At 42.5% G+C, this 72,089-nt stretch overlaps 2 protein-coding genes across 2 annotated transcripts in view; both read left to right on the forward strand.

Annotated features, from left to right (window-relative positions):
* The first annotated feature begins 8,823 nt into the window (after window positions 1–8,823).
* On the forward strand, window positions 8,824–34,853 carry LOC126284948 (fatty acid-binding protein 2-like). The gene is made up of 3 exons (XM_049984223.1): window positions 8,824–8,995; window positions 15,975–16,255; window positions 34,648–34,853. The coding sequence occupies exons 1-3, from the start codon at window positions 8,914–8,916 to the stop codon at window positions 34,696–34,698; spliced, it is 414 nt and encodes a 137-aa protein (XP_049840180.1). The 5' UTR covers window positions 8,824–8,913; the 3' UTR covers window positions 34,699–34,853.
* A 27,997-nt stretch (window positions 34,854–62,850) lies between these two features.
* Window positions 62,851–72,089, forward strand: part of LOC126284327 (fatty acid-binding protein, adipocyte-like) — a 13,745-nt gene continuing 4,506 nt past the window's right edge. Inside the window, exons 1-2 of the mRNA XM_049983171.1 lie at window positions 62,851–63,033; window positions 66,514–66,794. Of these exons, the coding sequence (XP_049839128.1) occupies window positions 62,952–63,033; window positions 66,514–66,794 (363 nt within the window). The 5' untranslated portion in view covers window positions 62,851–62,951. The remainder of the gene's footprint in view (window positions 63,034–66,513; window positions 66,795–72,089) is intronic.

Genomic DNA, 72,089 nt, shown 5'->3' on the forward strand with positions numbered 1-72,089 from the left:
ATCTAACCTCAGTCAACCGTAACGAATCAGATAGAGGAACACGAATGGTGAGAGAAAACACATAAAACTTAATAGAATATCAGAGTCATTCAAAGGTATTCTCTCTAATCAGCATGAGAGATCCACCGAGATGTCAGTGTGAGCATCACATTAAGAACTTGGCGGTTATATCTATGACAAGTAATTTATTTTGAACTTACTCTTCAGGAACATTTGTGATATGACTGATCACTATTTGTTATGTACAGTCTGAAAAGCTGTAGTTGTAGGATATGTGCCGGCCGAAGTGGCCGAGCAGTTCCAGGCACTACAGTCTGGAACCGCTCGACCGCTGCGGTCGCTGGTTCGAATCCTGCCTCGGGAATGGATGTGTGTGATGTCATTAGGTTAGTTAGGTTTAAGTAGCTCTAAGTTCTAGAGGAGTGATGACGTCAGAAGTTAAGTCCCATGGTGCTCAGAGCCATTTGAACCATTTGAAGGATATGTATCGTTTAAGGAACAGTGTACGCTACACCATAATTTGGCAGATCAGAATCATAAAATAAAAACAGGAAGCTACCGAATGAAGACAGTTGTCGTATTTGTTTGTTTGTTGTACTTTAGGACGCAAAAAACAACTAGGGTCATACGCACCTTGTCGTATTTGTGATTACTGGGTTGCAATTCCGCCTTTCTTTGACGACTGTTTTCTACCGAAAATAGGAATAGGACTAACATTTGATACAGACGTTTTTGTATTGCAATTATACAAAGAATCGCACTGTTCCCTCCGAATGCATACATTTTACAACCTGTATATACGCGCAGAATGAGTCGGAACTCCACCGGCAAAGTTTCAGAAGTTGTGGAGATAGCTTCTGAGTGTTTTAGTAGGGAGGACGTAAAGTCTCTCGCAGCTTGTTACAGATTAACATGTCATCTGGTTTATTTTGTTTGTCACTGCAGTTAATCTTGTTTCTGCGTAAATACTTTCAAAACCGTGAAAAATTCTGTAACATGCTGCCCCCAGACCGTATAACGTTAAACACAGAGCAATGCAACCTCCCTTAGACAGATGTAGAAGTACGACGATGCGTTTATTGTCACTGCGGGACCGACACCGTACATCGCCGTCGTGTCCTCCCATGGCATTCAGTGAACCCATACACGATGTGCACATCGGGTAACTCTTCATCATTAACCTGTCGATACGGCTACATATCACTGTTAACGTACAACTAACACTGCCGATAAAACAATGCCTAGTTGTGGTGAATACAAGCCTCAGAGGGAGAAACAACGTGGCCGCAACTGTCAACTGTCAGGAATTTTCAGTCCTATACAGATGCAAAAGTAAATGAGGGCTAGAAAGCGTGCGGAATGCAATCACTTTGTTACGAGCCGCCAGAGACCCTGGCTCCCACGTACCAAACTACCCAGAAGGCGTCGCTGAAAAACCACTGAAAGTTTGTCGGAGGGGCTCTGGTTCACATCATTCACGATGTATGTACAAAATATATGGAAAGCTGTGGGGTGTGGCACACGTCTCTCAATAACTGTGCCGAGTGGTGGCGTCAAGACAAGTGACATCATCTTCTGTTGAAATGGGCAAAACACTCTTTTTTGCATTAAGGATTCTCATGATTAGTTGGGGGGTGGGGGCAGCGGATCGTTTGAGGGTTTATTATTAGGTACAGTGATCGGAGCACTCACGTCTAATTTCTGCTAAAAGTGAACTCCACGCCGAAGTAAATTGGTAACCTTCATCTCTAAATCCGTATAGTTACAGATCCCTTAATAATGCTGACGCAACAGCCTGTTGGTCGGCAAAGCAAATTACTGTGTAATACGGAATTATGAAAAGCTCGTCAGTAGGGACGAAAGTCTAACAGCTTCTGTCTGTCATCCCACCACACTACCCATCACCACATAAGTAACGTAAGCTAACCCCTCGCCTTGCCCCAGATACTGGTTTCCAGTGAGAGTCACCAATTAGCGAACAACGTTTTTCAAATCAGTATCTAATCATAAATTTGCAGCATTTGAGGATCGTTGACTGTAACTATCAACGTGCGGGAAGTTATTGCTTACCGCTCATTACTTTGGGACGAGGGCACTCAAACGATCACTTGTCACCTTCAGATCCCATCTGTTGTGTTGGCAGAAGAGCCAACACCGTGTTACGAATGGAAGCCGAAATACACGCGTTTTAGCTCACGCAGGCTGGCGTGAAGAGAGAAGGACTACACTGACGTGAGGTCTGGAACATGACAAGGAATTTGAATTCAGAAAGCGGACGCAATTAGTTTCATACTTAACTTTAATCCATTAATGATGAAAGTCGCTCTTGACCGTACATGATTCACAATATTATCTGTTCAGAATACATTCATAGTAACTGAATATGGCGCCTTGCTAGGTCGTAGCAAATGATGTAGCTGAAAGCGTATGTAGACAGCGAACCACCGCTAGCAAAGTCGGCTGTCCAACTGGGGCGAGTGCTAGGGAGTCTCTCTAGACTAGACCTGCCGTGTGGCGGCGCTCGGTCTGCTATTCACAAATAGTGGCGACACGCGGGTCCGACGTATACTAATGGACCGCGGCTGATTAAAAGGCTACTACCTAGCAAGTGTGGTGTCTGGCGGTGACACCACACTCTGAGTCTTGCGTTACGTGAAGGAGACACTCGAAACTGCACTAACCTCCTAATTATCAGCGGCGTCGTAGCAGTGCCTGTGGGTGAATTTATTTACGAGAAAGTCGCCAAGTCACCAGTAGTTCCTGTGTTTCGTACGAGGATATGTCATAGACTCTATTTGAGAAGTTAATAACACAGCAACCGAAAAGTCCCCTATTATAGGAGATGGTATATCTATATGAAATCAGTGTTACGGAAGACTTCTGTCAAACACGGGTTTGTTTTTCTGAACGATCTGTTGTCGTACGCACCCCAAACTAAGTTTTGGTCTTATCTGAGTTGTTATTTTAGAAAATGTGTCTGCTACTGTATAGCTGAAATACAGCCACACACATTAACTGTTATGTCGCCGAGAATTGGGCCTGTAATCTGACTCACATGGCAGAAGCGACTGTATTGAAAGCGCTCGGGGTTAAGTGTTGAGCACCGAGGGCAGTTTAACATCGCGTAGCGGACGTAACATTGATAAACTGTGGAGCGCATGCTATGCAATATTACTCAAATTTTCTATTCAAATTAGGCGTAATATTTTACTTCCCTATAATGTGTGGGTACGACTAACAAAACCTTGTGTCATGAATTTGAGTACCGAGAGACGTTGCGTACTTTGTTTCTAGTAACATTATAAGTGTTGATCAAGCCATTAAAGCTGCTTCTTACAGTGCATTGTTTTCAACTGCTTTCAGAAACCAAGGAAAAACTGCTGCATATACAAGTAAACAGTTAAATTTCACCTCGAGTTTTCTGTCCCTTCCCAATGAGGAAACTGTGTAAGTGGCTTCGCAATAACTTGTACATACTGTCAGCCGGTGCAGACGAGCGCTGTCTCATCTGCCTCAGTCAGGATTCAGTCTGTAACTCACACTCATCCAATTATTACACAGAAAGGAAAATTAGGAGAAAGTACATCAACATAAGAACAGTGACGCGCAGATAAATTTTAGCGCTCATACATAGTCTATAGATTTAGCTGTCCTGTTTAGAAAATCTTTCACAGAATGACATTCATTCAGAAAACAGTCACATGATAATCAAAACGAAAATACTCAAAACTGTAATCTAAAACCTACAGCTTGTTCTAGAAATGCTGGAGGTAACCATAGTCCTTACATCTGTCGCAAACGCGAGATGTTTCTTCATCATGCCTTTTATGAGTGATTCGTCTCCACATCATTAAATTGAAATAAAAGTCTCGACCACATGTATACATTGCAGCTAGATGACCAGGGCGTTCTTAATTCCACTCGCTTTGAGTACAATAAACATTATGTATGCCTTATGTCTATTTAACCATTTACACATGAAACACTTACATATGAATGTAAGATGACCGCACATGCCATAGGAATAACATAGATGGAACCTTGCGACACGTGGTGGAGGTCAACACACTGACATAACTCAGTGGGTTAAATATTAAAGCATGCATAACAACTTTACACAACATAATAGCGAAACAGACACCATATGTCTGGACTTATGAACATAAAACAGAGTCGCTAAAACCGTAGAGATTGAGCTAGGTAGTCACCAACCTTAATTATAACGAACAGGCATCCGACTCTGAGAGTCTCCTCTTTTCCAGGTATTAAAATAGCGTACTGAAGCCAGCAACGGACTCGTTTGCGGAGAAAGACCACGCTGAAGCCAAGTTCTCACAATGTGTAGCCCTCCATTCCGCTTAACTCATCGAGAGATACGTAGAGTATGCGACTACAACTGGCAACTTCCTGATTACCATGGAAATGCGTCATGATTACAACAATCACCAACGGAGTTACGCCAGCTAATGCGCCGTCTTGTGATCTCTGTAAATCACAAGATTTCCGTGACTCACATCATGAAATCCAAACAGTGGAACATCCAATTCCTCCAGTGCATACAAGAAATGGAGCTTCAACATACATAAAATATTCTCGGTTTTCACGCCGCGTTAAACCTGTGTAAGACTTCGAATTTTCGACGAAAGCCTCCATCAATTTCGTCAGGAGCAACTTACTGTTGTGGCTCATGTTGCTGTTATAGTGACCATTTTGTAGCCTATAGACGGCTTGTCCATGTTCGACATCATTAAGTCAGAGATTGTTTCCATGTCTGCGCTGGTGGAGCCATCTCTCTCATAAGAACAGAGGCAATTCATAGCAGTTCTCTGCGTCTTCAAAGCACCGACAGCTGACTTCCACCAGTACAGACATGGGTACGATCTCCGGCAGCATGACGCTAAGGATGAAAACACCGACAAATCGGAAGCCGCCAATGTGCTACCCAACGTCACCACAACAGCAACTACGACAGTGAGTTGTTCCTGAAGAAAACGATGGAGGCTTTCAACGAAAGATGGAAGTTTTACTCATATTCGGCGCCGCAAGAAAACCGAGAATGTGACAACTGCGACGTTACAAGAAAAGTTCCATCTTAAATCTACAACATGTTTTCGCAGTTCAGTAGATGTGTTAAATAATTTTACATCCTCTCTAGTCACCACAAGTTTCTTACGTGTTTGTACATTCAGTGTGTATGTTATCTTGGTGAATGCTGCTGTTGTTGTTGTTGTTGTCTTCAGTCCTGAGACTGGTTTGATGCAGCTCTCCATGCTACCCTATCCTGTGCAAGCTTCTTCATCTCCCAGTACCTACTGCAACCTACATCCTTCTGAATCTGCTTAGTATATTCATCTCTTGGTCTCCCCCTACGATTTTTACCCTCCAAGCTGCCGTCCAATACTAAATTGGTGATCCCTTGATGCCTCAGGACATGTCCTACGAACCGATCCCTTCTTCTACTCAAGTTGTGCCACAAACTTCTCTTCTCCCCAATCATATTCAATACTTCCCCATTAGTTATGTGATCTACCCATCTAATCTTCAGCATTCTTCTGTAGCACCACATTTCGAAAGCTTCTATTGTCTTCTTGTCCAAACTATTTATCGTCCATGTTTCACTTCCATACATGGCTACACTCCATACAAATACTTTCAGAAATGACTCCCTGACACTTAAATCTATACTCGATATTAACAAATTTCTCTTCTTCAGAAGCGCTTTCCTTGCCATTGCCAGTCTTCATTTAATGTCCTCTCTAATTCGACCATCATTAGTTATTTTGCTCCCCAAATAGCAAAACTCCTTTACTACTTTAAGTGTCACATTTCCTAATCTAATTCCATCAGCATCACCCGACTTAATTCGACTACATTCCGTTATCCTCGTTTTGCTTTTGTTGATGTTCATCTTATATCCTCCTTTCAAGACACTGTCCATTCCATTCAACTGCTCTTCCAAGTCCTTTGCTGTCTCTGACAGAATTACAATGTCATCGGCGAACCTCAAAGTTTTTATTTCTTCTCCATGAATTTAATACCTACTCTAAATATTTCTTTTGTTTCCTTTACTGCTTGCTCAATATACAGATTGAATAATATCGGGGAGAAGCTAAAACCCTGTCTTACTCCCTTCCCAACCACTGCTCCCTTTCAGGTCCCTCGACTCTTATGACTGCCATCTGGTTTCTGTACAAATTGTAAATAGCCTTTGCTCCCTATATTTTACCCCTGCCAACTTTAGAATTTGCAAGAGAGTATTCCAGTCAACGTTGTCAAAAGCTTTCTCTAAGTCTACAAATGCTAGAAACGTATGTTTGCCTTTCCTTAATCTTTGTTCTAAGGTAAGTCGTTAGGTCAGCATTGCCTCACCTGTTCCAACATTTCTGCGGAATCCAAACTGATCTTCCCCGAGGTCTGTAAATAATTCGTGTTAGTATTTTGCAGCTGTGGCTTATTAAACTGATAGTTCGGTAATTTTCACATCCGTCAACACCTGCTTTCTTTGGGATTGGAATTATTATATTCTTCTTGAATGCTACGGGAGGGAAATGTAGGGGCTGTAGAGTATACCTGGATCGGTACATCAAACTGTTTCTTGAAATTCCGTAAGTAGTCTTTCACGAGATATTTAGCGTAAATCTTGAACCATCTGCCACTTACAGTCTTCATTATTTCCACGACGTTCTCCCTTGGGCCAAACCAGCCTGTGGTCAGAACGATTTTTGACTGTCTAATAGAGTGATCACTGATGTGAAACTTCATGGAAGATTAATATTCTTAGCTGGACGGTTACACGAACATGGAAATTTTCACATTCAAAGGAAAGTGCTCTTCTCACTGAGCAGGACTCACTGCCTGTCCTCATAGCTTTCCGATCGCCACAACCTCTGCCCTACACTCCTATTTCTCAGAAGTTCTCCAGCATGCCTTAGAAGACTAGCAGTCCTGGAAGTCGAGGAATTCTCTAGGAGCTCTGGTCTGGCGCACAGTATTAATCTGCGGTGAAGTTCATATCGCGGCAGACTCTTACAGGGAGTTAAAATTCATTCTGACACAGTGACGTAACACAATAAAGTAACAATACAGTGCAGATAAAAATTGGATATAAAACCCCAGAACAGATAAATATCGTCAGACCATAAACTTAGAAGATACTATATGCACTGGACGACAAGGGTGACTTTCTGGCGCATCTCGCTGACGCCCCTTTTCCTGCTGCGAAGTGTTTACGCTAGCTGGGCAGATGCTAGAAACTATGGACGAAGCTCGGAGAGCACAGAGAAGTATTCGGAAGCAGGGACTTCCACCATCAGGAGCAAATATGGACACGGTGATCTATGCGCATTTACAGACAGCCCGAAATGGAGCTCCACCAGCCGTAGGAAATTTGTACCGTAACGATTGCTCCTTTGTCTCTTTTGTTGTAATGACCTTACGAATTCAGCGACTTGTACACTATATTTTACGAATAACTAATTAAAATATAATATCGGATGTTTCAAAATGAATATCGGGGTTTTAAGGCTTTGTAGCATTTGTTACTGTCAGCTTACAGTATAAGTGATGCATCGAATGAAAGATCAACTCATACAGTTTTGTTTGTACACCTGTGCGTATTCGCGTTCCTTCCGCCAGAAAACGTAGTAGCAAAGATGGCGACTAGTGAAAACAAAGAGTTTTGTGTTTCACAGTTTGCAAAGGCTGAATCTGTTGCCGCAGTGCAACGTGCGATTCGCATAAAGTTCCATTGTAAACTTCCGAGTGATAATAACATCCGCAGATTGCTTCAACTGCTTGAAGATATCAGCTGTCGTTGTAAAGGAAACAGTACGGGACGAGGAAGAATGATTGAAGAATGTTTCGTACGAGTGAGAAGGACTTGCACGCAAAGCCTCAAGAAATCAGTTTGGAAGGCAGTTCGTAAATTAGAAAGTCCAGTTACGTCAGTGTGGAGAATCTTCAGGAGACGTTAGCAGTTGTTACAAGCTCTACGGCCTATGGACTATAGCTTACGTGCCAACATTGCAAATTAAATGTTGCTGCATAACGGTGAAGCTTTTCTAGATCGTGCAGTCTTCAGTAATGAATCGACATGACGATGTGAACACATAATGTGCGTATCTAAGGGTCAGCAAATCCTCACGAGATGGTACAGTTACAGCGAGACTGGCCTAAATGGAATGTTTTTTGTGCCATATTCCGCCAGTAACTTTATGGGCCTTTCTTTTTCTGTGAAGCCACATAGAAGTTCATAAAATAAAATAAATTTCTACAATACATACGGCTGTGGATAAATTATTGCATCAAGAACTTCAGGTATTAGTCGAGTCTATGCCACGTCGTGTTGCGGCACTTCTGCCTGTTCGCGGGGGGCCCTACACGATATCAGGCAGGTGTACCAGATTTTTGCCTCTTCAGTCTAAAATGGAGCTATTTCTTATCAAGAGTGATGTAGCTTCACTGTCTGTTTCACACATTCTGTCAGTTTGTTTCTTTCGGTGTAAGCAGCGTGCCGTGTTTGTATCTAAAGGCGATAGCTTGACAGGTTATTATACAGCATATTTTCTGTCAAGAATATTCTGTCAAGACGTGCCACATGCACAGTGCATCAAACGGACTAAAGGTGAGCTCACCGTTCGTAAACGGCAAGGAAACGCCCACGGTACTTACGCAACCAGCGAACTTTCCTTCTCGCTAATACGTAAATGCCTCATTTAGGCCCCAGATACGCCTAGTGGTTATCTCATTGTTTGCTGAAGAGACAAGCTTGTTACCGCCGCCTCCCATTATCTCTGGGACTTTCAGTCTGTTCTGGATACGGTTTTTGTATATATAATGTCTCTGTAGTGCATCATGACATAGTCGTCAAACTGCCTGCGTTGTGAGTGCTTCAGCGACAGATCTACCGGCAAGATGGTGAAGCAGTTCTCAGGCAAGAAATACGAACTGGATGTCGCCAGCCAGGAGAACATGGACGCCTTCCTGCAAGCCGCCGGTGAGTTCTCTTCATACTTGCAAGGCGACGGCGCCTACTCATCACCATCAATTTCCTGCAGATTTAAGACCAGAAATGAAAGAGACAAAAATCGAATCTCTAGATGGCCAAGTTTTTACATTTAGGCGAGACGTGAGCCATTTATGTCCAAGTAGTTTCCAGATACCGCTTCGCGCAACGGGTAATCTAAAGGTCATACGTTCGAGTCACCAATTTTTGCGCTACGTAACACTGCAAATAAACCAAGTAATGCTCAGTACAAGGTGATTCAGCTGCCCCTATGTTCGTCTTTTTATGCAGCATGCAATGATATAGCTAGCCTTTATAAACCATATGCGAGATTTTCATATTCACTCACTCGCTACGCGCAGCTATTAGTCTTGCAGAAAAAGGATAACATAGTTAAATTTCGCACCCGTTTTCGCTGGAGGTCACGGTTTTATAGTTATTCAAGAAAAACATAAGAACGTGATCTACAAACGCATCTCCACTCCCACACTTATCCCTCATCAGTTAGGAGTATGTTCTTCGTGGCATTCCCTCCTACTACTGTGAAAAAATTTTCATATTACACGGGCTATTCCCGACATTCGACGTTTTTTGGTCTCCATTGATTGGGCTATTACGCCACCAGCATAGTCGGCTACTTCGTTAAAATTATTAATTTAAACATGTCAGTGACCATAAAGAACTCGCTTCACACGCCCGGGTTCCCGGGTTCGATTCCCGGCGGGGTCAGGGATTTTCTCTGCCTCGTGATGGCTGGGTGTTGTGTGATGTCCTTAGGCTAATTAGGTTTAAGTAGTTCTAAGTTCTAGGGGACTGATGACCATAGATGTTAAGTCCCATAGTGTTCAGAGCCATTTGAACCATAAAGAACGAAAAAACGATTTTTGTGAACATTACCCAAAAAGTAATTAAACTAACAATTCGATCCAAACTTAGTCCTAACAAGCTCAGTAGTTTCGTAGTCAGAAGACCTGACGAACACAATGATATAGCTATTTAATGCTGTTAAAGCTCACAAAATTCTTACGTAAAATTTACCCATACGTCAAGCCTAAAATTTGTAACTGTTCGACTATGCCGGAATGCAAAAAGGCCAGTCATTGAAGATGGAAAAAGGTTGAATGTGGGAAATAATTCGTTCAGTCGCAAATTTTCGTACAATGATAGGAGGGAGTGCTTTGAAACACACCAGAAATCCTGATCTGTAGGGACTTAGTGTGTGAGAGGGTGTGCGTTTGGCGTTGACTTCCGTCGGTTTCTCTCTTGAATAGCTCGAAAACTACGGCGTCTACCGAAAAAAGTATGTATTAGGTCTAATAGTTAGCTCGTAGCGAGCGAGACAGTGTGGAAATCTAGCGCGTGTTTTATGAAGGCCAGATATAGCATTGTGGGTTGCGTTACATAACAGCGGTAGTGGCAGCAGAATCGCCCTGTATATTGTATTTATTAATGTTTTCATAAAGCCATGGAGAAGGAAAAGGAAGGAATATTTGGTACTGCAAAAAAAATCGGGAAAGGGTTGTACTTACAGCGTCCACAAAGGCTCTGCAAGCAACTGTCCAAGAAGGGACTGTAATTAAAGCGTGCAGGACTTCGACCTTCGAGCAGACTTCATCACATATCACCAGCCATCCTCGCCAATATTTGGCGAAACTATGCGTTACGGGTGGTTGGCTGCCAAACTGTGCGCTGAGAGAGAAGCGTTTATGAATCCAAACCAAGTCTGTTTTACTGCACTAACTTTAGACAGCCACATAATTGTAAAAATGTGACGCGTGCTCGATGCCGAGGAAGTTTCTCCTTCTCCTGTTTTTTTTCAGTGAATATCAATGCAGAACGTGTGTTTCATCAAGTGTAAAATAATTAAAGAGGCTAATTTTATGTAGGAAGTGCACGTGTACATTTTGCAATCCGTTCCTTGAAATGTATTTGCAATTCAAAATGTTTATTTGCCATTCCTTTTGATCTTTTGATGCATTTTGTAAAATTATTAATAAATACAATGTGCTGAGCATTATATTTGTGGCGTAAGTAAGTAAAAACGGAAAACAAAAACTTTCAGCACTCATGATCTTCAGATTGTAAAGGAAAACAGAAGTGATTTCTGGGGTTCCCCAAGGTAGTGTTATAGGCCCTTTGCTGTGCCTTATCCATATAAACGATTTTGTAGACAATCTGAGCGGCCGTCTTCAGCTGTTTACAGATTAAGCTGTCGTTTATCGACTAATAAAGTCATCAGAAGACCAAAACGAACTGCAAAACGATTTAGGAACGATACCTGAATGGTGCGAAAAGTGGAAGTTGACCCTAAAGAAGGAGAAGCGTGAGGTCAGCCACATGAGGGCTAAAAGTATCTCGTTAAACTTCGGTTACACGATAAATCAGTCTAATCTAAAAGCCGTAAATTCAACTAATTACGTAGGTATTACAATTGGAAAGAACACATAGAAAATGTTGTGGAGAAGGCTAACCAAAGTCTGCGTTTTATTGGAAGGACACAAAGAAAATGTAACAGATCTACTAAGGAGACTGCCTACACTACACTTGTCCGTCCTCTTTTAGAATACTGCTGCGTGGCGTGGAATCCTTACCAGATAGGACTGACGGAGTACATCGAAAAAGTTCAAAGAAGGGCAGCACGTTTTGTATGATCGCGAAATAAGGGAGAGAGTGTCACAGAAATGATACAGGTTTTGGGCTGGAAATCATTAACAGAAAGGCGTTTTTCGTTAGGACGGAATCTTCTCACGAAATTCCAATCACCAACTTTCTCCTCCGAATGCGAAAATATTTTGTTGACAACGACCTACATAGGGAGGAGCGATCACCACGATAGAATAAAGGAAATCAGAGCTCGTACGGAAAGATATAGATATTCATTCTTTCCGCGTGCTATACGAGATTGGAATAATAGAGAATTGTGAAGGTGGTTCGATGACCACCTGTCAGGCACTTAAATGTGATTTGCAGAGTATCGACGTAGATGTAGACTGCCATTCTGTATACTTCCCGCTGCCCCAATAACTGCCTGGAACGACTAATGTCTCGCGCGACCAGCGCCAAAAATGCTGTTTTTTTTCCCTAAATTCTTAGACAGCCACAGCTATCACTTCTGTCACTCTGATTTCTGACCACGCCCGTCACATACCATAAATCTGGGCGAAATCAGTGGTGACTAATGGGCGCAGTACCTTTATAAAGTATGCTCGTGCACGACATACACAGACATACTTGCAAGTACCTCCAGGGTTTCTGAAGCCGACTGCTTGAAAACTGCAAGGCATGCATAAAATAGACACATATCTTGACCAAAATGAATACTATCAGATGTCGAAACACTCTGTCGTATCGCCTTTCCACTTTTGAGGTGGCTGTATATGCACATAGCAAAAGCCGCTAACTTAAGAAAATAGATCTCAAAGACACAAAAAGCAAGTATCGCTATATTTTTACGGCGTGTTCTGACACGCCTCCGTCTAGTGGCGCGTTCAGCAAATACGCCAAGGCGGCTATTACAAGTCGAAACTTGAAGAGCTGCTATATCCACTGATATGTGTCACTTTTCTGTTTGTCTTGCAGTTTTCGCGCAGTTGTGCTCTGAAACCTTAGAGGTACCTATGAATAACCCCAGTGAATCCTAGAACATCTGTAAAAACGTGATATCGCAATTGCCAAGACAAGCATCAGATGTGGGGTGAGGCAGTACGTATTTTATTGAAAAATTTATCGATACATTAGCGATCGACCCAGTTACAAAGGGGTAGCATTAATATCTGCAGAAAGCGTGACTGAAACCACTACGTAGATTCATGAATGAATTTCAAAATTTCAGAGAACAGCATGAACTGTCTGAATGCCATCACTTTCACGAAGTTATGCGTTGCATGCAGTGTATGGCAGTGTTGTCTGGAAGCGTGAGTGTTATGTGGTCAATGTTACTCAATCCATCTTGATTTAAAATGTTTGTTCTTATGACCGGTTTCGGTTCATCTAGAACCATCTTCAGATCTGTAACGATAATGATATTAATTTACTATTTCACGAATGCAAATCTTTTTCATCCTATCTAATCAACATCAAAAGTACCAGAACGTACATCATATTTCGGTTACAGGAGTAACCCGTCCAAATACAGCAACTTTAACATGCTGCGCCACATAAAATTGATTGGCAGAATGCATGTCATTTATATTAATTATAACACTATTACGACCTGTGGCGTCTGGTACATTTGTTACATTACATATGCACATGCTGTATTCAGTAGATTTTTGTGATTAACTTTTATCTCCAGAAATACTTAAATAAAATCTGTAGATGTCAACGTTCAAATTTGTACTTACCAAAATTAAAAAACACAGTAAAACTATCATTTTTATACTATATAAAGACATAGGGCAATTTCTATATCTATGGCGCCGGTGTAGACTTGTTTTCCTCCATGGTCTGCTTCCGTGGTTCCCGCCATTTTGGTGTTGTGCTGCGATGCGCTCAGTTGTCTGACGTCCATTGCCGTGAGTGTTATGTGGCCCATATTGAATTGGCGTTAGGAGTGACTTCTCGTGGCAGTGGTGCGAGCGCATAATGATGTAGGTAAATATGTGTACTACAAACGTAAATATTGTATTTGAATCATGGGCATATGTATCTGCGATTTATTCAGTATCTATCAGAAGCTGGCTGAGGTGGCACAAACAAAAAAGAACAGATAATAAAAACCGCATCATATACGTGTTTAGCTCGTGTTAGAGCTCTCCTCTTGTGACACTATTTACGCAATGTGAGGTACTGTTGAGACTCATTGTCGCAATTCTTTGTCGTAGATTCTTCAAGAAATCGTGTCCACATATAGATTCGATTAAGGAAGGGAGCAAGCTGAATGTCGGTCATGTACTGTGGAGCTGAAAAAACGTACTGTATGTAAACGAATCAAAATTGCTGAAATTACCGAAGTAGTTATTCGGAAAACGTTTTACTAGTAGCATAAAAAATAAAACAGTACATATTTACGATTTGCATGATTTTCACAGTGCAATTCTTCTCATACGAAATTATTGGCTAATTGTTGTTGTTGTTGTTGTGGCCTTCAATCCTGAAACTGGTTTGATGCAGCTCTCCATGCTACCCTATGCTGTGCAAGCTTCTTCATCTCCCAGTACTTACCGCAACCTACATCCTGCTGAATGTGCTCAGTGTATTCACCTCTTAGTCCCCCTCTACAATTTTTACCCTCCACGCTCCCCTCCAATGCTAAATTTGTGATCCCTTGCTGCCTCAGAACATGTCCTATCAACCGGTCCGTCCTTCTTGTCAAGTTGTGCCACAAACTCCCCTTCTCCGCAACTCTATTCAATTACTCTTCATTAGTTGCGTGATCTACACATCTAATCTTCAGCATTCTTCTGTAGCACCACATTTCGAAAGCTTCTGTTCTTGTCCAAACTATTTATCGTCCATGTTTCACTTCCATACAAGGCTACACTCGATACTAATACTTTCTGAAACGATTTCCTGACAAATCTATACTCGATGTTAACAAATTTCTCTTCTTCAGAAACGCTTTCCTTGCCATTACCAGTCTACATTTTATATTTTCTCTACTTCGACCATAAACAGTTATTTTGCTCCCCAAATAGCAAAACTCCTTTACTGCTTCAAGTGTCTCATTTCCTAATCTAATTCCCTCAGCATCACCAGACTTATTTCGACTACATTCCATTGTCCTCATTTTGCTTTTGTTGATGTTCATCTTGTATCCTCCTTTCCAAGACACTGTCCATTCCGTTCAACTGCTCTTCCAAGTCGTTTGCTGTCCCTGACAGAATTACAACATCATCGGCGAACCTCAATATTTTTATTTCTTCTCCATGGATTTTAATACCTACTCCAAATTTTTCTTTTGCTTCCTTTACCGCTTGCTCAATATACAGATTGAACAACACCGGGGAGAGGCTACAATCCTGTCTCACTCCCTTCCCAACCACTGCTTCCCTTTCATGCCCCTCGACTCTTATAACTGCCATCTGGTTTCTGTACAAATTGTAAATAGCCTTTAAATTATAAGTCTCACATCACAGCTGCTGATACGGTGGTCATCTTTCTGTTATTAGTTATATTTATTGTGGTGTCCTCCCCACTCGTTCCTTCTAGGGTGCATAAAGGATGCTCTTTTTTAGGATAGCTAAACAGCAATTCAATAAAATCACGTTAATAGTTTTTATTACAATAAAGTAAATCGACAATGCTTTGGGTCGCAAGCAAGTGCCGACATGATATAATCATTGCCCATCGCTATATACAGTGTCCATTCAAGCAATTATTATAAGGCACAAGCCTCAGTACAACAGGATGACTGCTCTTCTAGTCCTGCTCTTCTAGTGCCGGACCTACTAGTCCAGGTCTGATAGAGTCGGTATCTATCCTTGATGATCAGCGAAGTTGTGTCTGGAGGCGCCCTGAATAGTGGTGGGATGGATACCAACAATGACGGTCAGCCGTCATACAGTTCGACAACCCTTAGCGATGCTCTGTGGTGCCATTTCTTTTCATAGCAGGACGCCTTTGGTTCTCACTGTTTTCGCATGGTCCAACGTTAATGCTGCAGATGATACTGAAAGACCAATATGTCCAGAGCGGACTTAAACTATCATGGCGTGCGTCACAACTTAACATAAGCTCTCCTGCATACATTGCGGGATTAGCACTCCTGGAGGAAATGACTGATCCAGAGCTTACAGGACACATTCTGGAATAAATCTTTCGCACTATCTATGCAGTGTTCTGGATTCTAATCCTTGCCTTCGGCAGAGTTTTAAGCCTCCAGGAAGTTTTATAAGATTACATACTCCGTTGAAGAGTGATTGGTCAGTTTTGAAGCCTTGGCCCTGGAAAGGAATTAAAGATAAGAGCAACTCCGACTTGGAACGTGGATCTCAATATGTGGGCGCTTTCTGTACTTTCTTTTTCACAGGTATTGCCGAGGCGGATAGGCGAAAGGAAATATTGGGCCACAATATGACCATCGGTGTGACGGTGAATGGCGACGAGTACACGTTCAGCTTGGAAGCAGCTGGCCGCAAGTTCGACACCAAGTGCAAGCTGGACGAGGAATTCGACGAGACGTTGTGGGACACAACGACGCGCAGCAAGTACTCCATCAAGGGAGGCGACACCGTGGTGCACTGGTCGCGGTACCCGGACGGCAAGGTCATCACCTCCGAGACCAAGTACTCGGCCGACAAGGCTCTGCAGGTGAGACAGAGACACACAGGTTGTGTGTGTGTGTGTATGTGGGGAGGGGGTGGGGTGGGGGGGTGGGTGGGTGGGTGGGTGGGTGAGTGGGTGGGTGGGTGGGTGTATGTGTGTGTGTGTAGACATAAATTAACCTCCAATTCGGTATTAAAAGAAATGATTTTTTTTCATGTGAAGTCTGTGCTTTGATATTGTCGCTACTTTTACCCATAGTTGCCGGCCGGAGTGGCCTAGGCACTACAGTCTGGAGCCGAGCGACCGCTACGGTCGTAGGCTCGAATCCTGCCTCGGGCATGGATGAGTGTGATGTCCTTAGGTTAGTTAGGTTTAAGTAGTTCTAAGTTCTAGGCGACTGATGACCTCAGAAGTTAAGTCGCATAGTGCTCAGAGCCATTTGAACCATTTGAACCCATAGTTGCCAAATATCTGTCACACCAGGATACAAGCTTCCTTCATCTCTGCGTCAAAGAATCGTTTCGCTCGGTGGTTCAGTCAGTTGTTAACACCATCCTTGAACTCCTTGTCTGTTATGAAGTGCTCAGTAACCAGCCAGACCTTCATCTCAGGTAAGAGATGAACGTCGCTTGGTGTGAAAGTACTAACACGAATTCTTAACAGACGAATGGAAAAACTGGTATAAGCTGACCTCAGGAAAGATAAGTTTGGAACACGTGAGGCAATATTTACCCTATGACTTATTTTAGAAAATAGATTAAGGAAAGGCAAACCTACGTTTCTAGCATTTGTAGACTTGGAGAAAGCTTTTGACTATGTTGACTGGAATATTCTCTTACAAATTCTAAAGCTGGCAGGGGTAAAATACAGGGGGCGAAACGCTATTTACAATTTGTACAGAGACCAGATGGCAGTTATAAGAGTCGAGGGGCATGAAAGAGAAACAGTGGTTGGGAAGGGAGTGAGACAGGGTTGTAGCCTATCGCCGGTGTTATTCAATCTGTATATTGAGCAGGCAGTAAAGAAAACAAAAGAAAAATTCGGAGTAGGAATTAAAATCCATGGAGAAGAAATAAAAACTTTGAGGTTCGCCGATGACATTGTAATTCTGTTAGAGACAGCAAAGGATCTGGAAGAGCAGCTGAACGCAATGGACATTGTATTGAAGGAGGATATGAACACCAACAAAAGCAAAACGAGGATAATATAATGTAGTAGAATTAAATCGGGTGATTCTGAGGGTATTAGATTAGGAAATGAGGCGCATAAAGTAGTAACTGAGTTTTGCTATTTGCCGAGCAAAATAACTGATGATGGTCGAAGTAGAGAGGATATAAAATGTAGACTGGCAATGGCAAGGGGAGCGTTTCTGAAGAAAGAAAATTTGTTAACATATAGACTTAAGTGTCAGGAAGCCTTTTCTGAAAGTATTTGTATGGAGTGTGACCATGTATGGAAGTGAAACGTGAATAGTTTGAACAATAAGGGAATAGAAGCCTTCGAACTGTGGTGCTACGGAAGAATGCTGAAGATTAGATGGGTAGATCACATAACTAATGTGGAGGTATTGAACATAATGAAGGAGAAGAGAAATTTTGTGGTACACCTTGATTAGAAGAGGGGATCGGTTCGTAGGACATGTTCTGAGGCATCAAGAGATCACCAATTTAGTATTGCAGGGCAACGTGGAGGGTAAAAATCGTAGAAGGAGATGAATACACTAAGCCGATTCAGAAGAATGTACGGTGCAGTAGGTACTGGGAGATGAAGAAGATTGCACAGGATAGAGTAGCATGGAGAGCTGCATCAAACAAGTTTCTGGACTGAACACCATAACAATAACACGGGGAATGTTGAATATTCTCTCAGTTTTTCTTTGTTTAGGTTCGAAGTCGCATTGTCCTAAAGGAGATCGACTCCTTCGGTACTCATCCTGCGCCGTTTAGACTTTCACAATAAATCTATTTCGCCCAAGTATTCTCATACGCCACTCTCAGGACCTGTTGAGAAAACTCCTTTGCGATCCGAAAAAATTGTAACCCTTATTCTGTTGTTGGACAGCTCCTGCTAGAATTTTTGACATCATTGGGCGAGTGTGTGGGCATCCACTGTTCAGATCATTCCTTAGTTTCAGAGTTCACGCACTGCTGTCATCTTCGTAACCAGCTGCGATTTTGTTCAGCTGTTGCTCCCTCTTTTCATGTTGTAGCTGAAACAATTGCGAAGCCGAAGCCATTCTTTCGATTTTATCAGAGATTAAGTGGAGAAGTAAATCAACGTGGTTGTTCTTGAATTCTAAAACACATCTTCAGAAAGTCTGGTAATTGGCAATCATGTTGCACAAATACATCAGTCACATCTTCTTACTTCCCTTGACCACTTTCATGATGCTGATCAATGCTACAAGCCTCTAATTTTCTGGGCCATTCTCTAACTAGACGATCATCCGATCCCCACAATCGACGGTGCATCATCGTGTCATTGATTCCTTCTGCTTGCAGGTAAGGAATGGTAGAACGAACTTCAAAACTAGCGACAGACGAAGTAACACCGTACGTTCTAGTCGCTTGGTGCTTGCACACCGGCGAGTGAAAGAGAGAGCTCTCTGATGCAATGCGACCTATTAATTTCTTTTCCTATCATACAGGCGCCATGAAGCTACGAGTATTCGTTTATGTTTAATAGATAATCGGATGATACGAGGGGCGCTCAACCGGTAAAGCAATTTCTTTTCTGGAAGCTGGTTGTTTTTTTTCAGGATTCCAATGCACCATATTATTGCCACTCTTTTGCTACAAAACCCTATTTTTCAACATAATCTCCCTTCAATACGACGGCCTTACGCTACTTTACCAATGTCTTCCTGTAACAGTAACCTCCCTCTCACCCACATACTGCTGACTGTTGAGCACATCCTTCAGTGGGGCACACAGATGGTCCCTCGTTGTTCTTTATGGTCATCTTTTATGTTGAGAGCAACCCAGTGGGCACACAGCTTTGAGTACTGCAAGTGGTGTAGCCCACCCGGCTAGCCACGCGGTCTAACGCGCTGCTTCCCGAACGGGAAGGCGTGCCGGTCCCCGACACGAATCCGCTTGGAGGATTAGTGTCGAGGTTCGGTGTGCCGGCCAGCCTGTGGATAGATTCTAAGGCGGTTTTCCATCTACCTCGCCGAATGCGGGCTGGTTCCCTTTATTCCGCTTCAGTTACACTTTGTCGGCGATTGCTGCGCAAACTCTGTCTACACTTACGCGTACACGATAATTACTCTACCACGCAAGCATTGTGATTACACTCGTCTGGTATGAGACGTTCCCAAGGAAGAAGGGGGAGGGGAGGGGGCGGGCACTTGGACCGAACCGCACAATAGCCCTGGGTTCAGTGTGGGGCGACGGTGAGGTGGGTGGACCTCTGTGGCCTGTTGTGGGGTTGTGATCCACTGAGGGCTACGGCGGGACGAAGCCTCTCCGTCTTTTCTAGGTCCTCAGTACAATGTACACAATACACAAACGCCAACTGGTGGACGAGTGCGTCAGCACTACCAACAGAAATGTCCAGTTGAGCAGCAAGGTGTTTGTTGTGATCCGTCGATCAATTGGAATGAGAGTATCCGCACATCTCAATATTGCAGGAGTCACAGCTATGTGTGGTCAGCCGGCACGCGGGAGATGGAAGAGGTTTACGCGACCCCGTTGCGACAATGACAGACGCCTCGGCCAACGATTCACCACGCTCTTGTTCACTGCCAAGACTCCGTACACATTCTAAAAGCGTCTATGAATCTCTATGGTGCTATGGTTTTCCCCAAAAGAACCTCAGCGACAGCCCTGTGGTGGGAACGTACCTCCGTCGCAGTCGGCATTTTGAAGGCTATGTATAGCCTCACCACCTATAGGAACATCATGAAGCTATAGGGGTTGAAGCGAGAATACTCCACGACGTCACACAACAAAGCCCACTTTTTTTTTTCAACCGAAAATGGCCGAGAAAATAAAAATATATTGGATTCGCTCCCCATAAATTATGAATAGCCCTCGTCTTTACATCGAGCTGCGCCCACATTATGGAGAGACGCAGTCATCAACACAGTGTTGGTTTAAGCACAACGGATCTTCTAAAGTGTTTACCGAGCCAGGTGGCCCAGAGGTAAGACACTGCACTTGCATTGGAAAAGGCCGGGGGTTCGAATTCCCGTCCGGACATCCAGATTTAGATTTTCCATGATTTTCCTAAATCACCTAATGCTGAAACAGTTCCTTTGATTGCGCACGGCCAATTTACATCCGCATCTTTTCCTAATCAGGTACTGTGTTCTGTCACTGGTGACCTTTTGATCGGCGAGAAATTAACACCTAAGCTTTCTTCCTTTCTAAGGTATATGTCTGCTCTCGAGGTGGTATGATTCTGACGTCACTGTTGTCCGACCGACGACGACTAGCCTAGACAACACGTCATGAAGGAAAGGGACTATGAAAGGAGTCCTGGGAGGGGAGAGGAGAGGGGGAGAAGGGAGAAGACACACTACGGGGTGTGAAATCTATACATTGAAGGAAAGGGGCTATGAAAGGAGTTCTGGGAGGGGAGAGGAGAGGGGGAGAAGGGAGCAGACACAGTACAGAGTATGAAATCTATACATTGAAGGAAAGGGGCTATGAAAGGAGTTCTGGCAGGGGAGAGGAGAGAGGGAGAAGGGAGGAGACACAGTACAGAGTGTGAAATCTATACATTGAAGCAGTTTGACATTTTTCTGATCTACAGGTCACTGTCGATTGTGAAATATGTCATTTAAAATTTAAGTTGAGGGCTCTGTCTGCAGAACCATACATCTCCCCGGTAAGTAACGGCCTACGAAGTAACTCTATCCTACAGGACGGTGTTGTTGTCGGTAAAACATCAGGATATTTCATTTTTAGAATTCTATACCTCAGTCAGTAAAAACGGAATCCTTATAGTGGAACATCCCCTTAGAAAATTTTTATAAATGACAGTGTTGGAAAACCTCTACCTTATTTGATTTTCAAACAGCTGAGCAAAACTGAACGTACTCAGACATTTCTCTCTTTACTTACTCTGATCATTACTAAACTGACATACAATATTTTTTTAGCGCAACGCAGACTTTCAATATTCCCTGCAAAAGAATTTCCCTGACTATCAATAACCTATACCTCTCATGAATCACTTACCTCACAAAAATCTCCGTTTTCCTATCTACTGCAATACAGCGTGCGCCAGCACTGCCAGCTGAATAAAAAATTTTAACTACTGAAGGCACTAACTACTCTCTGTTCCTATCCAACTGCCCAACACTACAATAGCAAATATTCCAACAATGCAAACCAGCCACAGTCAGTGATTTTCATACAGAGCGCTACGTGGCGTTACCAACATAAAAACCTAAACAGCCTACTTACAATAGGATCACACTGTCGTCCGTCTGTCAATCTATCCGTCTATTAAGATCTCTTTTTCTGAGAAACAAGCAGAGGTATCAAGTTGAAATGTTTTTCAAATACTAGGGTCTACGGTCTCTTGAAAGTATAAAAATGTTAAGCTCCTACATCAATGCAATAAAGAGAAACGGCCATCTGTGAAGACCGCTTCTTCCCACGAATGGGCAGAGGCATAAAATTGAAATTAATGCCAAATTCTAAGGACTGCGGTCCATTGCTGGTCTATATACACTGAAGAGTTAAAGAAACAGCTACATCAGCTAATATCGTGTAAGGCTCCCCGAGCACGCAAAAGTGTCGCAACACGACGAGGCATCGACTTATGTTTGAAATAGTACTGAAGGTAGCTGACACCATGAATCCTACAGGGCTGTCTATAAATCCGTAAGAGTGCGACGGGGTGGAGATGTCCTCTGAATACCACGTTGAAAGACATCCCAGACATGCTCATTAATGTTCATATCTGGGGAGTTTGGTGGCCAGCGGAAGTGTTTATACTCACAAATGTGTTCCTGGAACCACTCTGTAGGAATTCTGGAGGTGTGGAGTGTCGCATTGTCCAGTTGGAATGATCCAAGTCCGTCGGAATGCACAATGGACGTGAACTGATGAAGGTGATCAGACAGGATGCTTACATACCTGTCACCTATCAAAGTCCTATCTAAACGTATCAGGGGACCCATATCACTCCAACTGTACACGCACCACACCATTACAGAGCCTCCACTGCTTTAACAGTCCTCTGCTGACATTCCGGGTCCATGGATTCATAAGGTTGTCTCCATACCTGGTCTCGTCTATCTGCATGCAATTTGAAACGAGACTCGTCCGACCGGGCAAAATGTTTCCAGCCATCAAGTGTCCAGTGTTGGTGTTAATGAGCCCATGCAAGGCAAGTGTTCAAATGTGTGTGATTTCCTAAGGGACCAAACTGCTGTGGTCATCGGTCCCTAGGCTTACACACTACTTAAACTAACTTATACTACGAACAACACACACACTCATGCCCGAGGGAGGACTAGAACCTCCAGCGGAAGGGGCCGCGCAATCCCTGATATGGCTCTCCATGCAAGGTTTAAAGCTTTGTGTCGTGCAGTCATCAACGGTACACAAATGGGCCTTCGGCTCCGAAAACGAAAACCCATATCGATAGTGTTTCGTTGAATGATTTGCACGCTGATACTTCTTGATGGCCGCATTGAAATCTACAGCAATTTCCTTCTGTCACGTTGAACGATTCTTTTAAGTCGTCATTTGTCCCGTTCTTGCAGGATATTTTTCCAGCCTCACCGATGTCTCAGATTTGATGGTCTGCAGGATCCCTGATATTCGAGGTACACTCGTGAAATGGTCGTACGGGAAAATCTCCACTTCATCACTATGTAGGAGATGCTGTGTCTCATCGCTCGATCGTCGACTATAACACCACGTTCAAACTCACTTAAGGATACAGGGTACTTATAAACGGAGGAAAAATCGAAATTTTTTATGCCTTTACTAAATTCTATAGCGTTTCCTGATTGCATCTATATATACATTATAGGGTTTCAAATGAAGAAAGACCTACATAAACCTAATTTTATAGCTGCGGTCATGTACTCCTCCACGCTCTCTTCATTTCTGTTACAGAAACCAGTATTATTTCGAAAAGAAAGGTGAACGTTTCTGTTTCCAGCGATTTACGTATGATACATTTTATATGTTGGTAACAGTGGGGGTTTTTAGTGTGTGTAAATGATTATCTTTGCTGGTATTTACTGTTGTTTCGTTGAAGCAGTTTGTTCACGTGTTAATGAATGTTTGTTGCCCAAGTGCTACATATATTTGTAGAAGTACATATCCTTTAGTGTGCAATAAATACAAATTATGCCACGCATCAAGAAATTCAGTAAAGGAAATTCCGTGGTAACCAGTTCACAAACAAAGCAAGCCACACTATTGAAAGTAAACTATGTATCAGTCTTCAGGGAAGAACCTCCACATGGCACGCCTCCCATCATTCAAATTTTTTGTTAACAATGATGCTGTTTGTAGTGGATTTGCTGTTGGTGATGATGTGGAAATCTTATCTTCTTTGATAAAGGAAGTGGCGAAATGTAAAAACTGTGATTGTGTAGGCTGTCTGGAAATAACTGAACAACAAAGTAGCAGGAAGGGTTTAGCGTCAAAATCAGTTGCTTTGTGGAGATCCTGCAATAAATCTACGTCTAAAATGACTTGGAATATTGTGCATAATTCATGTGATGTGAATTTGAAGTTAGTGTATGCAACGCGTGCAATAGGAAAAGGAAAAATAGCTGCTCAAACGTTTTGTAGTTTGGTGGGCCTTCCTCCTCCTCCCAGTAGGTTCAGCAAGTACATACAAATACTTTTAGGTGCCTTGACTTTTGCGTCTAAGGAATCTATGAAACGTCCAGTAGAAGAAACTGTAAATACTAGTGGAACCAGGGACATTGCTGTTGCACTTCATGGGACATGGCAACGTCGGGGACATCGTTTCCTTAATGGTGTTGTAAGTGATACTTTTCTGGATAATGGAAAAGTTGTTGGTGTTGAGTACTTATCTAAGTACTGCCACACCAGCCATAGCACCCGGCAGGTAACCATGAAAAACGTATTGAAAATCATGTTCTAAGAATTATGATGGTTATAGTGGAGGTATGGAGTGTGATGGAACTCTAAAAATATTTCAGAGGTCGGTGCCCGTTTATAACGTTACATACACTAAGTACCTAGGCGATAGGGAATCTGCACCTTTTAATAAAATTAATGACTTCAATGTTCATGGTAATACCTTGGCAACAGAACTGGAGTGTTGTGGACATATGAAAAACAGGATGGGTGCTAGGGCGAGGAAGCTACGAAGAGGAATGAAAGGGAAGTTGCTATCTGATGGAAAATCTGTTTGGCCGAGGCAGATTGACAGAAACTAAATAGACCTTCTTCAGAGTTATATGGATGGACTGGTCATTAGACTAACTGCACCTCTGAATGATATTACAGCAATTTGAAAAGCAGTATGGGCCACCTACTTCCATAAGTTGTCCACAGATGACCACCCTGTTCACAGACTTTGTCGTAAAAGAGCAGATTCTTGGTGTGGTTAGCAAAAAGCAAAAGGGTCAAATATAACATCATAAGCATTGCCTTCCTGAGCCTGTTATGAATGAAATAAAACCAATTTGTAGAGACCTGAGTGAACCTATTTTGCTTATTAAATGTCTTCATGGGGGCACTCAGAATACAAATGAAAGTTTCAGCTATTGCATATGGGAAAGATTACCCAAGAATGCTTTGTAGGACTAAATACATTAAATGTTGGTGTACTAGATGCAGTGATATGTTTCAATGATGGAGTGACAGAAAGGTTGGAAGTCCTGAGAAATTCAGGCATAAAATGTTGCTCTAATATGGAAGATCAATTGCTTGCGTGTGACAGACAATGGGTGCATGAAGCTGAAATATTCGCTCTTCAAGTTACCAAAGAAGCAAAAAGTGCTAAAATGAATGCCAAGAGGAAGCCTTGAAGATGAATAAATGCTACAGGATGAAGACGATGCTTCAGAAATGTTCTGAGGCACAGTTCAGTTGGACTCACATATTTCATTCACAATTTGCCGCAAGTTGTATTTTTCAGAATTCAGGTAAAAATATTTCATAAGGTTTATGAAGTATTGCTCTTCTTTTTTCTCTGACTTACAATAGTCCACATCTATGTAGTAGACCTAAGCTTTACTGCAGAATCAACTAAATCATATGAAAAATAACATTTTTAATAGGAAAAAATTATAAAAATTAAAATGTAAGATGTGATAAATTTTTATCCTTGTAATATACATAATAGGTGGAATTAAATAGGTCTAGTACCTCAGCCATCATGTCATGCATATGTGGTAAAAATTGGATCTCCTTCAAATGTATAACATTGAATTAAATGGTACCTCTATTTGAGGAAGCGTTATCTTTGTAATTTTTTAATAACCCTAAGCAGGTTCAAAAATAATCAAATTATTTCTGATTTGCTTAAAAAGTGTGCTGCATTACCTGGTATCAACCACAAATCTGTAAAACATTTACTTTATAAACAGTGCCTGAAAGAAATAAGTGTTGGGCTGTAAAAGTAGCCTGCATACTTAAACCTTAATAAGCTGCGATTGTAGCAGCAGTAACTTATCTAAGAACTGTGCCAGACACTTGTAGTATTGTATAGGCGTTGACTATCGCTGTGCCGTGTTCGGCCTGTTCACATGTCTCTGTATTTGAATGGGCATGCCTACACCAGTCTCTTTGGCGCTTCAGTATAATTTAAGCTTCTGTGTCATCGCAGAATGCGGCCTATATATACTACATATTCTGATTTTCACACTCACTCACATAAACCTATAGAAGTCGTACCTACCTACATGTCAGGCATGGTGGTTTAGCGGGAAAGCGCATGCACCGAACGAAACAAAGATATCTTGGGATCGAATGTTAGTCGGACCACAGATCTTTCAGTCTTCGTTTTAACCTAGCCTTCACCTCTGAGTCACCAGAAGCAACACGTGGTACGGATTCCACTATAAACTGTATGTTTATCGTATGTGTGTGTGTGTGTGTGTGTGTATTCATTTATATTCATTTATTCATTGATATTCCTTTATTTATATAATAAATGAATAAAATAGCAATAAAAATAAAATAAATAATTTTTATTTTATTAAAAAAATGAAAAATCTCTCTTCCTCCCTCACACACACACACACACACACACACACACACACACACACACATATTAACAAAACAGCTGAATGCAGAAAACTGAGAATGTTGGTAACACTTAGAAAAACAAATGAAACTGTATCTAAAAGATTGCAGTTACAGTGATGTGTAATGTAAACAGTGAACTGAAAGAGAACTATAAGATGTCCACCTGACTGCCAGATGAGAAAAAGCATTTTGCTTGGATGCAATGAATTAGAAGTTACCTGTAACTAACTTTCCATTTCATAAAAAATTGTTAAGGAACTGTTTTTAAACCTATAACCCAGATGTGAAACCATAACCTATGTGTAAAAATGGACAAATCATGTAATATTTCAGGACACCCCGATGCCTTGTAAAAAAGGCGAAACGCATCTGGGTGCATAAATAAAAATAAAAATTTCGATGTGCAGCATCCAAAAAAGGCATTTTCTTTGAAATAACTGCAATTTATATACACCTAGTGCGAAAATTGTCACTACAAGAAACGTGAACATATGTTGTCTTTATGTTACGTGCTATGTGTGTGTCCTTGAAATGACATTGTTCACGTTTCCGTGCAAACTCACTAGATGGCAGGGCTGTGGTCAGTAGCACACTGTTTGGGTTCTTGTCGCATTAGTTACGCTAGCACAATGGGTGTTGATTGTGAGCAAAGAGTGAACATTAAATTCTGCGTTAAGCACGGGGAAACATGGTCAATGATTAAGCAGGTATATGCAGGTGAGTTACTTTCAGGATGTCGTGTTTTCGAGTGGCAGAAACGGTTTCGTGAAGGAAGAGATTCAGTGCAGGGTGATCCCAGAACTGGTCTCCCGTCTAAGCACGTACCGATGGAAACGTGGAGCGTGTAGGCAGTCACTGAAACAAGACCGTCATGAAACTGTGCGTGCGATTTCAGAAGAACTCAATTTGAATCGTGATGTATGTCATAAGATTTTACCCGAAGATTCAGGGTAACGGAAACTTAATGGAAAACTCATCCCTCACTCATTAATAGATGCACAGAATGAGGAAAGACGAAGAATTTTAGCTCACCTATTGAATAGAGCCAAACGTGAGCCCACATTTCTGTCAAAGATTATTGTTGGGGATGGAAGTTGGTACTACTTGTACGATCCCCATACAAAGTGTCAAAGTGCTGAATGGTGGAGTCCAGGATGACCAGCCTCGAAAAAAAGGTCAAACGGCAGCCTTTAAGAGAAAAGACAATTTTGATCGACTTCTTTGATAGCAAATGATTAGTTCACCATGCGTATGATCCTCTAGGGCAAACAGTAAACCAAACTTTAAACACCAAAGTCTTGAAACGTTTGCGATAAGCAATTCTACGTCATCGTGTCGATTTGTGGAATATTCAGGAATGTTTGTCACTATATGGCAGTGCAACACCCCATGCCGCTTTATCTGTTACCGAGTATTCTGACATTGTGTTACTGCCATCCACCATACTCGCACGACCTCTCGGCTTCCGTTTTTTTCTTGTTTCCGCGAGTGAAAAGCCGAATGAAAGGAAAGCTTCCTCAAAACATCATAGGAATCCAAACGGTTGTGACAAATGACCGTACAAGAGTAGTTGTTGAAAATTTCCCTGGTTGATGCTAAGATCTCCAGAAACATTGGCAACTGTTTGGGGAGATAGCCAGTGGGACTAGTTCGATAGGAGCTAGGATCATTACTTGGGAAGTGTCCTGGAACTATTCTGACAAAAGCAGTATTTATTCATTCTGGATATATTTTGGGGTAGTCTGTCTTAGTTTCCGCGTCCGTAAATGATTTCACTCAATCTCTGTGTTTGAGCGATTTCAGTTACATATGTATTAATTCATTTTTGTTACACATGAACCATGACTATGTTTGTCAAGTTTCTTAGAGACTAATGACTTGTCTTATCTTAACAAAAGGTGAATAAAAAGTGTTATTAAAAGAATGAAGAATTTTTCCAAATTTGTGTATTTACCTATACAAAACGGTTTTCGTACTTGTGCAATTAAATATGTATTTTTGGATTGTTTCAAAATGCTAATGAACCATGCTACACTGTTAATATTTGTTTAAACACACAAACAATTAATTTCTTTTACAATTTATTGTAGCTCTGTGTATTCATCTCACTGGTTTGCAGCCATCACCTACAATTCTCTTTGAGTAAATACTGAGGTGACGTGAACAGAAAGCGTATAAGAAAATTATTTAATATATTTGTTGACTTACTCACTTTCTTTATAAGGGTGTACTGCCACTTGCTGGAAGTATTTCTTCACAAGAAATATTTGTCATCAGTTATTAATTTATTTAATTAGTAATATAGTTTTAAAATGTGAATAATCCCTGCAGATACTGTACATTGCATTAAGTTTTTCTTGTGCATCACTGTTTATCCAGTCATATGATTTCTTCCTTTCCCACGTGACTGAGCGTTTCGGCTTTTTTATCTAGACACAAAGTTCGGTATTAAGTAAAAGTCTATTCATAAACATGGATGAAAAACTGAACTAAATGCTACTTATTGGCACTCAATAAAAAGTAAATATCGGGGCGACAGTTACAGTGACGTCAAGCGGTAGCACACTGCAATCAAGAATAATGATTTAGCAATGCCGAATCGAGTGAATGCTTCCGCTTAAAATCGAATGCGCCAAGGACGAGGTGACTCCAATAATTGGAGCTCCCAGAGGTCCATAGGGATGCGAACGTGAGTATAGACTGTTAATAATCATGGGCAGAGAAAGGCTTAACTGTGAAACTGAAGTACGAAAGGGTGAATGTGGAGCAGTTATTCATACCGTGAAATATTATACCCACTACTTTTAACAGGCCGTGAAACGTAAATATGTGTGTGGAACATGGTTGTAATTTGTATCTACTTAGATGGCCAAGTAATTTTCTGCGCAATACATTATCTTTCACACAAATAAATAGATGAATGAGTAAGAGCTAGATTTAAATTAACGGAGGTCATCATACCTTTTCAGTAAAACAAGATTCAGAATGTTAAAATATACAAATATTCTTTTCTTCTTCACATAACACTTAAGGAACTTTCATGCTCAAGTTCGTACACCCAACTATACAAGTGTAATAACACCATCCACAGTAAAGTAGGTATTAATAGGTTTTAAATGATGGAAAGGAGAACTTGCCTACTCAGTACGTAATCAAATGAACGAAATAAGCCCTTGGATATTATTTCGATGTGTTTATTTGCAACATAGTTCAATACCATAAATCGATTCCTCTCAAAAAGTTAATAAAATGCTAGAGCATGCCAAACCTGAGTATCACATTTATCACATGTGAACAGGCTACGCTTACATTTTATCTATGGATGGCGAGATTGGCACACAGCCTAAATTTCTTGCTTACATCGCAAATTTTTAGCCCTCGCGTGTCTTTGGTAAGCTGAATTTACTGGTTTACTGCACAGCGTTATTACTGTACTGAAGCTGCAATGACCCATAGCCTTCGCCTAGTTGTGCCAAAGGCTTTAGTCACTAATAATGTAAATCGGTATTTCGCACTAAAACAGTAGTGATTCCTCTTCTTATTCACTGCCGAGTAACAACGGTTTTCAAGAGGCGCTTTCCTCTCCCCACTCTCGCGATTCATCACCGTGCTACATGGTCCAGTGGCTATCTCTGCCTCCGTGAGAATCATCATCCTACTTGCTGCCGTCTTGTTCTGCAGCACTGCTTAATGCAGCGAACTTTTGCTATCTGCAGGATTCCAGTAAACGTAAAACCTTGAAAAATAAATACCCTTCAAAACGGGGGAATCCCCGCAACAAGTAGTTGATTTGTGATGTTGCCTCAGTTGCATATAGCAATCATGTTCAACACGAAAGTGGTAATCGGTCTCTCAGACGTACACTGTCGCATCCACATTGAAGTTCATGATTGTCTACAGTGTGAAGAGCACGTACAGACCCTTTCGTGGGCTTCCACAGCTTGTTGTATGTTCTTGTTATACCTGTTTGCACGGAATGTAGTTCGGAGCTCTTTTGTTTCATGCTGGAGGCTGTCAGCGTCGCTAATCATTTTGAGCTCGAGGTGTCAGTGTTGATAATGTAAACCTGTGGTCACAAGAGACCTGCCAAGCCGCATCGCCGTCTGTGTGTAGGAAAACGCTGCCTCTTGATACTACCTGCCATTTTCAATAAGCAATCATTTACTTGCAAGAGCAGCACAGACAAAAGCCTACCGCATAGCCACCCACACACTCCCCCCCCCCCCCCCTGCCCCCCACACCCCCAAACACACTACTGGTCATTACAATTCCTACACCAAGAAGCAATGCAGATGATAAACGGGTATTCATTGGACACATATATTATACTAGACCTGACATGTAATTACATTTTCACGCAATTTGGGTGCATAGATCCCGAGAAAGCAGTACCCAGAACAACCACCTCTGGCCGTAATAATGGCCTTGATACGCCTGGGCATTGAGTCAGAGCTTGCATGGCGTGTACAGGTACAGCTGCCAATGCAGCTTCAACACGATACCACGGTTCGTTAAGAATAGCGACTGGTGTATTGTGACAAGCCAGTTGCTCAGCCACAATTGACCACACGTTTTCAATTGTGAGAGATCTGGAGAATGTGCTGGCCAGGGCAGCAGTTGAATATTTTCTGTATCCAGAGAGGCCCGTACAGGAACCGCAGCATACGGTCGTGCACTATCCTGCTGAAATGTAGGGTTTCGCAGGGATCGAATGAAGGGTAGAGCCACAGGTCGTAACACATCTGAAATGTAGCGTCCACTGTTCAAACTGCCGTCAATGCGAACAAGAAGTGACCTAGACGTGTAACCAATGGCACCCCATACCATCACGCCGGGTGATACGACAGTATGGCGATGACGAATACTCGCTTTCAATGTGCGTTCACAGCGATGTCACCAAACATGGATGCGACCACCATGATGCTGTAAACAGAATCTGGATTCATCCGAAAAAATCACGTTTTGCCATTCGTGCACCCAGATTGGTCGTTGAGTACACCATCGCAGACGCTCCTGTTCGTGATGCAACGTCAAGGGTAACCGCAGCCATGGTTTCCGAGCTGATAGTCCATGCTGCTGCAAACGTCGTCGAACTTTTCGTGCAGATGGTTTTTGTCTTTCAAACGTCCCCATCTGTTGACTGAGGGGTCGAGACGTTACAGCCATGCTAATTATACGAGGCCGTTGGGATCCAGCACGGCGTTCCGTATTACCCTCCTGAACCCACCAAATCCATATTCTGCTAACAGTCATTGGATCTCGACCTAGGCGAGCAGCAATGTCGCGATACGATGACTACAGTCCGACCTTTAAAGTCGGAAACGTGATGGCACGCATTTCTCCTCCTTAGACGAGGCATCACAACAATGTTTCACCAGGCAACGCGTGTCAACTGCTGTTCGTGTATGCAAAATCGGTTGGAAACTTTCCTCATGTCATTACCTTGTAGGTGCCGCCACCGGCTCCAACCTTGTGTGAATACTCTGAAAAGCTAATCATTTGCATATCACAGCATCATCTTCCTGTTGGTTAAATTTCGCGTCTGAAGCACGTCATCTTCTTGTGTAGCAGTTTTAATGGCCAGTAGTTTAGAAATCTTTTCTTCGATCTGAGCAACGATATCTCGGAATATGACGCTGGTAGGCATCTAATACCGAAATAAAAAGGAGTATAGGTAAGGCCATCGTCAGAATCTAGTATTTATTTGCACAGGAGACGGTCTCTGAAAGATGAAACGTCGGTGATCTAAATGGTTTAGTTTATTACAATGAAGAACCTAATACCAAAAATGATTCTATTTAGATTGACATTGGGAGTGGGAAACTACCAGTTGATAATCCGTTTGTAGCTGCTGTTGTTTATAACAAATCACAGGGACCATACATGGATATCTGTGAGCTTAAAAACGTACAACGTAGCTGAAATACGTGAAAGCTTCACCCATGGAAAGATTGTCCACTTCTCTCGCGTGTCTTTCCGTTTAATTTTTCCATACATTTGTTGAAAATTGTGACACTAGCTGTTCCGTTTTGCTTACTAAATTCATCAGCTGGTGAGAATTTTTTCTTATTAACATACAGTCGGTGTTGAATAGTGTGTTTGAATCCTCTGGGGAATGTATAGAGGACTTCTAATTTTAAAAAAAGATGTCTGTATGTACATATGGTCAATGCTTTTCTTTCCTTAGTTTAAGACACTTTTTTACTGTCCCATGCTTCGATTCTGTCTTTTTGTTTTCACATTTGCAGCTAGATTCTATAGGTAATTTTTCTTTCGAAACGTTCTCTTCTGGTGGCTAAATGAAATGCTCAAAATGTTTGCCATTAAGTCTCCAAGTTTCTAACCACCGCATCATGGACTGTCTTACTCTCTGAGTATTCCAAGTGTCTGCTGTATCTGTTGAAAGCTTCCTGAACACGCTGGCCAAGAATATCAATATTTGCAATAGATCTATAATGCACTATGTCCTTTAAATGCCCCAAAAAATAAAAATCCAATGGATTGAGATCAAGAACGAGCAAATCAAGATGTAGCTGCCTCACGACTTATCCATTTATTTATGAAAAGCTTATTTGAAGCGGTAATCACTTGCAGAGCAAAATGAGCTACTGCCCCGTCGTGCATGAAACACGTAAGCGTATTGGAACGTCTTCGAGCAAAAGAGCAAGTGTTCCATAAAAACTTCATTGTATGATGTACCAATACGTATTCCACAGAAAATGGAAGGTCTATCCATTAATATTAAACTGTTGCTGATGTCTTGTTTTCAGAACTGCAAAAGGTTTCTCGTGTGATCATATGTAAATTTTGTGAACATTTTCCGCTCCGATCCTGCTAAAAATTGCTTCACCAGTGAGTAGTATCATAAACAGAAAGTGTTGGTCCTGGACATACAACCCCAATAAAGTAGTAGAAGATGATTTTATCTACGGAAAATCCGTTTCAGTGAAACGTTGCATTCCCTGGATATTGTATGGATAGAGGACTTGCTCTCCTAATACTTTACACATTGTCAGACGACTCACATTTTCAGTTTCTGCTACTTTCCTGGCACTGTTGCCATTATTGTCCTCAATATGTTGAAGAACTCGATCTTATAAACCAGGTTTTAGAACACTGTTTGGTCTTCCGCAATAAACTGATTCATTCTCTGGAGAGCCTATCAGCACAAGACGTTCATGTATTCTTTGAAATGTCTTATCTTTCGATTAATGTTTTCATGCAATCTATCAGTACACAAATGTCAGGCTGCAGACTCATTGCAATTTTTAAGTCCATTCGTTAGGTGCATGTCTGCTACGTGCTGATTGGAAATTGGAAATTTGTGATAGGTTCCTATGGGACCAAACTGCAGACGTCATCAGTTCATAGGCTTACACACTACTTAATCTAACTTAAACTATCTTACGCTAAGGACAACAGACACACTTATACTCGAGGGAGGACTCGAACCTCCGACGGCGGCAGCTGCGCGAACCATGGCAAGGCTCTGCACGTCCTGATTACAATGCTTTAGCAGTCCAGTGCACTCTGGTCCAACATGAATACGGTCGAGCAGAAAGGTGACTAAAACTCCGGCTAGACACGCCGCTCTCCAGCTGTTTGTTCGGTGGCGGCCCTCTCGGAAACAGCTAATTCGATGCCTGTCGGGGGAAGTGTATTCAGAATACACTAAATACCAATCCTATAAGAACAGTAGGGTATGCATCCACTACTGACAGCGTTCTCAATACTAAAAGGATGTGTTTATTTACTAGTACCATGACAACTAAGATAATGATAAGAGTACTTTGACTTAGCTACTGCGAAAACAGGCATCATCTGAAAAAAATATGCACCTATAGAATGAAGATGGAAACTTGACAACAGAAAGATAGAAACAAAGCAACAAACATCAAATGACAAAAAAGAGTCTGTAGCTAAGAAAGTAAAAAGCTTTACCATATGTCTATTATGAAATCCTCAACCATTACCTCGAGGTCTCCCACGTTCATACTTTTTATATGGATACACAAAATCACAAATTGAAGAAAATGTGGAATCTATTGAACATTCTCTGTAAAATTTGACATTTCAGCCAGTCTTTATGATTACTGTGTATTTAATTTTATACTTAACTTGTGGCATTTTGTCTTCTGAACTGCTGTTTGTTGATGCCTGCGTAAAGTTTATGGCGGCAATAATCCATTGATCGCATTTTTACAGCTTGAGAATGATAACTTTTTTTGATTACAGACGATTACTCTTGGTGATGTCGTGGCAAAGAAGACGTTCAAGGCCAAATGAGTTGGTAATCAGAAGACCCCTTATAGTGATACGACACCTCCACATTCAGTGCAATCGTTGATGCAGCTAATCAGCACTGTTCAAAATGACAGTTTTAGAAGTTACCTACCATAACTTATTGTAAAACAATTTTAATAAAATACCAGATAATTCGATTATTGTATTTCATTACTTTCCGATGTTCTCAGTGCAAGACATAGAGACCTGTGTTCCTAATTAGTTGTAATATTTATCTCTTATAATGTATCTTAAATATAACTGAAACACCATAGCACACATTGCTAAAAATCAGAGAAGTAATGCATCTTCAGAAAACAATAGTTACCTTGTAGATGCAGCTGATCAATATTTTCAGATTAATGAATTACTAAATAAATTATCGAATACCGCAAAGAAAATGAATATTTACGACAAATACATATCCCCAGTAGCTCAAATAGTTTTAGTGATAAGAAGGAAGATATGTGATATAAACAATATTTCATACAAAAGCAATCACTTCTCCCTTATCACACACACTTGAAGACATGTTTTTCATGTTTATTGTTAGATATATTTGAAATACATTACTATTTATCTGTAAGATGCATCTGAAAAATCAGATACATTCTTCAAATGTTGTAAATCTTATTCTGCATATTATTTTACTGTGGTGTGATTATTATATCTACAATGTTTTAAGAAATTACTAAACGGCTTTTTAATTTCGTTTGCCATTATGTTACTGAGATGTGAATACCTTTTTAAAATGCCACAAGCTTATAAAATTTAGTCAATTATGATTTATAACAGTACCACTAAGGCAAAGCATTTCATATACATCGATGCAAATAATTAATATAATTATGTATTTAACCATGTATTTATCACATATACGCTCCTTTCCTGTAAGTTTGTTTTGGCATGAAAGAAGTCTCATATTACAAATTTGTTTCATACGTTCACTTGGTACAAAAATATAGCGTTTAGAACATACGACATTTTTCCACTTTCTGCTAAACAAAAAGTGTAATTCTGACAGATAGTTCTAAATAAGTTATTTCCAACATTATAAAGCACAGAAGTAAGTTTGGAAAATTCACTAAAACCACGAGTGTTTTAACACATGGTCAAATTATTTAGTAGGGACTCAAAAGTTTGGTAGCTTTGATTGTTTCATAACGTGGGTGCTAGCGCTGCTGTTGATCTAGATACATGACTGACTACATACATTGTCCATCCGAGAATTTCGGAGGCGATTCTATTCCTAGCGTATAAGCGGCGTCAGCAAATAGCTACCGTGGCAGTTTGAACTAAGAACTGAATAGAAGATGTAAGTTCTAGTAGTGAATTGTGAACAGGCAGTGATAATTACTCGACGTGTTACCGTAGTGTGTCAACGTGGTCGTGTCACAAATCACAGTGGAGTGACGTCTCTAAACCAAGTGTACAAGATATTCGCCAGAATGTTTCGAAGAAGGGAAAAGTATGTGCAACGTTTGCGGTGCACGGACTGATTCGTGATAAGAAAGAATGACACGTGGAACCTTCCGCAAATTTTGTGAAATTCATTACGAACTAAAGTAGTCAACACTCAAATGCAAACACGGTGACATATCTACATCTACATCTACATCCATACTCCGCAAGCCACCTGACGGTGTGTGGCGGAGGGTACCCTGAGTACCTCTATCGGTTCTCCCTTCTATTCCAGTCTCGTATTGTACGTGGAAAGAAGGACTGTCGGTATGCTTCTGTGTGGGCTCTAATCTCTCTGATTTTATCCTCATGGTCTCTTCGCGAGATATACGTAGGAGGGAGCAATATACTGCTTGACTCTTCGGTGAAGGTATGTTCTCGAAACTTTAACAAAAGCCCGTACCGAGCTACTGAGCGTCTCTCCTGCAGAGTCTTCCACTGGAGTTTATCTATCATCTCCGTAACGCTTTCGCAATTACTAAATGATCCTGTAACGAAGCGCGCTGCTCTCCGTTGGATCTTCTCTATCTCTTCTATCAACCCTATCTGGTGCGGATCCCACACTGCTGAGCAGTATTTAAGCATTGGGCGAACAAGCGAACTGTAACCTACTTCCTTTGTTGTCGGATTGCATTTCCTTAAGATTCTACATTCGTGTAGACCTACTACTTATCTTTTTTCCATTATAAATTCTCATAGTACCCGAAAAAGGTGAGCAAATTAATGTTATAGTTGGTGTAACACTCAAATGATTCCGTTTCTGCCTTCAGGACGATTCGTGATTTTGTGTCTGGCTACCCAGTCGAAGACTTTATATCTGTTAGGAGTACAGAACAACCGGTAAGTTTACTTTTGTGAGTGGACCATAGCGAGGTCATCATTACCCACCGACGATGCGAATAGAAACAGTCGATGACGGTCGTGTTAAACTGTTCTCTGACAAACTCAAGAGAGAGAAGCAAGATTCTGTTATGTGCAGGTATCATTACTGATCCTGTTATGTTGTATACGACCAGGCGTCGTCAAGTTTCCAGCGGTGGACTTCGTGGCCGGTGGCGTCAGCTTAGTTTTTCCGGTCACAAATCTTTTACCGTGAAATGTGCAACATTTGGGAGGCTCTGCCAACCGTTTTGTAATAAGAACATCCCTTCACTTTTCATCCAGGCCTACGACTGGCTATGCAATAGTACGTACGCATGTTTCAATGTTCCTTTTTTATTTTTTATTTACAAGTTTTTTCTTTCTACAACATTACTGCAGCAAATTATTAAACTTCTTTTCTATTCTTACGGATTTTAATTCCTCACTCAGCTTTTGTAACAAATCTCGAGATGTTAAACATCTTAAAACTCCAGAGTTGTTATATATCCTTATCATGTCTTTCAACATTTTGTTAGGATCTATGTACCATTTCCTTATTTTTTTCAAGAAGCAGGCCAATGGAATCTTCATTTCATTTTCAAATATGGTATTTACTGCTTCCTCCTATAGCTTATCTGTCAGAAAGTATATGTTCGCATGCCTTTCACCTGCTCAGGAGTTAAGTTCCCTATGCCACAACGTGACAGCATTCGTGGTCCTGTACTGCTGATTAAAACATTAAACATTTAATTGGTATACTAAGGTTTTCCATCCATTGATCGACTGGACATTTCCTCCACCAATACAGACCACGCTTCATCAACTGTTTGGTGGAAGCTGCAGCACATACGTGGGAAAACAGTCGTACTTCTTCTCTGTTTATGTAATCCTCCATTAATGCCATTTTTTCCACATTGACTGAAGAGATAATTGTGACCGAAAATGCCAGCCATCGTGGCCGAGCGGTTCTAGGCGCTTCAGTCCGGAACCGCGCCGCTGCTGCGGTTGCAGGTTCGAATCCTGCCTCGGGCATAGATGTGTGTGATATCCTTAGCTTAGTTAGGTTTAAGTAGTTCTAAGTCTAGGCGACTGATGACCTCAGATGTTAATGCCATTTGAACCACTTTCTTTTTCGATCGGAAATGGATGTTTTGGAAACACTGCATCCATAGCTTTAATGGTAACTTTTTTTGAGAACTAGGCACTGCAGTTTTCGATGATCAGAAAAAAGTGTTTGATACGTATTTTGTCTTTTATCTGGGAGCAAAGTAAATAAAACATTGTGCTTCTGATGTCAACGTGTATTGAGTATAGTTGTCAGAATTATTTCGAACAATCGTCAAATATTACGTCCATAAAAACAGTTCCATTCTCACTACACATAATTTTTTCCTCTTCTTCACAACCGAACACCAACATTTTTTTGTCAGGAAGAGACACAGCGTCAATTTTCAAGAAAGTCTTATCTTCAGTTAATTTCAAAATGTCTATCGCTCAGTTCGTTCTCCAAACTAGTGCCATAGTTCTTTGTCGCACCAAACACTTTCTTTCTTGCTCTACACAACGCTATGTTGGAGTTTTATTAATATGGTACATTTGCGATTAAGGTAAAAACCTCATCTGTCGAATCTTGAAATTCCTCTCTAAGAATTTGGAAATCAGACATTGTCTTTCCTTCGTCGACTCTTTTTCCCTCAGTTAGGTTCCCTTTTTTTTTCTTAATCTCATACCTAGTTCGTCAGGGGGTACGAATTCTGATGTTCAGCAATAATTTTGCCATATGCAACTTTAAACCGTGTCGGCACTTACTGCGTTTCGGAATTCATGTAGATCGAATAGTCATCACATTTTCCGTGCACCAGTTAGCGATGACCGTCCCCTTCAGATGATGTTCGTTGTTATAACTTTTTCCATTACTCACAGTGTACAGAATTCAAACAGCTAAGAGCTCCGAAACTATACAGAAACGAAGGTCGGCGGGGAGGTCACTGCCAGACTGACAGCGACGACACACCCGCAGCTGGTGAACTGCCGGCATAAATCGGCAGTGCGGGAGGCTCTAATCTGAAACCCGGTTGGTCGGAAGTCCAGGAAGTCCAACGGTACGAGCTGCACTTCAAAAGTGTTGTAAATGTCACGCTCGCAAATTCCACGTAGCCCACGACGCTGTGAGCAGTCGTCAGTAGTCAATAAACATTCAGTTGACAACCCTTCTCTGGGGATAGACATCAATGGAGGATCATGAACAAGATTCCAACCGTACAAGGCAAACGTGTTTTTTTACTGCACAAGTTACGATGGTCTGGTTCTGCGCTGCGGTGGTTAATTACAGTCAATCCACCACACTGACAGCCCTCTTCGAGCGTACAGTGGAACAATAATGGACATTTGTGGTGGTAAGTTCCTATGGGACCAAACTGCTGAGTCCATAGGCTTATACACTATTTATTGTAACTGAAACTAACTTACGCGAAGGACAACACACACACCCCTTCCCCAGGGAGGACTCGAAGTTCCGACTGGGCAAGCCGTGCGAACCGTGGCAAGGAGCCCGAGACCGGGCGGCTTCCCCGCGCGTCACAGTAATGGCCATTCATCAAGCATGGAATAAAGCTATCTGTTGAATCAGGGAATCAGATCTGGCCACGAACTGGTGATCATGCACATATGTCCACGAATATTGAACATTTATATTTGTTTTCATCATACGGTTAACAAATAAATATTCTGTATTCTTACTATTGTTGAATGGTGTGTGTGACGATGAGCATCGTCGTATTGCAATGAAATACCTGCAGTCAGAAGTCATCGTCATTTACAACTAATTGAAGCACGAAGGTGACTTCTTAGCAGTTCTGAGTATGAATTACTGGTCACAGCTAATCCCCTTCCCATGAAATGCTCCGAAATTATCCCTTTTGCACCCTAAAAGTGAGTGAGCATGAACTCAGCAGTCAACTGACGTGGCACTAAACTTGCGGGAGATTATTGAATCTCAGCAAATTTTCTACAGTATTGTGTGCTGAACCATCACTAATATTCAGAATAAGGACTATTTCGTTCACAGTAATAACCCTGTTTCCCTTCACAGGCCCTTCCACTGCGGCAATGTTTTCGTTTGACATTACACGATTTGCTTGGTCTGGGCGCGAAGAATCTTCATCTGCATCAACGAGTGACGTTGAATAAGTAATGCACCACGTTTTTTTTCTGAAAGTAGGTTTGTCTTATTCATGGATCCAATACGCCATAATATTCCCCACTCTTTCAGAATAGTCTCCGTTCAATTCGATGGTCTTACGCCATGTTATTGAGAGAGTCTGTATGCCCTAATGATACCACTCTACTGGTCGACATCAGAGCCAGCCGATGTTTCATCGCCTATGACGATCTTCGACAAAAAATGTCACGATTAGCCTCGTAACTCTCAAGCAATTCAGCACAGATTGTCTTTATGGTGCTCTGTTGAGCGGCAAGAAACCCAGTGGGTACACTGCTTTGAGTACCCTAACTCGTGGACGAGTGAGTCAGCACTACTAACAGAGTCGTCCAGTTGTGCAGTGAGGTGTTTGATTGTGATACGTCAATTACCTCGAATGAGAGTGTCCGCGCGTTGCAACATTGCAGAAGTGACAGCTTTGTGCGACGTGCTGGTGCGCCAAGGATCGCAAAAGTTTGCGAGATCTTGTTGTGATGATGTCAGAAGCCTCGCCCAGCGACTCACCGTGCTTTTGTTCACTTCCAGGTATCCACAGACATTCTGCAAGCGACTGTGAATATTTTCGATGCTTTGGTTTTACAACAAATGAAACTCACAGGCAGTTATGTGCTTGGAAGATATCTCCTTTGAAGACACCATTTTGAACACTAGGTACAGTGCTGCCACCTAACGGAACTTCATGAAACAATAGAACTGAAGCAGGAATACTTTACGATGTCCGACAACAAGTTCCACGTTTCTTTTTTTCGGCCGAAAGTGCCCGAGAAAAAGATTGTGTTGCATTAATTATTGAAAAACCCTCGTACGTCTACATACACACTCCACAAGTCAGCGTATGGTGCGTGGCGGAAGGCATCTTGTACAAATACTAGCCACCCCCGTCCCTCTTCCACTTGCAATACCAGCGGGGGAAAAACAACTTTCTATATGCCTCCGTACAAGTCCTAATTTCTCTTATCTTAGCACGAGTAGAACCTTTCTGCAATCAGCTTGAAATGACAGTGGTTTAAATTTTCTCAATAGTGTTCCTCCAAATGAACGTTGCCTTTTGTCCCATTTGAGTTCGCAAAACATCTTCGAAATACTTGCTTATTGATCGAACCTAGAGTTAAAAAATTTGGCAGCCCGTCTACGAATTGCTTTGATGCCTTTCTTTAATCCTACCACACTTTCCTAAAATTCTCCGAATAAACTTAAGTCCCGCGGCTTATCTTCCACTGTCCATACATCACTCTGGAACATTACGCTCTAACATTGAATCGACGTGACGGTGCCAGGCAGCACACTGCTAATGCTGTATTCTAACATTACAGGATTATTTTTGCCACTCATACGCATTAACTTACATTTTCCTACATTTAGAGCTAGCTCCCATTCATGATACAAACTACGAGGACGTGCTGAAAAATAATGCCTTCTCTTAATTTTTTATGTGAAAACTGCTAAATATTTTAAAAAAACAAACGTTATTAACATTCTTCATCATCATTCTGCATATCTGCTGCCCTCTGCCACTAGAGTACCCCGAATTGTAGCTTGTAACATTGCGGTCTTCAACGTTACTATGTCGGTCGTGAGGAACAACTTGCTATAAACGAGTTTCGAATTCGAATAGTTCGTCCGCAAATGAATCAAGCACCAGCGGGATAATGCAAAACCACACACGAGCTCTGTGACATCTGCAACAATCCACCTATGGTGTTCACTGTCGTCGATCAGCCTCCCTGTAGTCCCTACTTGGCCCCATCTGGTTTTCATCTGCTTCCATAACTTAATGAACTCCTCCAAGGACTTCACTTTGATAGTGATGAAGCGGTACAAGCAGAGGTGAGTTTATGGGTCCGTTAACGAAGTCGAACACTCTGTAGTGACGGAATCAACAAACTGGGGCCTCGTAGGAGAAACGTGTTCGTCACCAAAGTGACTAAGTTGAGAAATAATTACGTATACAAGAAGAATAAAGATGTTAAAAGTTAATAACGTATGTTATATTTTAAATGCTTTTAGAGTTTTCGCATAGAAATTCGGAAGCATTACTTTTATCATGTCCCCGTAGAAAATTTGTTTAACTCTCTTTAATCCTTCTATAGGCACTCAACGGCGACACCTTGCGGTACACCTCATTATAATCAACAAACAACCGTAGATTGCTGCTCATCCTTTCCGTGAGATCATTTATATATGTCGCGAATAATAACGGTTCTACCGCACTTCCGTGGGACACTCCTCTCTGACGAACAATCGCCTTCGAAGACTACTTACTGTGTTGTATACCTTAAATAATCTTCGAGCATCTCACATATCTGCGAACCTATTCCATATAGTCGTATCTTCGTTAACATTCCACTATGCAGCATTATGTGAAACGCTTTTCGGAAATCTAGGAATATGGAATCCGCAGGAGTAGCGCCTCTTGCAAGTTTTCTGTACCACTTGTACAGTTGCTGCAGGGACACACACGAATCACCGGACCGTGTTTTTACTCTGCAACACATTTCGTCTGACACAATAACTTCGCTGCACAAAAATTGTACAGGACAGTGGGAGTGGGTATAGACGTGAACACACAGAACAGTAGGATTTTTAGAAATAATACCCAAAGAAGACCGCTAAGTACCTGCGAAGGCTTTTCATCACGATAAAGGGTTACAAATGTGGCACGTGAGGAATCAACCATCTGCATGGGAGATGACCGCTAAGGTCAAAGTCCCCAGGAGAGCACTAGAGAGGAGAGGACCGTGATAACAGATCAGAAGTCAGTAAGCAAGAGGCCCTCGTCCCCTAGATGCCCACGTTGGACGCACCACGTAACACCAACCTGCACCGTTATTGTCTACTGATTATGAGCGAAGTCCGTGCAAGACATCCCTAAATCAGTAATCCTGTGTGAACAGCAACTGATTACGACATTCTAGGGGTTTACTGCAATAGCAGTTTCACCTTACAGGATGCACTGTTTACTGTGGTCCTATGTCATCAGGAAGTAATCCTACTTTACTTCGTGACCTCAAAGGTTAAGCACTGAAAGAAAGCAACAGTTTTGTGGTGGGAATCGAACCAGCGGTGTTATAGTTGAAACGTTGAGTTGTGGCCATTGACACTAACTAGGCAACATCATTACAAGCGAATGTGAAATAAGTACCAAACTAAGCTTCACTTAGAAATTTGTTGAGTAAATCGGACACGAAAACAAAAATGGTTCAAATGGCCCTGAGCACTATGTCACTTAACACCTGAGGTCATCAGTTCCCTAGAACTAAGAACTACTTAAACCTAACTAACCTAAGGACATCAGACACATCCATGCCCGAGGCAGGATTCGAACCTGCGACCGTAGCGGTCGCGAGGTTCCAGGCTGTAGCGCCTATAACCCTCGGCCATGACACGAAAACAACAGCACACCCTACTGCATCTTAGTAAAAAACTACTGTAGAATATGAAGGATAATGCTAATCACAATGTGCCACTCAACAGAGGAAAAATGTAGATAATTCATACAAGAGTTGACACTAACATTTGACTAATGAAAGACAGTAACTTTTGATATCGTTGCCAGGCTATTAAACAGATTAAAGTGGGCATTATTTGTTTTCATGTAATGCTAATGAGCCTTTTCGTTGTACACAACGTGTATAAAGTATAGGGTCGCTAATCTGTTAGAGGTTTGCTTATTTATTGACAGTAATATTTTGATATTAACAAGTGTTAATGGGCCTTGCACAAACATTCACTATAGAATTATACTGTAAGACAACAGAAAGATGCACCACGAATGAATTATCCGAGTGGAACGGAAATCGGTAGATTTGATGTACATGTACAGACAAACAAACGATTACTATTTCAGAAAAATTGGATGATTCAAGAGAAAGAGATTCACAAATTGAGCAACTCAATAACGCGTTGGTCCAGTTCTGGCTCTTACACAAGCAGTTAATTGGCTGGGCATTGACCGACCGTATTGCTGGCTGTCCTTCTGAGGTATATCGAGCCAAATTCTATTCTACTGATACATTAGATTGCCTAAATTCCAAACTGGATTGAGGGCCCTGGCCATAATCTTTCAAACGTTCTCAATTGGGGAGCGACCGTGCTGGGCAAGATAGGATTTGGAAAGCAGGAAGACAAGCAGTACAAACTCTCGCCGTGTGCCAGAGGGAATTACCTCGCTGACATGCAAACTCAGAATGAAGGGCAACGAAATAGGGCGTAGATCATAGACGACGTACCGCTCTGCTATAACTTATGCCGCGGATGCCAACCAAAGGGAATCTGCTATGAGAAGAAATGGCACCCCAGATCATCAGTCTTTGTTGTCTGGCTATATGGCAGGGGACAGTCAAGCTGATATCCCACTGCTATCTCAGGCGTCTCCAGACATGTCTTTGCTGGTCATCGGGACTCAGCTAAAGCGGGACTTATCACTGAAGACAGTTCTACTCCTGCCAGTGGATTCCAGGCCAAAGATATCTCTGGACACACCCTGGACAGCGATGGGATAAACTGAGTGTCATCTGCCTGCAACAAGCAGGAGCAATGATGTGTGGTACAACTTCACTTCATAGTAGAACCCCTTTGACTATATCCACGGCACCCCTACAGCAAAACAGTACTTCGATATTCTACGTCCTGTTTCGTTGTCCTTTATGGCAAGCAATTCAGCGCTTACGATTCAGCAGGGTAATGCTCACCGGCGAGAGTTTTATTGCTTGTCTTCATGCTTGCCAAACCCTGCCTTCGCCAACAAGGTCTCCGGATCTCTCCGCAATTGAGAACGTTTGACACATTATGTGCAGGGTCCTCCAACCAACTCCGTATTTCGAAAGACTAACGCTCCAGTTGTACAAATTTTGGCACGATATCCCTCGGAAGAGCATCCAACTACTCTTTCAATCAATTCCAAGCAGAATAACTGCTTTCATAAGGTTCAGAGGTGGACTTACAAGTTATTGACTCCATAGTAAATAGTTCATTTTTTTCTACCTTGTGATTGTATTTATGAGAACTTAGGTCTCTTTCTGGTACTTAATAACAGTTTCATAATTTATGTTGTTGTTGTTGTGGTCTTCAGTCCAGAGACTGCTATGATGCAGCCCTCCATGCTACTCTATCCTGTGCAAGTTCCTTCATCTCCCAGTACCTACACAACCTACATCCTTCTGAATCTGTTTAGTGTATTCCACTCTTGGTCTACCTATTCTATATTTGTCCTCCACGCTGCCTTCCAATAGTAAACTGGTAATCACTTCATACCTCAGAACATCTCCTACCAACCGATCCCTTCTTCTAGTCAAGTTGAGCCACAAATTTCTCTTCTCCCCAATTCTGTTCAATACCTCCTCATTAGTTATGTGATCTACCAATCTAATCTTCTGCATTCTTCTGTAGCACCACATTTCGAAGCTTCTATTTTCTTCTTGTCTAAAATATATATCGTACACGTTTCACTTCCATTCATGGCTACACTCCATACAAATACTTTCAGAAACGACTTCCTGACACTTAAATATATACTCAATGTTAACAAATTTCTCTTCTTCAGAAACGTTTTTCCTTGCCATTTCTAGTCTACATTTTATATACTCTCTACTTCGACCATCATCAGTTATTTTGTTCCCGAAATAACAAAACTCCTTTACTACTTTAAGTGTCTCATTTCCTAATCTAATGCCCTCAGCATCACCAGATTTAATTCGACTACATTCCATTATCCTCTTTTTGCTTTCGTTGATGTTCATTTTATATCCTCCTTTCAGGACACTGTCCATTCCATTCCACTGCTCATCCAGGTCCTTTGCTGTCTCTGACAGAATTGCAATGTCATCGGCAAACCTCACAATTTCTATTTCTTCTCCATCGATTTTAAATCATGCTCCGAATTTTTCTGGCTTGCTCAATATACAGATTGAATAACATCAGGGATAGGCTACAATACTGTCTCACTCCCTTCCCAACCACTGCTTCCCTTTCTTGCCCTCGACTCTTCTAACTGCCATTTGGTTTCTCTACAAATTGTAAATAACCTTTCGCTCCCTGTATTTTACCCCTGCCACCTTCAGAATTTGAAAGAGAGTATTCCAGTTACATTGTCAAAAGTTTTCTCTGCGTCTACAAATGCTAGAAACGTAGGTTTGTCTTTCGTTAATCCATCTTTAAAGTCGTAGGGCCAGTATTGCCTCACGTGTTCCAACGTTTCTACGGAAATCATATCGATCTTCCCAGAGGTCGGTTCTACCAGTTTTTCCACTCGTCTGTAAAGAATTCGTGTCAGTATTTTGCAAACGTGACTTATTAAACTGATAGCTCGGTAATTTTCACATCTGTCAACACATGCTTTCTTTGGGTTTGGAATTATTATATTCTTCTTGAAGTCTGAGGGTATTTCGCTGTCTCACACATTTTGCTCTCCAGATGGTAGAACTTCGTTAGGCTTGCTCTCCCAAGGTTCTCATTAGTTCTAATGGAATGTTGTCAACTCCCGGGGCCTCGTTTCGACTTAGGTCTTTCAGTGCTCCATCAAACTCTTCGCGCAGTATCATATCTCTCATTTCATCTTCATCTACATCCTCCTCCATTTCCATAATATTGTTCTCAAGTACATCGCCCTTGTATAGAACCTCTATATTTTCCTTCCACCTTTCTGCTTTCCATTCTTTGCTTCGAACTGGAATTTCATCTGAGCTCTTGATATTCATACAAGTGGTTCTTTTTTCTCCAAAGGTCTCTTTAATTTTTCTGTAGGCAGTATCTAGCTTACCCCTAGTGAGTATGCCTCTACATCTTTATATTTGTCCTCTAGCCATCCCTGCTTAGCTATTTTGCACATCTTGTCGATCTCATTTTTCAGACGTTTGTATTCCTTTTTGCCTGCTTCATTTACTTCATTCTTATATTTTCTCCTTTCATCAATTAAATTCAATACATCTTCTGTTAACAAAGGATTTGTACTAGCCTTGTCTTTTTACCTACTTGATCCTCTGCTGCTTTTAATATTTCATCTCTCAAATCTACCCATTATTCTTCTACTGTATTTCTTTCGCCCTTTCTTGTCAATCGTTCCCTAATGCTCTCCCTGAAACTCTCCATAACCTCTGGTTTTGTCTATCCCGGTCCCATCTCCTTAAATTCCCACCTTTTTGGAGTTTCTTCAGTTTTAATCTACTGTTCATAACAGTTAGATTGTGGTCAGAGTACATTTTCTGCTTCTGGAAATGTCAATTTAAAACCTGGTTCCTAAATCTTTGTCTTACCATTATATAATCTATCTGAAACCTTGTAGTATCTCCACGCCTCTTCCACGTGCACAACCTTCTTTTATGATTCTTGAACCAAGTGTCAGCTATGATTAAGTTTTGCTCTGTCCAAAATTCTACTAGGCGGCTTCCTCTTTCATTCCTTACCCCCATTCCATATTCTCCTACTACGTTTCCTTCCCTTCCTATTCCTGTTATCGAATTCCAGCCACCCATGACTATAACATTTTCGTCGCCCTTCTATATCTGAGTAATTTCTTTTATCTCATCGAACATTTCATCAATCTCTTCGTCATCTGCGGAGATAGTTGGCGTATAAACTTGTACTACTGTGGTGACGTGGGCTGCGTATCTTTCTTGGCCACAATAATGCGTTCACAATGCTGTTTGTAGTATCTGCCCGCATTCCTATTTTTTTGTTCATTATTAAACCTTTCCCTGCCTTACCCCTATTTCATTTTGCATTTTTAACCCTTTATTCACCTGGCCAGATGTCTTGTTCCTCCTGCCGCTCTCACTATATCTAACTTTAACTTATCCATTTCCCTTTTTTAATTTTCTAACCTACTTGCCCGATTAAGGGATCTGAAATTCCACGGCCCGATCCGTAGAACATCAGTTTTCTTTCTCCTGATAACGACGTCCTCCTTAAAGAATAAACGGCTTTCGTGAACAACTGGAAAATTGATCTGTTGTCATATATCTGAAATATGTGATGTATTTGATAAGTCATGAAAAGTAGACTGTATAGGGTAACTAATTTTCTTAACTCAAGGTTAGTTCACAGAAATATGCAGAATTATTTTAGGATGTGTACCAAAATAGAAAGAGGGGGAATTTTAACAAATGTACCCGTCTATAAAGTAAAGTCTTGGACAAACTGTATCATATAATTCGGAGCCAAAATTCGGTTGCTGTAGTAATGTAACCAAGGTGGTTTCATAAATCTCGATTATCTGCAGAAGTTCTTGTAACTCTTGGTTCATTATAGTTGTGAGTGTATGCAGTAAGTTGCTTATACTTTCAAATAATACTATCAATATGAAGTGCTGGTATTCAGATTACGGTTGTTAGAAACATTATCAGAATACATCACCTCAGTCTGATGCGTTCGTGAAAATGTGTAAATTCTTAACAGAATTCAGCAATAATGCAGCAGTTAGTTTTGCAACGAGACCCTCAAACAGGATGTGCAGTCAACGATGATGATGATGGATACAACTACCTAGAAGAGCAGGATTTATATTACAACCCTACGTTGGATCCGATAATGCACAATATCTGACCAGATAATGGAAGAAGGCGTCATTAATTATATGTGCACGCTAGTCGGTGTGGTGTGTATTGGTTATGAACGGGCAGACAATGGCGCAGACTTGTAATCATCTATTGATCACTTTCATTGCGTTCTCATAGATTTTGGCAATGAAGTTTCAGCTCAGAGGAGGCATTGTTAGCTTGGGACCCTTGGTGGGTGTCAGCTAATGCGTTCCTCTATGGAGCGTCGAATTTAGGAAAACTCTTGGTTGTATCCAGGTATAAGTAAGATGTCAGCAATAAATTCTGACTCTCGCGAGATCTCAGGATTTGCATATGTAATCTTAGATGCTTGAGGAGTAGGCACATAAGAGAGTGAAATATGAAATGATGTCTGCAACATAACTTCGGACAAAATTTATGGTTAGCGGTTTGGTACTGGGCTTAGAGCAACCTAAACTATGGAATTAGTTATGGAAGGTTTCGTGGGTAGTCGGAAGGGATTTCCCTTGAAAAGGGTTAGGATAGGTACTTTCGAATCCATACGATAGCTACCAGTGAATCTATGTACTGCACACTAAATGTCACTGCTGACTCGGCACTGGACTGGAAATGGGAAATCACAGGGTATGTGCACGTTAGAACCAGTACTAGCTGCTTCTTCATGGATCGACCATATGTGGATACTAGGAAATGTATCAAAGCATTCACACAGCGAACCAGAACAATGACAGAGGCTGGTGTCAAGAGAAGTGCATGCAATGAAAGTTTTTAGCAACAAGGTAGTAACGCTGGTCATTCGCATGATCTGTTGTAAATCCAGGGTGGCCAGCAAGAATATGAGAAGCTTTTAAAGGTGTTGCAGGTGACGTTGTGTTGAGAAAAAAATCCATTAGTGTTGAAGTTACCCCTTCACGACTTCACGTGTGAAAATTCAAAAAGGCTGCCATAGACAATGTCACCAGATGTGTTCTTGGTTTTGTCACCTGAAACCGAACAAATCGAGCTTTTACTGACCTAGCTGAAATTTATGACTTCTGAAAAAGGCACATTTTAAGCGGTAAGCATTTCTGGGAGTGGTAACTCCTAGACCCACAGATGTTTGTGCATTACAACATTTTAGCATGTGCAAGTGCTTGAGGTTGCAGACACAATGACCTCATTGACTAATTTCAATGCCAAATAGGTCATAAATGGAACAGCGTATCAAATTTTTTTCTTAACTATTATTTCTCAACACAGTGTCCTCTGCGAAGCCTTTACAAGAATTTCAGTCTATTGTTGACCACCCTGCGTAAAGCAGAGGGTATGTGTCTTTGTGTGTATGTTCAGGATCTGCTCCCAAACACTATAGATCGATTTCGACGATACTTGCGACAGAAACAGTAGGCATCAGCAGGTATCAGCACTGTGAGGTTTATAACATTCTAACTTCAATAACAATAGAAGCAAAAAGGAAATTTTTTCTAGCCCCAGCATACAGGCTGACTTGCACGACAGTTATGTTGTGTGGTAACAGTATCAGCCTGGCGTATTGTGAGAGTAACATCGGCCTACATTATGACTCTGTTGCAGAGGCATGCTGATGAGCATTGCCACAGGCAGACTGAAATAGATACAGTAATTCTCTACTCTAATGGATAAGGTTTGTTAATCCATAGCGGAGGTAGTTGTGATTCTAAAACCTACTGAGCGACTCGACATCATAACCATGGAATTAGTGAAACAGTCCGGTAGTGGAAGGCAGTACAGTAATTCAACGTGCCATTTAAAATGTCCCCACTGAAGTAATATGTCTCCTAGGAGCAATACACTCTCATATCTGGAGTCTATCACCAGGGGAACATGGACTGTCAGCTCGTCCTGGTGACGCTGAAGTAGATCCTGATATTATTAACGTTTCATGAAAACGGCAATAATAATGTAAAAATGTGAAAGTCAACGTAAATGTGTCCAGATGTTAGCGGCCAAGGGACACACTAATACCGGATGTAACGAATTAACGGACTATCTGGCGAAATAAAGTATCATTGATGGCCAGGCTTACTACACTTGCCTTCTACATATACACTCTTGGAAATGGAAAAAAGAACACATTGACACCGGTGTGTCAGACCCACCATACTTGCTCCGGACACTGCGAGAGGGCTGTACAAGCAATGATCACACGCATGGCACAGCGGACACACCAGGAACCGCGGTGTTGGCCGTCGAATGGCGCTAGCTGCGCAGCATTTGTGCACCGCCGCCGTCAGTGTCAGCCAGTTTGCCGTGGCATACGGAGCTCCATCGCAGTCTTTAACACTGGTAGCATGCCGCGACGGCGTGGACGTGAACCGTATGTACAGTTGACGGACTTTGAGCGAGGGCGTGTAGTGGGCTTGCGGGAGGCCGGGTGGACGTACCGCCGAATTGCTCAACACGTGGGGCGTGAGGTCTCCACAGTACATCGATGTTGTCGCCAGTGGTCGGCGGAAGGTGCACGTGCCCGCCGACGTGGGACCGGACCGCAGCGACGCACGGATGCAAGCCAAGACCGTAGGATCCTACGCAGTGCCGTAGGGGACCGCACCGCCACTTCCCAGCAAATTAGGGACACTGTTGCTCCTTGGGTATCGGCGAGGACCATTCGCAACCGTCTCCATGAAGATGGGCTACGGTCCCGCACACCGTTAGGCCGTCTTCCGCTCACGCCCCAACATCGTGCAGCCCGCCTCCAGTGGTGTCGCGACAGGCGTGAATGGAGGGACGAATGGAGAGTCGCTTCTGCCTTGGTGCCAATGATGGTCGTATGCGTGTTTGGCGCCGTGCAGGTGAGCCGCACAATCAGGACTGCATACGACCGAGGCACACAGGGCCAACACCCGGCATCATGGTGTGGGGAGCGATCTCCTACACTGGCCGTACACCTCTGGTGATCGTCGAGGGGACACTGAATAGTGCACGGTACATCCAAACCGTCATCGAACCCATCGTTCTTCCATTGCTAGACCGGCAAGGGAACTTGCTCTTCCAACAGGAAAATGCACGTCCGCATGTATCCCGTGCCACCCAACGTGCTCTAGAAGGTGTAAGTCAACTACCCTGGCCAGCAAGATCTCTGGATCTGTCCGCCATTGAGCATGTTTGGGACTGGATGAAGCGTCGTCTCACGCGGTCTGCACGTCCAGCACGAACGCTGGTCCAACTGAGGCGCCAGGTGGAAATGGCATGGCAAGCCGTTCCACAGGACTACATTCAGCATCTCTAAGATCGTCTCCATGGGAGAATAGCAGCCTGCATTGCTGCGAAAGGTGGATATACACTGTACTAGTGCCGACATTGTGCATGCTCTGTTGCCTGTGTCTATGTGCCTGTGGTTCTGTCAGTGTGATCATGTGATGTATCTGACCCCAGGAATGTGTCAATAAAGTTTCCCCTTCCTGGGACAATGAATTCACGGTGTTCTTATTTCAATTTCCAGGAGTGTATATTTTGTTTCGTGGGTAAAGAAAACAAATTAAAACCCTTGTTCTCCCAAATCAAGCAATCTAGACCTCATACCACTATTGTAACGCTCATGCAGCTGCTTCACGGCTGTTACAGTTCTCGTCTCTATAGGATAAAAGTACGGCCATCTCGGTACTGCGAAGTCCACCCAGCTGAGATGCAGACCTCTGCCATGTGATACTAGCGTGTTCACGCTATGACATACGACGCCGAAAGTTCCTCAAGGCCTTGATCAGGGCAGGAATTCCCCAACCTACATCTGCTACTGACCTGTTTTGGCAGCTGTCCACAACGGACTATGTCAGCATTGACTCTGAATATCCAGAGTGATGTACCATGAGGATATAATTACTAATGCCTATGTTGTATGTATGATTTTGTATGCGAAATCTGTAGTTCAGATCAAATGTGTGTAAGGTGTCAGGCAAATCCAACACCTTACATGAAAATCCTGACATGATAAGCAAATCCAGTAGTATGTCACATAGCTCCGAATAAATTGTGACATTAAATTAACCAAAGTAATACGAGTAACGAGTGAGCAAATGGAATACCACAGACTAACACAAGAATGCCTAAATGCATGTCGTACCTTCCCACCGTGAGGCAGACGCAGTTCCGAGGGGAGAAACGAGGACAGAAGCCGAGAGCAGAAGCGTGTTAAGCTAGATAAAGAGAGGGGCAAGGCACCCACGCTGTGAGCCTACCTGTACAACTATACAACCCGCACGTTTTAGCGTGAGGCTTTTTCGCGTCTCGGGTATGTCAAGGACAACTCCCAGCCCATGTTAAAAGCTAGAGCCCTCCAGAAAAGCAGTATAGATCTTACGATAACACAAAAAGGGCCACTACCACCCGCAAGTTTTAGCGTGAGACTTTTTCGCGTGTCTGTTACATTAGGATCACTCCCCAGCCCATGTTAAAAGATAGAGCCCTCCAGAAGAGCAGTATATATCTCACGATAACGCTAAAAGGACCACACTAGCTGCAGGTTTTAGCGTGAGACTTTTTAGCGTCTCTGTTACGTTGCAAACTTTAAAAACATTGCCCCACCACGAAAAGTATAACGTTTCCCATTGGATAGACAGAATTTTTGTAGGCGGAGCGTAAGGTTAACATTGAGACCCTGATTGGTCAGATGAAAACACAGCCAGATAGCTTTTTTAAACTAACTTCGGTAAATTGTAGTAAGGAGAAGTTGGAGAGTTGGTTCCGAGACGGCGAGCTGGATGGCTGCTGCGCCGGCCGCTGCCGCCCTGACGCTGCTTAAACAACGACAAGGTAATGAACGCACGCGATGCCGCATTTTTGAGCGCATAAGGCTTCACTCAGAACTGCAGAAGTTTCATCTGTTACATCCCGTTTTTGCGTAATACTAGTGACGATCGTTAATTAAAACTCATGGTGTTCACATTTGCCACTTGAAGTAAAGATCTGAAACGCGATGATTTTTCTATTTTATAGTTATTGAGAAGCCACATCAGCCACTGTAATTTACGACAAGTTAGATAAGTAATTGAAGATAATTGAGGGTCACTGTAGACCATTTTGATAGTTTTCTCTTTTGTGAAACTTAATTTAAACCTAGATTATAGATGTGATATGGCATAGGTCATCCTTCGAGCGATTGTAGAACTTGGAAACCCATTTAGGGAATATTCGTTCACATTTTTGTTGAACGCTGTTGGTTTTTGCCATCCTGTATTAAAACATTTCCTTTTATCAATAGTGCAATTTATAAACGATGTTTTGTGATTAGAATAAATTTCCAATGGTAAACTTAAATGCTTTCTCGACGTTATTTTACCAGCTAACTAAAAATAGGAAAGCCTTGAACCCTTTCCACTATATTTAGTTAGAATTAAGATTCTTTTACAGGGAGTGCAGTGGAGCTGACGCTGAGATCATTTAGTATTTGGTTATATCATCGCTAGTCTCACTGAACTCTTCTGAATTCTACATGTCATGTGTGGTCTGGCGTCTCCTTACCAGCAACAGGTCCCAGGTTCAAACTAGTTCCCTAAAAAACACGCTCAGAGCGTCGTTGCGCGAAAGTGGTTGGGAGACACGATATAGTACAATCAGACACCACCATGAATGTTTAGATGTGTGTGAAATATGGCACTTAACTGCTAAGGTTATCAGTCCCTAAGCTTACACACTAAACCTAAATTATCCTAAGGACAAACACACACACCCATGCCCGAGGGAGGACTCGAACCTCCACCTGGACCAGCAGCACAGTCCATGACTGCAGCGCCCTAGACCGCTCGGCTAATCCCGCGCAGCCCAAATCTGTAGTTACTCACTTCTCTGTCTAAATGGTTAATGAAAAAACAGGCACGAACTGTGCAATTGGCTGTCGAAACTTGATCTACACACTTACAGATGGCCACGTGTGGAGTGTATAGGGCTGGACTTGTGTCCAGGCTGTCATTAATCTGACAGTCAGCTGCACAAAATATCGCCACTGCAAGGCGGGATTGCGTCACTGGCGGCCATTGCAGAGGGTGTGGAGACGTCACACAACATTCCACATCCCCATTACCTCCACGTGCGCTCTGTTTGCTGGAGATTTTGAATGCTCACGTGCTGTGGCTGATCGCAAGTGCTTGCGGCTCTCAGCTCTAGTGACAAATAGAATATTGAATGAAAACTTATAAGTGACTCCGGAACAGCATAAGTAGTCTACTCTAGCTACCGACAGCCTCCGATTCAGTGCATAAAGGCAAGCTTAGTAAGACGCTTTCGGTTGTAAGTGCTAATAAACGAGGTAAGTATCGAAGGCTCCTAACTAGCGATCTTCTAGGAAGCAACAGTCTCTCAGTGGATACTGTGCAAATGGGAAAAGTGTGCTACCACTAAATGACACTTCAGCCTTACACCTTCACTTATCAGATTTTACCACCCAATCACATAGTGCCACCCCTCCAACACTGTTAGCAAGAGATTCACCGAAGACTCAGATAAACTACCTGTGGACTCTGCATTAACGTGTAATCACTCCCGAATGAAATCTGTGTAGGCGTGCTACATGTGTCTACAAGAGCATGAGTAAATCTAGTAAATCTGTGTAGGGGTGCTGCATGAGTCTACAAGAGCATGAGTAAAGTATGTTAATTGTTGTGTTGACTTGACATGGTGATCTAAGTACGGGGTGGTTATAATCAAAGTGCAGCTACTCACAGTGGTCCAGTATGGGCTGTAATTATCGTATGGCAGCGAAACTTGGCAAACATGTTAATACGTTAAAGCGGGTCCGATTTATGCTAGAAAAAATTAGCTATAATTTTGGCTGGCATGTGCAAATATGGCGCTGTAACTATAAGAAAGAAGAATAGAAATGCTTCTGTATGTAATGGATTAGGAATGGGCTGTGGTCAGAAAACGTAACAAGTGAGGAAGTCGTAATAATGATTGTATTATAAACCGCCGCTAACAGTTTGTTGAATATGAGCACGAGAGACGACGGCGAGAAGCTGCATCCGTAAAACGACGTGATTAACTGTTGCTGGCAGCAGTTCCTGTGGAATCTGAGGAACGCCTTGCTTTATACTGGCCTTCAGATCAGGTAGAGATCGCATGTGTCCCTGGCAAAGACGTTCTTTTAGATATTCCCAGAGCCAAAAATCTCATCGATTCAGATCTGGCGAACTTGCAGGCTATACACCTGGAAAACGTCTGGAGACACCACGTTCGCGGAAGGTTGCATTAAGCATATCTTTCACTGGGCGAGCGGCATTAGGTGTTGCCCCAACATACATTAAAGTAGTTGTTTCGACACAGATGCGCTCTTCCAAAGCAGGAATCACATGCTGTACTCTGGGTGTATTCTCTTCAAAGAAGAACGGACCAAAAAATAAAGATGCTTGTGAATCCACCCCACACAGTCACATACGGCGAGTGCAATGGCTCTTTGAGCACTACACGCAGTTTTACTTTACCACAATTTCAACAGTTGCGTGTATTCACTGCACCCTGTAGTGTAAAATGTGCCTCGTCACTCCAGAAAATTCGGCCCAACCACATGTCACCAATTTCGATCCGTAAGAGAGACCGAACAGCAAATTCAGAACGCTTCTGCAGATCATGAGATTTCAGTTTATCCTCCGTCTGGATCTTGTATGGGTACCAGTGTAAAATAGACAGTTAAACTTTTCACACTGTTGACTATGGGATGAAAAATTCTCGTGACACTGCACGAGCAGTCAGTTACAGAAACAGTAACCTCATCAATAACTTCAACAGAAATAGGATGTTTTCCTCTTCTAGGAGGCACACCAAGCTCACCCGTGTTTGTGGTTTTCATCTTTAAACCATTTAATGACATCGGGCTTCTCCTCATACCTTCTAGTTGGCGGTACTTTCTTAATCTAGCACTGTAATTACTGCCGCTTACATAAAACAGTTTTACTAAGAGGGCATGGTCTCGTCTCAATAGCCGCACGGTTCGCTCACGTTATGGCTTGCCAACCGACAGCATGGATGTCATACCATTATACAGACAGTGCACAGCTCCATACTTGCCCCTCGAAGCCACAGTTAGATTAAATTTATGCGTGAATATGTTCCGCATTAATGCTTTAGCATACCTACCGAGTTTCGCTGTCATTATAATACCTACAGCCCAAACTGGACATCCGTGAGTACCTGCACTTTCAATATAATCACCCAGTAGTTAAAGTACAATATAACATTCCCCACAATGGAATAACATGCTTCAAAACTGTGAATAGTCTCACGTTAAGGGGATGGTCTCTACTCTCGGGGCGGCCGCTGTGATCAAGCGGTTCTAGGCGCTTCATTCCCGAACCGCGCTACTGCTACCGTGGCAAGTTCGAATCCTGCTTCGGGCATGCATGTGTGTGAAGCCCTTAGCTTAGTTAGGTTTAGGTAGTTCTAAGTCTAGCGGACTGATGACCTCAGATGTTAAGTCGCATAGCGCTTAGAGCCATTTGAACCATTTTTTCTACTCTCCCTTCCTCTGTACACGCTGTAACAACATAAAACTGTATGAATCTGAAACGAAAGTATAGCATAATCATAAACAGTCAATACGTCAGAGAATAGCGCTGTATGACAACGCAAGACTTTTAGACGTTTTAAGGCCATTTCACACTGCCCGTTAAATCATGTCACGTCCCTTTCCGTCAAAATATTCTTCAATGGATTTCAAGTGACGGCATCCACACTCGCTCTCCCGTCCCGTCACGTCACGTCATGGCACCGTCGAGGTTTCTCTGAAAGAAAGTTGGTTGGTTGATTTGGGGGAAGGGGCCAAACAGTGAGGTCTTCGGATGAGGAAGTGGTGGGGAAGGAAATCGGTTGTGCCCTTTCCAAGGAAACATCCTGGCATTTGCCTGTAGCGATTTCAGGAAATCGTGGGAAACCTAAATCAGATTGGCCGGACGCAGGCACGAACCGTCGTCCACCCAAATGCGAGCAGAGTGCCGTAACCACTGCGCCAATTCGGTCGGTGGCTAGAAGGTTTTGATGGCTGACGTCATCCTCCCGTTTCGATCACGTGACCCCTAAGCTCATTCCCTCCCGATATAAGGCCGATAGCAGATCTCCATATTTCGTTTAGTTCTGGCTTTAGTGTTTAATATCAGTTGGATTTTGTTCTTTATTTGTTATAAAATTGTTTCGTTTCGTTATTTTTTCTATTAAAATTTATAATAAATGACGAAAGACTAATTGAATCAGTGAGTCAGCAGTCTGAATTGTATGATATGAGCATACTAAATTACTTGTCCTCTGCTACAATTATAAAGTGGTTTTTACAGTGAAATGCATGCAGTATGGCTGCAACATGTTGGCGCTTTTTAATGTCTGCTGCAAACCTACGTAAGTGCGTGCAGTCCCGGACAATTTCAGTCTCGTCACTAACAGCAACAAGAAAACGCGATCGATATTGTGGATATTTTGAAAAAATGCGTCCACATTTTCTTTGAATTTTCCTGAGAATGAAGAAATAAATTTAACTACTAGGGAGTTGCTTGAAATAGCAGACAGTGAGGCAGCCGCATTAGCTTTATCTCCTCTAGCCTCATTGAGAGTAGCACGAACATTAAAGTCTGCTCTCGATGTAGTTACCTGCCCTGGAAATCGACTATTCAGGTCTTCCAAGTGTATATTTTCGCAGTAAGTGTGTGCGCTTGTTCTTCCAACTCCACGTTCTTGGTCAGTAAATGACGCACCTGTTCCTGGGATGCTTCGGAGAGTTCTGTATTTTGGATGTGAGCACGTCTGTTGAGCCATTGTTACAACAAAAGGAAGCCTAGCAGTTAACAGTTTAACAAGAATAGATCAAAGCAAGAGCAAAAGATGTGCAGCTAAAATTTACCTAATTACCACATAAGTGTGTACGAGTGTGGCAGAAAAGTGAAAGACAGAATCTTTATCTACTAATGTCTTTATTTTTTTCAGACACCTAAACTGTTTCTTCAAAGAACTTCTGTTCAGTAGCTATACACCAGTGGAGTCGTTGTTTCCAGTCCTGGTAGCAGCACTGAACGGCTTTAACTGCTACGGACTTGTCAGTGTCAACAAGAGGTGACCGAGACGTGAAACCAATGGCACCCCATACCATCACGGTGGGTGATAAGCCAGAATGGCGATGACGAATACACGTTTCCAATGTGCGTTCACCGCAATGTCGTCAAACACTGATGCGATCATCATGATGCTGTAAACTGGATTCATTCGAAAAAATGAGGTAGTGTCAAGGGTAACCGCAGCCACGGTCTCCGAGCTGATAGTCCATGCTGCTGCAAACGTCGTCGAACTGTTCGTGCAGATGGTTGTTGTCTTGCAAACGTCCCCATCTGTTGACTCAGGGATCGAGACGGGGCTCCACGATCCGTTACGGCCATGCGGATAAGATGCCTCTCATGTCGACTGCTAATGATACGAGGCCGTTGGGATCCAGAACGGCGTTCCGTATTACCCTCCAGAACCCACAAATTCCATATTCTGCTAACAGTCATTGGATCTCGACCAACGCAAGCAGCAATGTCGCGATACGATAAACCGCAATTAGGATAAGCTACAATCCGACATTTATCAAAGTCGGAAACGTGATGGTACACATTTCTCCTCCTTACACGATGCATCACAACAACGTTTCACCAGGCAACGCCGGTCACCTGCTGTTTGTGTATGAGAAAGCGGTTGGAAACTTTCCTCATGTCATCACGTTGTAGGTGTCGCCACCGGCGCCAACCTTGTGTGAATGCTGTGAAAAACTAATCATTTGCATATCACAGCATCTTCCTCCTGTCTGATAAATTTCGCGTCCGTAGCACGTCATCTTTGTGGTGTAGCAATGTTAACTGGCAGTAGTGTAGTACGGTGAGATGGTAGCAAAAGACGACGAGTTGGGAAAAGACTGCTGGGTGGCAGCACAGCAGCATGCCGCTGTCAGGAACGGCCAGTGACGGTACACCCACACACAAGACGTGTGCTAGTGTCGGGTGGCCGACATCAGCAGGAGGTATAGGGCAGTGTGTACAAAGCCTGCGCACAGGTGCAGCGCTGAGTAGCACAAGCCAGAGAAGACTGCAAACCACATAGAGTGCTGTAGCTTTCATCTCATAGTACTAAAACTGGGTTGCGACAGCACCCAATTGGAAAAGGGCAATTGTTTCTTGCTCAAAAGGTGGCAATCATCTCACTTTTGACACTAACTTTTATAGGACGGCAAGAGTGGGTTAAGAAGTGATCACACGGAACAATAGGACTTGTTGAGGTTGCTCTCATTTTACACTCCAAATATTTTCTAAATTTTACATTTTATAGGGATTTTGCAACTAGCAGAACTAGTTCACTTTAAGAAGCACTGAAAAATAGAATAGTAAAGATTGGGACCGGGTTTCTCATACAGGTTTCCGTAATTGATGGACCGTGTGGCACAGTATTGACTCACTGGAGCGAGGAGATGTACTCGAGCAATATGAACGAATCTTGCAATTTCCTGGTAGATTATAACTGTGTGCCGGACCGAGACATGACCTCGGGACCATAGCCTTTCGCGGGTAGGTGCTCTATCGACAGAACTACCCAAGCGCGACTCACGACCCGTCCTCATAGTTTTAATCCCACCAGTACTTCGTCTCCTACCTTCCAAACGAGGCGAGGTAGGTGGAAGTAAAGCTGTAAGGAGAGGTCGTGAGTCGTGCTTGGGTAGCTCAGGTGGTAGAGCACTTACCCGCGGAAGACTAGGGTCCCGAGCTCGAGTCTCGGTCTGGCACACAGTTTTAATCTGCCAGAAAGATTCATATCAGCGCACACTCCGCTGCAGAGTGAAAACTTCATTCTGAGAGTGAATCTTGCTTCGAAGTCGATACACAGGAGGACCACACGCGTTCTGACGCGAATGCAGAATTTAATTAAAAAACATTAGTTATCTAAGTCCACTTTTAACACAGCAGAAGAGCTTAAGTACAGTTATACTTCTATGCAGTAAATCAATAACATCAATAGACTAATTAATATTGTTAAGCTACTACCGATGATGTGCAAATACCTACAAAGTTCTACAAAGTAAGAGTAAGCAGCAGTCTCACTAGTCAGTGATAGGACATGTTCAGATCTTGTCCTTCTGTGAACGTCGATTTCACCTTGCTCTCGAATTCTATTGACTTTTTTAAATGAATCGTTCCAGACGATTTAACTGTATGTCCTCTACAGTCTTTCCTGATAAACGCATCATAACGTAATCCCAGCAGTAATTTATAGTAAATTAGTTCTCCACAGACCAACACACAGTCATACGTAGGCTGCTAGCGTCTCCTGGACAATACAGTGCACTACAAGAACTCTTTCGAGGCACAACGTCAACGAGAGATTAACAGAAAACAAGTCGGAGAAAATCCTACGCGTCAGTCCATTGAAATAATCCAGGTAATGTTAAGCTTAACTAGCGCGATATTGACTAGTTATGCTGCGCATCACTTACACTTCAGTGGGCTCGTCGATAAGCTGAGAAACTTTTATTGTGGTTGGATACTGCGGGGCGATCCTACAATTTTTAGAAATGATACCCAGAGAAGTTAGGTGAATACCCCGTAGGGCTTTTATTCACAATAAAGAGACAGAAACGAGCATCCGGAAAGCGACCGTATGTGTGGAAGGTGGCAGCAATGGTCAAAGTCCCGAGGGAAACACGAGAGGACCTGGTAACAGATCGGAATCCAGCAACCAAGAGAGCAATGTGTCTGTGCCTTGTCCGTCTGGTGCCCACGCCTTGCACATCACGTGGTCCCACACTACACCCTTATTGACCGGAGATTCTGAACGAAGTCCATCCAAGACATCTCTAGATTAGTGACCCTGAAGGTGTGAACAGCAACAGGTCAGCATTACGTGCTGGTACTACGAACGGATTTCACAGCTCCCAAATTCGGACTCAGAAATGAAAATTTTCAATAAAAAAATAAAAGTATTCCGTCCATCTCCCGTCCAAGCAAGTGGCACCTGCACCTTATCACAAATTGGAGTTCCAGAACTGTAACGCTATGCAAATCAATAAATACTTATCCATCTTTACACAGACGCAGGTTCCTTTTCTATGATTCAACAGCAAGATCCATTTATTGGTGATTTTCCAAAATACAAGGTTAACTTCTGCTAACTTTCAAATAGAAACTGCTAATCTTAGGAATTTTATTCTACTGATAAGGTTTTCATTTGAATCATCCTCGCGGGTTGTAAGCAAATTTTATCTTCAACTCGAAGATTAGATTGAAGGACATGGTCCTTTTTGAGATGACGCTCTTGGCTGCCTTCATTCTTTGAACTGTCTTACCGAGTCTGTCATAACGTGGACTCGAAACTAGTAAATTAGAGTCAAAGGGGAAATAAGCAAAAAGTCATAAGAACGCCTGTGGATTGAACAGTGGACATTCGAAATTGTTGGTAGGTCGTTACCCACTAACACTTACATACAAATGAAACGTAAATGTAATTTTATGTTATTTTGTTTCTGTCATGATGGCGTATTTATGTAGCTTGTATAATTAGAGAAGAATTTTATACGTTCTTCAAACATTGTTTCTTTTCTATTTGTTACTTGCTGTCTTCGATCCTCTGTTCCTTTCTCTCATGTGTGGTTCACGCGAGAACTGAACTCGCAGTCTGTGAATCCGATTTGTAAAACAACTACATGCAGTACTTGCACGGTGGAATTTCTTTTCCGAAAGCAAATTATTCTTTGCCGTTTCCGAATACGATGTTTAATCCCTAAAAGAGGCTACCTTAGCAGTAACGTTATGACGAGTCATGCAGTTTCACGTGATCCGACAACCTGCCTCTTTTCGTGGAGGCAGCGTGCAGTGCTTATATCTAAAGAGGATAGCTTAATATCTAGCGTTTCTTTCTGTCAAGACATGTCACATGCACAATACCTCAGACGCTGTTAAGTGAGCTCATCGTACTAAAAGAACAAGGGAGCGCCTACTGCAGTTACGCAACTGCGTGAACTTCCCTCCCTGTTAATACGTAAATGCCTCACTTAGGCCCTCGACTCTCTCATTTGTTATCTCATTGTTTGCTGGACAGCCTACGCTCCTTGTTACCACTGCCTCCCATTATCTGTGGGGCTTTCAGCCTGCTCGTTGTACGGGCTTTGCATAAATACTGTCTCTGTAGTACACCAGGATACCAGTATACAATTTCCTGCACTGCATTGCTCCGGTGACACACATCTCGTCAAAATGGTGAAACAGTTCTCAGGGAAGAAGTACGAGCTGGATGTCACCAGCCAGGAGAACATGGACGCCTTCCTGCAAGCCGTCGGTGAGTTCTCTTCAGACTTAGTGTACGATACGTACGCTGGTGAGCCAAAAGATCACTGCCCACCTTGGGTCTGAATGTGGAGCTGGCGGGGTTGAGGCCACGGGGCAAGGTTAGGAAGGAAGGAAGTGGGCCCGGCTAGCCGCAGGGTCTAACGCGCTGCTTCCTGAGCAGGAAGCCTCATTTGCACTATCTCGGCTGTTGCTGCACAAACACTGTCTCCCCGTACACGTACACCATAATAACTCTAACACGCTGACATTTGGAGTACACTTGCCTGGTATGAGAAGTTCCAGGGGAGGAGGGGAGGTGGCACTAGGGACCTAACTGCACAATAACCTTGGGTTCGGTGTGGGGCAGCGGTGGGGTGGGCGGACTTCTGTGAGCTGTTGTGGGATTGTGGACCACTGTGGCCTACAGCGGGCCAAAGCCTCACCGTCGTTGCTAGGTCCCTGGTTCAATACACAATGTAAGCGGAGCAGTGGCGAATGGCAACGCTTTTGACGACGATACTGGAGCAATAAGGAACCAGACAGATATAAGCGACTTAAGCAATAACGAGCAGGCTTTCGAGAGCAACTTCCGTGAGAAGTTGGAGGAGCTCTCAGGTGTTCCCGCTTTGTAAAGACAGCTCTGACGTCAGAGTACGTGTTGGCGTAGGCGTAAGTGTTTCGGAGCACGCCGGTCAGCGCGCGACACTCAAAATGGGACTCTGTAGCAGACGGCCCCTACGTGTTCCCGTGTTGACTCAACAACACAGTCAGTTACGATTGCAGTGAATGCAGAATCATCGAGACTGGACCGTGAATCAATGGAAACATGTAACTTGGTCGCATGAATAACGTTTTTTGTCCCACTAGATCGATGGTTGTGTCCAGACAAGCTATCACTCAGGTGAGCGGCAGCTCAAAACAGGAGTGCAGACCGACTAGAATAGTGTTATGCTACATACACGTTGGCTTTCATGGCATCTGCGGTAGTGCTTAGAGGCACCATGACGGCTCTGGATTATATAAACATAACTGCAGACCACATTGACATTAATAAACAGTTTAGAGCTAACTCATTGTCATTCAACTTTGAAAAGACCCACCGTATGCAGTTGAGAACGGTAAGAGACTTCCTCCCAGCATATGTATAACATATGAACACATGCAGATCGAAGAGGTTGGCAGTTTTAAATTTCTGGAATTTGATAACAAATTCAGTTGGGAAGGGTGTACCACAGAATTGCTTAAGCGTCTGAACAAGTCTGTAATTGCAGCGAGAATGATGTCAGATGTACGAGATATAAACAGAAAAAAACTTACATACTTTGCTTACTTTCATTGTATTATGTCATACGGGATTATATTCTGGGGTAACTCGTCAAACCGAAAAAAATTTCTCACCGTGCAAAAGCGGGCCGTAAGATTCATTGGTGGTGTAAATTCAAGAATATCGTGTAGAAACCTGTCCAAGGAACTTTGAATTCTAACCACTGCTTCTCAGTATATTTGTTTCTTAACGAAATTTGTTGCAAGTAATATATCTCTATTTCCAACCAATAGCTCAATACAAAGTATCAATACTAGAATAAGAACAATCTACATAAAGACTTACTTGGTCCTAAAACGGGTCCAATATTCAGGAAAACACATTTTCAATAAACTGCCATTAAAAACTTGGTTTCAGATAAACCACAGTTTAAACACAGTCTGATGAATGTCTTAACAGGTACTATTAAACCAACTTAAGTAAAAATGTCTGTTACATTTCAGTTTTGACAACACTTGGTCACAACAGGCCAGATTAGGTATTTTATGTATGATAAATTTATTAAAAGCGCGGAACTACGTTTCATTCTGACAGGTATTAGTTCTGTATATATTAGCAGTTCCAGTTCACGGTAATGTATTCTCCTATTTTTGACAACCTCCTGTCGAATGACCAGGGTACTGAGCATTATATTCAAACGTATTATATGTTTTATATTACACTTTCTGACTTGTTCCACACGCATCTCATGTTTGGGTCTATGGAATGAAAACTGAATCTAACCAAATCTAATCTCTTCCCCTGACGGCGACACGCGGTAGCCATGGCCTTGTCACGGGCTGCCCGGCTCCCTCCCTCGGGCATGGTTGTGTGTGTTGTCCTTGGTGGAAGTTAGTTTAAATTAAGTTAATTAAGGGTTTGGTGACCTCAGCAGCTTGGTCCCATAAGACCTTACCTTACTTGACGGCGATGTCATCTTGCAGTTGCGTAACATCCCGTGTCACGAGGCCAGTGCCATCCTAGTGTGGTTTGCGGAGCGTGATAGTGAGCTCACGTTGATGTGTTGGCCACCAAGTTTGCCTGATCTAAATTCGATGGACGTATCCGGATCACTAACGAGCGTCAGCTTTGCGCCCTCAAGCCATAGGCCTGACATTTACGGGGGTGCACATCTGATGCCACATACCTCCAGAAACGTATCATGAACCTGTGTAATCCATGATGCTTAGATTAGTTGCTGTACTGCATTGCAAAGGTGGGCCAAAACTATATTAAGAGCGACGTCAAATAGTGTATCTCTCTCTAGTGTACGCAGCGGGTCCTGTAGGTTTCAGGGTTAGCTCAAAATGAAGTATAGAATGATGTTGAAAACATTTATCGGAAGAGTTTTTAACATACACGCTTTCCATCACCAAACACTCACAACACTGATCGTAGAGGCTCTCGAACACCATTGCTAAGGTTTCGAGCAGATAGCTGTTCAGAATCGCTGCATGTTCTGTTGAAGCGATGCCCGTTGAGAGCAGATTTGAGTCTGGGGAATGAGCACAAATCAGTCGAATATGGGGTGTTTTCGAGGACTGTTGTCCCTCTAGTCACCAGAAAGTGACGCACTAGAACGCTACTGTGGGGCCGGAAAACAATGTTAAAAAATAAACAGGCCCCATCGCAGATGTCTTGGACTCGATACGGATGCTTGCTGACCACCACAAACAGAGGGAAATATTCTTAGCACAGGAAACGTCAATCCTCGTAGTTCCATGTTTATTTGAGTATCAGCAGTATTACTTCTCGTAACTATGAAACCGACTGTATACCCAAAAATCATCACCATCTGAACTTTGTCCGCGGCTCGAGGTCTTCCGGTAGCGTTCTCGCTTCCTGCGCACGGGGTCTCTGGTTCGATTCCGGGCGGAGTGGGGGATTTTCTCTGTCTCGAGATCATTTCATCCTCATCCACTCGCAAGTCGCCGTAGTGGCGTTAAAGAACTTCTGGAGCGGCGGCCGAACCGCCCCGCGAGGGGTCTCCCGGCTACCAATGCCATACGCTCATTATTATAATTATCTTAACTTTGAGCACTCACGCGTGGAAGGTTGTTGTGAACCTAGTCTCATATTACTGAAGTCGTCCTGCTCCTGAAAAGAAATCAAGCAAAGAGGAAATTCTAAACAGAAATTTGTATCTTAATTAGGTGTGTGCGTCCTTAATGTTCTTTTTATTGACAGGTGTCGACGATGCAGATAGGCGGAAAGAAATACTGGGAACCAAAATAACCATCGGTTTGGCGGTGAATGGCGACGAGTACACTTTCAGTTTGGAAGGGGCCGGCCGCAAGTTTGACACCAAGTGCAAGCTGGACGAGGAATTCGACGAGACGATGTGGGACCGCACAACACGCAGCAAGTACTCTGTCAAGGGTGGAGACACAGTGGTGCACTGGGCGAAGTACCCGGACGGCAAGATCATCACATCGGAGACAAAGTACTCGGCTGACAAGGCTCTGCAGGTGAGACATGGAACAGAGAGAATGTGTGCCACTCAGAAGCTAGCCCACTGCAGAAATATCTGTACTGGACTAGCGACCTGTCCCAGCTCCACAGCGTCAGCACTAAGTATCATTGTCCAGATAACTAGTAAGCCAAACACATTAACCTCCCTCATAAATCAATTTATCTGTTAGTAAAATCCGTATAAGGAAAACCTACAGTAGTTCCTCAGGGTAGTCTTTACGTAGGAACAGAAAAACACGGTATATCACTTTACAACATGTGTAGAATAAGAAGATATGCATAGATTTGCGCAGATCCTGTTGAAAAGGATGGATAGGACAGTAGTCAATTTGAGAAGTGGCAACAGTGAAAACATAGAACTTCCAGAGCAAACGTACACTTTAGTAAAGGTCGCGTACCTTCACACCGATTCTTAGCTGATGGCCGCGTCGTTATTTGAAGATAATCTAGTCTAAATATCTGCACGTATTACTAAATTAAAACGCCCCAACATCACTACGTTACTAAACTTGCTGTTTCTTCATGTGTCTGGATGTGTCCTATAAAAGCCTCCTTTATTTTATTAGGTGTGTACATAAAGAAATGAGATTGGATTTTTTTCATCTGTTTCATTCCAACAGCGTTACAGTTCAGCATTTTTCCCGTCATAGTACATGCCTTGGGAAGCCACATAGCACTGGAGATGGTTTTCTACATCTCACAGCATTGCTGGAACTTCAATGCTGGAATAACCTTTACCTAGTCGGTTAAAGCCGCCTGAATGTTTTTCGGTACCCAAAAGTGATGACTCTCAGGTTTTTTTTTCCTTGGAAAGGGAAAAAGGGCATAAGGACCCAAGTCGGGGGAATAAGGAGGCTGCGCTGAGGAACCAGGAATGTTCTTGCTGGTCAAAAAAAGTTTTACTGACATTGCTGTGGGACGAGGTATGTTGTTGTGATCCAACACCCAGTTTTTTTTATTTTTTTATTTTTTTTTTAATGTCTGGTCTCAACCACATGATCTTTTTGCATTGTCGTGATACAACACCAACTCGTTCCTGATGTTTGTTCTCACATGTACCACCCTTTCGCATACATCTGTTGGCAAAAGTGGTGATTAACCCCTTCATCTCGAGCCATAAACTCTTGATAAAAAAAAAGCTTTTTTAAATTGTTCACTCTTTCTTTTTTTGACATTGGTGGACTTTGTGTGTACCATTCCATACTCTGGCGCTTGATTCCTGTGTCATACTCAAACACCCAAGTCTCGTCACTGGTAATGACACATTTTAGAAAAGGGGACCAATTTCATTCGACGCAAAGAAGTCAACATACCAGTCCATCCTCATGTTCTATCGGTCTTCAGTGAAGCTTCACGGAGCCAGGTTTAAGTAGATTTTCATCCCCAGTTCATTGGTCGATGTCTGATAGACGGTGATGTGACTCAAATTCCACTGTCCCCAAACATTCCGATCGCAAATCCCGGACCTTGTCGACATTTCCATCAGTTCTTGAGACCGAAGGCCTTCCACTGGGAAGTTCCTCTTCAATTTACTGTCTTCCTTCCGTAAATGTCTTAAACCATCAAAACACTTGGGCCCTTAGAAAACAGTGTCTTTGTATGTATGCCGAAATTTTACTAACGTTATCTGTTGCACTGTGTCCAAGTCAGAAGCAATATGTGACGGCATACGATTGTTCGAAATTCATATTACTCATTGTCATAACCTACAGGCAAAACCGGGTTCGCTATAAGAAACTGCTACGAACAGCCCAAGTGGCACAAGCGCGTTCCAATTCGCTCTGATGACGTATCACATATTCCCCTGTCTCCCGGCCAAGACCGACTCCACCAGCGTTGCCAGATCGAACATTGCTTTTTTTACACATCTCATAGTCAAGTTGTTCTATAAAGCTTTGTTTTCTACATCTGATTAAGTGATTCTTCGTTGGTTGTCATATGTACCCAGTCAGTTCCTCCACATTTCAAAACCTTGCATTCTCTTCATGTCTTCACATTTCATCTTCCTCATAACACTCCAAAAAAAGATTTTAAGTAAGACGTACTAACACGTTTATATTACGTGATAATTTGTTTTCAGAAAAGCTTTTCCTGTATCGACAATCTGAATTTTATGTCCTCTTTACTATTGCCCTCGTCAGGTATTTTACTGCCAGAATAGCAAAACTCGTTTACTCCTTTCACTGTCTTATTGTCAAATCTAGTTCCCTCACCATCACCAGATTTACTCTTAATTTGACTACGCTCTATTAACATTGTTTTATGTTTGTTGTATTCACTTTACAATCGATTCTCGAGATATATTCTATCCAGTTACACTGGTTTTCCAGATTCTTTGCGTCTGATAAAATAGCTATGCCATTAGCAGGGCTTAAAGTTATCATTTATTTTCCTCGAACTTTAATTCCTGTTCCCAATTATTCCATGGTTTCATTTACTGCTTGTTCAATGGAAAAATGGAAAAACTGAGGGACTATTATAGCCCTGTCTCACTCCTTTCTCATATACTGCCAAACTTTCATATCGTTTAACTCATACAATTGCAATGTAGTCTCTGTCCAGGATGTAGATTACCTTTTCCTCCCAGAGTTATAAAAAATTGTATCACGATCAAACTCTTACAACTGCAATGTAATCTCTGTACAAGTTGTAGCTCACTGTAATTTATCCCTGATATCTTCAGAGTTCTACAAAAGGTATTTCGATCAACACTGTCGAAACGTATTGTTTATAAATCTATGAATGTTACAAATGTGAATTTTTCTTTCTACAATCTTCCTTTTAAGATTATTCGTGGAGCCATTACAACTTTGGGTGTTATTACATTTCTCTGGCACTGAAACTGATCTTCTACCAGACTTTCCACATATCTGTAGACATCTGGTGTTAGTATTTAACAACTATGATTTACTGAACTGACGGTCCTGTACTTTTCACATCTGTAGGCACCTGATTTTTCTGATTGTGGGATTATTACAATTTTCTTGAAATCTGAGGATATAATTACAATCTAGATCTTGGGTGAACCAGTTTCGTCATGGATGGTTTTCTCAAACATCTCAATAACTCTGAACAAAAATCATGTACTTCAGAAACCGGGTTTCTACTTAGGTCTCATAACGCACTGTCAAATGCTACAGACAGTATCACACACTTCCTTCTCTCTTTCCGTAATAATGTTGTCAAAGTTCTTTCCCTCATCCAAACAGCCAAAGGAACTTGTAGATATTCGGATTCTCTGTTAATCTCAGTGTTCCTCATACGAATATCGTTCTAACGTTAGTACGAAATTTTCCAGACGTTTTCGTTGGCTGATAGGAAATTCAGAGATCTTACATTGGAAGTCCCGTTGATATCGACTTCATTTGGGACATTAGCGTCAGCCCAGTTGCTCGGATCGGTCAAGGTTGGAGGAATAAACCGTCCGCTGCGTTGTTGAGGGAATCATACTGGCGTTCCCCATAACTGATTTAGGAGAATTACGAACAAGCTAAATCAAGATTTGAACCATATTTCCCTTGAATCCTTGTCCATTGCGGCATCTCCCACGCATCACAAGTGTCATGATCCGGGAAGCAAGTGAAATAACTTTTAAAATTCGACCATTCACCTTTCATTCCTTGAACCTTAGCGGCCCCGGATCTCAGTGCCTCGTTCTGACGTAGTGGAAAGTTGGGGGCACTAAAGAGAGATACGCCCCATACGAATAAGATCAACAGCTCTTATGCTGGCGTATCGATCAGCCTTGGTCTCGTTTTAAGCGGTTTTCCACAGCTGTGGATTACATACTAGTCTTCATCTGTGCTTCATAAACCGAACACACAAACCATTTCGAGTATGCTGATAACAGGTTCTTTTTTTCTTCTTTTATTATACTCATTGCTGTTACCTTTGAAGCTACCGTCTTCAGTTTTGATCTACAGCTATCTTCAATTCAGTGTTACGAGGCTCCTCATGCAGCAACACCGATCTGTAGATGTCTGTAGGTGACAATCGAAACCCATCATCGCAAAAATAAAATCAGGGACTGTCATTAGTGACAATAAGATAAGAAAAAACCGCATATTTTTCAGTGGCAGTCACTGCAGATACACAGCTGTGTCATAGATCAAAAGATACAACGATGCGCCAAAACGATGTGACCACCGGTATAACCAGCTTTGGAAAGAAATGCAGGAGCGATTCTACCTGTGCTCGTACTCGACATATCATTAGCAGATTTTCGGAGACATGACGAAATAGATGCGTACGTACATGTCAGTCATTTCCATAAATTACCACTGGTCAGTGCTTTGCTAGTTCCGCGCTGGCGTCCGATAGCGTCCCAGATGCGTTCTATTCTCTTCAGATCAGGCGAATGTGGGGACCGAGACGTCCACCGGAGTTCGCCTCCGTACTCCTCAAACCTATATAGCATGATTGTGGCCTTCTGACATGGACAATTATCTTGCTGAAAGGTAGCATCGCTGTCAGGGAAGCAGCACGAAAGGATGCAGGTTGTTCGCTACTCGTTCACGTAATTCGCAGCTGTCACAGTACGATTATAACCAGTGGCCAGATGGATGCCCAGATGAGGGTTCCCTCCAGCGTATCACTGTGCCCATCGGCCCGCGTTGGTGGCGAGGTCCATGTATCCAGCAACCATTCGCCTGAATGATGAGCTAGCCGGTCACGACCACAGACGAGAGTAACAAGTAACATTTTTCATCCGGCGAGACGTCCGCTCGACCCACAATCCAATGTCGATGATTCCATGCTCACAGAAATCGTAACTGTCGACGTCGTCGGGTCAAGACGGCAACGCATTGGTGGTCGCCTGCCATGGAGCCCCACTTGCTGATCGGTGGTTCAAATGGCTCTGAGCACTATGGGACTTAACATCTCTGGTCATCAGTGCCCTAGAACTTAGAACTAGTTACACATAACTAACCTAAGGACAACACACAACACCCAGCCATCAAGAGGCAGAGAAAATTCCTGACCCCGCCGGGAATCGAACCCGGGAACCCGGGCGCGGGAAGCGAGAACGCTACCACACGACCACGAGATGAGGACAGCGGATCGGTATATTCACAAATAATAGTGCCTGAGCCACCTTTGTAGTCTGTCGCCAGACTTGCCACAGGCCACCACCAATTCTACAGCAGTAATCTGCATGTTCCCTCATGCGATGTGAACCGCTTTCCATTTTTGCTCCATACAATATCATGCTAACTTCTCATCTCGTTCACTGTTTCCGCTACGCTTTTTCCCAGATGCCGGTCTATAACAATCTGACATTTATCGAAGTT

Source organism: Schistocerca gregaria, chromosome 8 (genome assembly GCF_023897955.1).
Source record: "Schistocerca gregaria isolate iqSchGreg1 chromosome 8, iqSchGreg1.2, whole genome shotgun sequence".
In the NCBI taxonomy this organism is placed as follows: Eukaryota; Metazoa; Arthropoda; class Insecta; order Orthoptera; family Acrididae; genus Schistocerca; species Schistocerca gregaria.

Coding starts and splice junctions, on each gene's coding strand:
- LOC126284948 (XM_049984223.1), top strand. CDS start 8,914: ATGGTGAAGCAGTTCTCAGGCAAGAAATACGAACTGGATGTCGCCAGC. Junction 8,996..15,974: donor CGCCTTCCTGCAAGCCGCCG/GTGAGTTCTCTT, acceptor TCTTTTTCACAG/GTATTGCCGAGGCGGATAGG. Junction 16,256..34,647: donor CGGCCGACAAGGCTCTGCAG/GTGAGACAGAGA, acceptor TTTTGATTACAG/ACGATTACTCTTGGTGATGT.